Source organism: Athene noctua, chromosome 4 (genome assembly GCF_965140245.1).
Source record: "Athene noctua chromosome 4, bAthNoc1.hap1.1, whole genome shotgun sequence".
NCBI classification, from domain to species: Eukaryota; Metazoa; Chordata; class Aves; order Strigiformes; family Strigidae; genus Athene; species Athene noctua.
This window is the reverse complement of record NC_134040.1, coordinates 69,199,061-69,260,008: the sequence shown is the minus strand read 5'-3', so window position 1 is coordinate 69,260,008 and position 60,948 is coordinate 69,199,061. Positions and strand designations below refer to the sequence as shown.

Here is a 60,948-nt window from a genome sequence, read left to right as displayed (position 1 = left end):
AAACATTCTGCTTTCAGGGTAAGATGTTTTAAAAGACAGGTTTTTTCCACACTCGCGGCTTGTGGGAGGAAAAAAACAACTGACTTCTCATTCTGATCTAGGAGGAGTAGTCAAAATGTCAGGTACCGTTGTGAGATGGTACAATTATTGTTGTGTCAGTTCTACCTGCAAACAGACACACTGCTCCGTCTTCTTCCTGCTTTGGTTCAGGTGAGCCCAGGTGTCACACTTCCCTCAGTTTTCCTCATTGCTGTAAAGCAGTAAGCCCACAGAAATGAAGCTCACAGTGCAGATGTCACTATGAAGATTCAAAATGTATTTACATGTATGAATTTAGTTTTGTTGACTGTGTAGTCACTGAAGCATCAGAGGAGTCTGTACAAAGCACAGGCTTTGTTACCTTTGGTGTGATTTCATGCATTGGCCACATCTCTACCCAAATGAATGATGGACCATATGTTTTCTGACTGCTTTTACCTCTTTTGGATCTTCTTTGTCTGTAATTATACCAAACTTGATGAATCATTTCTTTGAAAGGTCGTGTAGTCAAAGTATACAGAAGAGGATTCAAAGCACTGTTTATTGGCAGTATAAAAATCACCACCCAAGAAGTTATGGTACCTTAGGGAAGGAAAAAGAAAGGAAGCTGTAATATGCATTCCAACGTTCGCATCCGTTAATTAGGGCAAACACTTGATGCCCGTGCAGCACAGCTTCTTGGTGAGAGGGTTGGTCATGCTCTCCTAGGCTGAGTTCATGTCACAACAGGTACTTTTTCTTCTCACTGTTATGTCTGCACTGCCCTCTTGCCTACCTCTGTTTCCATGACTCCCATCAAAACCTGACATTTTTTACTCTCCCAGAAGTTCCATTTATCCCTCTTATTTTTCTGTACCATAGCTCCCTATTTGCCCTGGCACGTTTCTTGTTCAGCCCAAGCCCCACTTTCTTGCTCCAAAACTTTTTGTCTCTGCCTTGCTTCCTAGTCTCTTCCCGTGATCTCTGTTCTCCATCCTCTTCCCATGACAAGTGACATGCAATCCTAACAATGTCCTTCACGTCCTGTCCTCCTGCAAAGCAGTATCCTCTAGTCCCTGCATCCCCTTAGAGGCTGGTTTTCTCATCTGTGGCAGGATTTTGCCATTTTTCCCACTGCAAAGGGCACTGTATACATCCTGATTATTTCCTTCTTGCCCTGCTGGTGACAGTTTGTGTTCACACCATCTTCCTTTCTGAAGGTTTCCTGCTGTCCCACCTACATCAGAGTCTGTGTGCATTTTCACAGCGTCCCTTTCTCATCCCTACTCTTTGGGAGACAAGTTACTGAGGGGCAGGCAGAGAAGGGACAGTATTAAAGTGCTGAAAGATATTAGTGAGTGTCCTCTGTTGCATTGTTTGAATTATAAAACAATTATAGAACTGTTCCAAGCTGCACAGAAAGAATAATTTGCTCTCCCTTCCCCCCCTCTCCTCCTCTTCTCTGGCTTTACAACTTTGTTGCAATATCAATACCTGCCTATTGATGCCCATCACCTTGGCTAGATGTTTGGAATCAAGCAGATGCTGAGTTCAAAAGCTGTGACAATGTATCCCCACAGAAAAAAAATATGCTACCAGCAGTGTTCAAAGCTTCTGTAAATTTAGACAACTATCTGTGTCTTTAATTTTATGAAATGAGTGATTACTGTTTAATCTGGTTTATCTAACATGGAACATTCATTTGCTGAACCCAAGATCAATCTGTGGTTCAGTAAGATTTCTTCAAGGTTTCTTGACTCAGAATACATCTGCTTCTACTTTTCACAATATTTTCTTTAGAATTTCTTAGTAGGTTTGATAACTTCGTGAAGAAGCATTTTAGAAGATTTAAAATAACTGAAAATGTTTGACTTAATCAATGTAACTTCTAGACATTTGAAACGTAAGTCAAAACTTTGAAAATGTGACTCCCAACACTCCTGGGTCAGCACAAAAGAAAATCCTCTGAGCTAAAATGTTTTCTTGCTATCATAGCATTGTGACATATAGCTGTACATTGAGTCTGAATCTGCAGTTGCTGATGGTACTGTTCATGTTCACAAATTCTTCTGAACACTGTATACAAGCCCTACATAAAGATGCTATTTTTCTGGCAAGTACTGACATTGCAAAGAGAAGGAAAAAAATAAAGTGTGATTTTTAATCTTTTAGGTTATGCTATTTTTACATGGGAATATATTCGCAGCATGAAGAAGGTAAGCAGAGCTTTATATAACTTAATGTTTTGAACTATTTTGCAGGATAACAATTATACTGTTAAATCAATATAGGAAACACTGTATTGTCCTAAGCCATATTTATGCAACATAACCAACAAGAGCCATAGGATGAGAAAAGCCAATGCAATTCAGCCTTGGTTTTCAAATACCTTTTTTACATTTTAGAGATATTCTGTGGAGACAGACTTGAACGGTTTGAATTCTTGGGGTTTTTTGGCTGACTCAATCTTTGATGATTATAGTAATATAGTTCAGTTCAGTAGTAAAACTATGTAGTTCATTATATTGTGTGTACATATATATAGACATATAACATAAAGTTATAGTAATAGAGTTCAGTATATTCAATTCTTTATCTTCTGAAGTAGAAACATCACTCTTCATACAGACATAGTTGAAAAAACCTCACAAAAGAAAGAACATACCTGGTATTTCTACTTGAAGTAAAGAAAGGAGTTTCAAAATAAAAATGGGTATCCAACACAGTGCATCAGTAAATACAATGAAGAAAAAACGTTTAGCAAGGATCATCTCTTTTTTAATATGATTCCGAATTTCAGTAGCTGTAATAGCTGTTTGGTGAACACTGTAGAACATACTCCCATAGGAAAACACGATGATGATAAAAGCTGCCAAGTTTACACCTGTTTAAGAAGTTAAAATTAGTTACAGTTTAACAGCATAATGGCAATTCCACATCACCTATTTGCAGGCTGGGTAGTAAAGGAAAATGTTTCATCTAAACTGCTAGTCCTGTAGGATTAAGAGGCCAGAAAATCTGGGTCTGCCTTCACCTGAACAATGAATTTTCACCTCAGGTATTTATTCCGTTCATCAACACTTGACAAATGGCTTCCATCTGATTCAAACTACGTAGTTCTTCTCTAGTTTTACTGCTCTACTTCCCTAACAAAGTCTGTTCATTCAGGAACTTAATAGTCATTAATTTCTTTCTACCCTTTCAGTCCTTCATGCATTTTAAGATATGTAAGTATCTATCTAATACAGTAAAATATTCAGGCTAGAATAAGTCTTTAAGTGCTTACTGGAGCATCTAAATACAAGGTGTGAATGTCACAGCAAAGCTATTTTATTAGTTTGAAAATTAAGTTCATTTGCAGTTCTAATCATATATAAAGAAGAAATGCAACTTACCTAAAAAAATGACAACAGAATAAATCTGACTTCCTGAACTTTCTGATTGTTCTGAGTGAAGAGGAAAACAGACGCCATTGGTGCCATAGTAGTTCCTGAAAAATTCCTTATTGCTCAGTGGGATAAAAGCAACAGCAAACCCAATTATCCAGATAAGAACCAAAATGGAAATTGTCCTGCATTTTCTGGGCTTCAAACACCTAAAAGGATAAACTATGCAAATGTATTTTTCCAAAGTCAGGTAAGTCAACAGCAAGACGGACACCTCTGTAGACAGAATAGCCAGCGATCCCACCAATTGACAATGAATACTGTCCATCCACAACTGAGCGTGCTTGTTGTATTCTCCGCGATACTTAAGATCAAAAGCTCCAATCACAAATAAATATATTCCCATCAGACAGTCAGCACCTGTGGGCACAGTGCTCAACATCATTATTCACACATCTGAATTTCCCATTCTCTGTGAATATGTATATTGGAAAACAGATATACACGAGTACATATTTATAAGTCAGCTAGTATATAGAGATAAAATCAATATTACAGTTGGAATGTTATTGTGAATTACAATTAAGGCAATATAATTCAGTCCTATTCCTCCTTGGTTTTGTTTGTTTGTTGTTTGTTTTTTTTTTTAATTTTCATTTGGACTGACAGTCTATGTTTCATAGTTGTTTCCAACCAGATTTTTTGAAGCTCAGATAAAATTGGTCGGTAAGTAGAAAAAGATATGGCTTCACTTATAGAAATATTCTTGCAACCCTTTTTTTTATTAGGTCTTACTCCTTTTGCTATTGACATACGGCTTAAGATAATTTGCTTTGAGTAGGGCATCTCCGCTATATTCAAAGTTTTGTTTTAGCTTGCCCAACTTATGCTAGTTCAAAACTGATGTGCGTAGTCTTCCAAGACTAGTAAGAGAAGAGGAGCTGTCAACATAGAGCTGAAGGCTTCTCAGGTATTTTGGCTAGATGCTTTGTACAGTATTCAGATTGTTCCCATGGAAACAACAAAGTTGCAAGATCACTGACATGATGTATTTAGAAATGTAATCATTCTATACACCGTTGACAATTACCTTTCAAAATGCAACTAATTGTATTGTGAAATCCTTACAGACTCTCCTGTATTGAGACAGGGTACTCAAGATTGTAGTGGCTGTAACGCCATATAGTTCATCCATAAACTTGTCTTGCTTTTAGGACTAAAGTTAAACCCCCTAATGCTTAATATTGGGCAGGTAGGAATGATTGATTTTCTGTAATTGCATAAGTAACCTTTTGCTCATGTGAAAAATAGAGTAACTATTTTGAACCCAGTATTTATATGTGCAAATTGCTATTTTCTCAAAAATGCATAGTAAGGTACAGTGTTTTGTGTTGTCACTTGCAACAGCATGAAAGTTCAGCAAATCCAGTGCTGGAAATATGTCACTATATTACAATAACAGATATCACACATGCTATGAGCAGATTAAAACAATATTCTTTCACACATGGAGTACTCACAGCAGAGAGACATTATTGAGATGGCGTGGAGCTTATTCTCCGATCTGATATAAGGCCTCATACAGATAACAAAAATATTTCCAAAGCAGGTGATGGCAGATACAACCCAGACAAACACTCTCTGTATGATGCTAGCTAAAAGATTCTCAAGGGATGAAATCCCATCAGTATTGGGCTTACAGCTGCGCACATGAGGGGCATATCCACAGTACTGGAATTTCTTAAAATATCTGGTTGTGAGAAAGAAAAACAGATAAGAGATGGTTCTAGTCTGGTTACTCAAACTTTCTAGTAACTAGTCAGAAAACATATTCTGAAAAAAGAAAAATTAATTACATACTGTCAAAATTTGACAACCGCTCACATGCTGTGTTCAAACACTTTTGTTTTCAGTTATGTAGTGTTCTGTAAATTGTAAAATTCAGACCAAAGAAAGCAAACTGGAATAATCTACTTACATGTGGGAAAGGTTTCTCAGGGGTCTGAACATTCTTCTCTGGATGTTTACAATTTCAATGCCCTCCAAGCTGCTGTAAACAATATACTCTCAATAAAAGGTCATAGAAACTCAGTAGTAAAGCAGCAAATTTTATGAGCATTTAATTGTGCTTCTATGATTATATAAAACTAGAGATAACCTTTAATCTCATCTAATCTGTCATGCCTTTGAAACTTGAACAGAAAGTCTGCATAAAAGATGAAGTGGAATAAAATAAATTGCAGTTACTTGTAATAAACATGCCATTCTTCCAAAATCATGAAGAAGGCTCTCCGCAGTGTAATCTCTGATTATTACGTTGGCTTTCCAAAGTATTGTTCTACTGATATTCTTTCATCATCTCTGGGAAAATAATAACTTGTTCCAATAATAATATTTTACATGTCTCTTCTGTCTTTTATCCTAGGGAGAGCTTTACTAGACAAACAAACCACTGCAGGAATCCAGTCTTCATTGTGTCAAGAGCAGCAGGAAGCTGGGACACAGAACATGGCATGTAAGGGAAAACACTGGCTTTCTTGTGACACACAGATGGGATTTATTTTTTTGTTGTTTTTAATATATTGAAAATGACACTATTATTTCCCCTGCAGTGCTAGATCAGTAAAGTGTAACTGTATAAGTTGTTCTTTTAGAACTTTAGTTTCTGTATTCTTCCAGTCCATCCTGTCTGCTAGTTAGATGTGTAACCAGTCAGAGTTCTCCTTGTGGGGAGCCTGATTTGAAATTCTCTGTTCAGTGCTCTGAATGCAATATTCATGTGAGTTCTGAGCACATTTAAGCAACAGTGGAGAAAAGTACCAGCCTTACTGGTTAGTTGCTGTGGGCAGGTGGGCAGTTTTGCTAGGAGATAAGAAAAAAAGTCCCCAATGTGTAAGTGTGTTAGTTTTATTTAAGCATTGCAATGAACTTCAGCATGTGCTTTACCAGCTATTCTTACTATTTCAAACTAGCAAAGAGGCAACTGGTGTTCTACAAACTCCTGAAATACACAGTTTCCTATAGATTTAACAAGATTCTATATCTACAGATTTTTCTGTATAGATTTTTCAAGATTTGACAACTTTCTTAACATAAAACCATGGAAGGTCATGGTCACTGAATTGCATGAGTTCTTTGGTGTTAAATAATGGATATATGCTCTAGCCTGACTGTTAGGGAGGTAATTAATTATTCTGATCTGTGCTTAGCTGCATATTTTCATGAAACTTGTATAGATTTAGTATTTTCAGGTTGTTGGCCATTTACCAAATCACTGTGAAGAAGCTGGAGTGATCAACAAAGGCATGTTCTCTGCTGGCTACAGCTCAGGGGTCAAATCATAAACTCCTATTATGTTCCTACCCAAGGAAACATCTCTTTTTGGATCTCCACAACCATTTCAGTAGGGCCTGTTATGATAGGACAAGGGGTACTGATTTTAAACTAAAAGAGGGTAGATTCAGACTAGGTATAAAATAGAAAGATTTTACGATGAGGGTGGTGAAACACAGGAACAGGTTGCCCAGAGAGGTGGTGGATGCCCTGTCCCTGGAAACATTCAAGGTCAGGGTGGACAGGACTCTGAGCAACCTGATCTAGTTGAAGAGTCCCTGCTCACTGCAGGGGGGTGGGACTAGATAACCTTTAGCGGTTCTTTACAACACAGACTATTCTATGATTCTCCAGTTCTAAGAATTTGAAAATATGACCGACAAGAACCAATGCTGTGCTCTACCAAGCTGGTTATTGCAGATGTGCAATGGCTTGTGAAGAGCTACTCAGATCTACCACAGGATAGTTTCAGATTTGCCAGGTTGTGCAATAGTCCAGTAACAGTTTTAGGAAGACCTCTGCTGGCAGAATTCACGTTAGAGCTGCTGTGGTAGTGTGCCCACAAAAACTCCTCCATAACTCTTCAAAAAGGTTTGTAAAAGTCCCACCTCCCTGTGACATAGCAGCTGAATCGTATTTGGTTTATATTACTCTTTTCTTTGTGTTAGCAGTGGATTCTGTAAGAATGGAAATACATCACCAAACTTGTACATATACCAAATTCCTTTATAATTCCTGTCTTTACATATCCTAATGATACCTGCCCATGGTGTTAATAGCCCCAACTGGACCTTGCATGACCCTTAAGCCCTGTGAACAAGTTGTGCAAAGTCAAATAAAGGTTGCATTAATCTTGTTCTGCAATATCAGAAAAGACAATGTCCTCTAAGATGAATTTATGATCTATTTTTGTTGGAAAAATTTCTATTATGAAACTGATATTTTCAGGAAGTAAAATTCGAGTATTGCTAGTAATTATTTTCCTTGCTCACATTTTGGGGGATCATCAACAAAACTAGAAACTATTTCAAGGGCAGTTTCTTACAGAACATATTCTGGATCACTTCGTTTTGAAGGAGATGTGCATAATCACAAAGAAAATACAGCTAAAGTATAAAAACTTGGTACTTACAGGGATTTGAGTTTAATTAGAAAATCAAACTGATCTATTTGTATTTTCTTGATGGGGTTGTAAGAAAGGTTCCTGTAAATACAACACAGACATAAGTAACTTTGTACATCTCCCTTACAGTTTGTTCTAAAAATAAAATCATACTAAATAGAATCATCTAGGTAGGAAAAGACCTTGGAAGATCATCTAGTAATAACCCTATTAGAGACATAGGCAGTGGAATGTAAAAATAGACATTAATATTAAATGTTATCACTCTGTGTAAGAGTGTTTCTAGGTATATCCCCTTTTTCTTCTCCCTGTAACTTTTCCTTATGTTTTCATTTTGATATTGTAACTAAAATGCACAAGCTCAATAAATACTTGGTTGCTCCAGTGTATTGTGATAGATGCCAAGGATGATGAAAAAACACAAAATTAAGCTATTCCACTCACTACCTCCTCTCTTCTGGAGAGGTCTTTGATTCTGTGTCCAGATTGGCCTCTGATTCTGGCCTCTTTCAGATTACGAGGGAAGGACTGTGACTTTCCAGCAGCGGCATTTGAGAATTTGCCTATATATGGCTCATGGGAAAAAGACACTATCTTTCTGGTTTTATGATACCTTATACTTTTTTGGAACTCTTCCACAGGAAAAAAGCAGTTGCAAATGAGTCATCTGTAGATGTTCTTACATGCTTATGAACTATTTTTACAGCCAAATCCTGACACCACATTAAACATTCCCATCAAATCATTAATTTCTCATGATATGCCTCGGTTAGGTCATTTTGTATATATTAATGAGATCTAGAAAAAGGTAAAATTTGAACTTGGTATCTTTTGGGACATGAAAATACACATCTTATACAAAACTATTCCAGGCAAAATGTTACATAGAGTTACTTTTGGGATAAGTATTTTTTAGGCAGATCTTAAATAATGCATACAAACAAAGGTGCTTTTCTCAGCATTCATGACTGAAAGTTTCATATCAAATGAGTAATATACAGCTATATATAATAATAAAAATAGTAATCAAGAATTCTTACAGTTGTGAAAGCTCCTTCAGATCCTTAAATATATATGGAGAAAGTGATTCAATCTTGTTGTTAGCCAGATCTCTGCAGGAACAGCCACAGGTAGGATACAGTAAGCTCTTACTACACTCAGTAATTTTACCAAACAGTCTTGCAATTTAAAGACATGCAGTTTTATTCTATTTGCCAAATAGGATATTATTTATTATATAGGTTATCAGAAACTTGGACTATAAAAGAATGCTGTTAAAACAAGGTGGAAAGCTAGATCCATCAGAACTCTTTTTATCTAGTCAGCTCAGATATCCCATCAGATACATAATTAATTATGGTTTTATTTATATCAAAGTAAAATACACTTAACTTGGTTTGTAGGAGCTCGGAAAGAAATTAAATGTACTGATCTGTGATGGGAATTCTTTCGCATGGACTAATCTTTGTTCTCTCTACCTTGCTCCATAATTTCACTGTGATAACTGTGAACAGAGGAGTAAAGGTCTCAGTCTGACTGAAACTGGCTAACTGTTCTAAAAGACACTGAAGGCACACAAGCACTTGGACTGTGGTAATGTAAGATTAATTAATATTATCCTGTTCAGGGAACATAACAGTCTTGTGAGCAAAACCAACAATATTATTGATACAGAATATTTATTTTGTCAACTATTTCTTCCTGTTAAATATACAGAAGAAAAACCCCTGAGGATGCATGCTATCTTCAGAGCACGTTACATGAAATAGAATTTATGATAAATGATACTTGTAATATAAATTATAAACTTTGTGACTTGTTGTACAAGTAAAAGAAATCTACTCACAATTCGTCTAACATCTGGAGAGAAGAAAAGCTGTTTTCATTTAAAAAGCTAATTTTATTTCGTCTCATCACCCTGGAAGAGTAAAACAAACTTATGCTGCTGCTTCTTGACATCTATTTGGTTTTAGAGAAACTTCTTATAAAATTTTAAAATTCACTCTTCTCTGCATCTTCAGATATTTGCCCGATTCAGTTAACAAGCTAATCAGATCTAGAAGCTTACCATTTTATCATTTGATAAATAACTTTTGTTGCCTATACATGCATGTATTTGTACATGTGTGTGTGTGTATATGTATATATATGTATGTATATATACACACACACCCCATAGGAGGCTGGTATAAATTGGCTGAGGGCAGGAGGAAGATTAAGTGGGTTGGAAGGCTTGTGGCCTAACCATATCTTGGACACAGGCACATGCCTGTGCAAACTTTCCTGCATTTGTATTTTACCTGCCACTGTGCTTGCTCCTTAAATGAATAAAAGCAAAGAGAAAGCCAAGAATATGGGTACTGCACAAGAGCTGAAGTGACAGGTACCATGGTGCCTACTAATCTATCAAAAAGAAGGGATTTTCTGAAGATGATTACATCATTACTGAAGAAACTTTGGGGAAAATTCTAAAATTGATGAGTCAGCCAAATCAAACTCTTTAAAATGAAGAAACCAGCTATGTATTTTGTATGTTTGCTGCTTTTCATTATGATATTTTTGCCTCCTTTTCCAAGTAAAAAGTTAGAATGAAATTTTCTAAATCTTAATATCAATCAAAATCACTTCAGTGAAGTTTAGTTGCATATATCGATGCTGAACTTTGTTATAAATGTAAACAATGGTTATTCTGTATGACACTCACTCAAAACCAAGCATTTTCATTAAATCTCCTTGAGATCTAAATGACCATGATACTCAGAAAGCTTTTGTATTAGTTGTAATGAATCACTTGACTGTTCAGCACAAGCATATCACTCTGGCTAGCTAACATATCCTATTACTTACAGTACAGTTAGAGTGTTGCAGGAGATGAAAGTGACATTTCTCACATGATGGATATGGTTGCCTTCGAGGTCTCTGGGATATAAAATCAAAACATCAATCACTGAAAATAAATTCAAGCAGTTATTCTAAGCTAATTAAAGAAGAATTACGGCCAGAACTTCATGACTACATGGAAGAGAGTGGGAACCAGACATGCAATATTTCTGCACACTTAGTTGATGACTTCAGGTCATCAACTGCAGTGACCGAGCAGGCACTCTATAGGATCCAGCACCCTGTTAGAAAAAGTGTCATGGAAGTGTCATACAAGGACAACAAAATAATATTTTTCTAGTGAAATAAGGTAGACTTACAGCCAGTTTAGCCTTGGCATATATTGGCACAAAGGTTTATCAGGTAAGCGAGCAAGAGAATTATTCATCATCTCTCTGAAAAAAAAAAAAAAAATATAGCTAGCTATATCTGTCAGAAATTACATTCTATAAAAAATTCATGTCTCATATTTTTATTTTTGAAAAAAAGGCAGTCAAAGCTTGATTTGTTTCTCATAGTCTTTATACTAGTTTTCTTCTCTTAAACTTCCCCATATTTTCCTGGTGGCATTCTGTGGAGCAGTATTTTATCCTTAACTCATTAATTACAAGGTAAAGGAAAGATGTTCACTTCTGTGCTACTGAAATAAAACACAGCAAGTCAACACACATATTTTGACTTTTGGGTTGTAACATGTAACTTCTATGGGTGATGGAGAAAGTGGGGTATGGGGGGAGGTTTCCCTCTGGGCTGCAGGGGAAGAGGGTCCCTCGTCTGTGGGGCTGGAAAGGGCAGTGACAGGTCCCAGGCAGGGTCTCAGGGAGGGATGCTGGGCTGCTGCCAGGGGCAGGGAGCTGTGGGACCCCACCTCCTGCGCCACAGCTCTGAAGGACAACTGTTACCCATTGCTGCAGCTGCCACATCCCTGCCCCTCAGTGACGCTGTCTCTTCACCATTTTTCCCACCCATCTCCCTACACTTTTCTAGACACTGCACATCCACTGCTGCCAAAATCCCCTTACTCCAGCACGTTTTGCCTGAGGGTAAGAAACAACAGCAGGTGTACTGCCAGCACTCTGCGGTAAGAAAGCACACCCATTAAAAGTTTTTATATATGTCTGTCCTTTCTTGTTCTGTTCTTTTAAATAACACTTTTGGTTCTTATTCCATACTTACAGGAGAATTAGTGATTTGAGTCCGTAAAATGTTAATGGAGAGATCCGATTTATCCTATTATTTTCAATTATCCTATAAATTACAGCAAAGCATGTATCAGACTGATAACTGCAGCCTTAAATTGAACAGATGATAAAAAGTAAAACATTTTTAAGTAGTTTTCTTCAAAAGTCCATTCAAACTACTTCAAAAATTAACAGACTACTCTTTAGCAGGTCAGGGTATTCATCAAATTAATTTCCTTTCAGAATAATTTAATTAAAAAAAAAAAAAAAGAAAATAATTACTTTCAACTTAGAAAAAAGTTTTTTCCTGCGAGTTTTTAAAATTCTTTGATCACTTTGAATGGATTCTCTGTAAAAACAAAGCAGCACCACATAAGTGTTCCACATCAATCCAACAGTTCCGGACACACAGAAAAATATTAGGCATATTATTACTTGCTTATTTTTAATAACTTTACTGAGTCAAAATAGTATTAATTTTCATCTGTCTGAAAAGCAGTAATAAACCGATATTTTAGATTATGACAGTTATTTTGTCTGGGGCATTGCAAACACTACTTACGGGAAAGACCTTCCCCCAAAAATTATCTTTCCACTATATTATAGCATCTGAGTTATTTAATGTATTAATTTGTAACATTATTTAGTATTGTAAAAGTCATCAGTTATTGAAGTCACTAAGGCCCAAGAACTAATTTCTGCTCTCACCAAAGTCAATTTGATTTTTACCATGCACAGTGTAACAGGAGTTCCTTATTATGTAGTATCAAGTACTGCTATGCACAAAAATGAAAGCAATCTAAATATTTTTTTGTCTTGCTTTAATTATTCATTGAGAAAATAAACATACAAATAAGCAAACAACATACAGCCATTCAAGTCTGTGGAGATCTTCAAAGACACCGGGCTTCAAACTGGTTATCTTGTTGTTACTCAGGTATCTAAAACAAGGCCAAACAAAGATAAATTAATGCAATGATTAATTAACAACAGATGCATGAAAATTAGTTTTGAGACTTCTGTTCCATGATAATTTATCAGAATACCACTAAAATTTTTCATAATGATAATTTCTGGTAATTTTAATGTCCTTTGAGAGCAAGGCAGGATGGGACGCTCTCCTATTAAGGACTTTCAGAGCAGTCATGTAGAACATTTTGTCTACATGCAGCAAGTTAAATATTTTCACTTTGTGATATTTTAGGCCCTTCCCAGTTTCCTTCTGTGGAGTGATTTATACCATGAATGTTCCCAGGACCCCCTTCAGTCTTTGCTAAGGATGTTAGTCATAAATGTAGATACCAGAATTATGGAAAAAGAAACGCTGAGAAATGAAGGGGGAGGGGTACTGTAAATGGTCTGGGAAGGTAATAGCAGCAGCTGTAATAACAGATAATCAACCATACTTGTGCAATGGAAAAATAAAAGGAACAACATTTTAAAGTTTTCCTTTTAAAAATACTATAGAAATAAAAAACTGAACCAAACAATGTAATTTATGTCTGTCACCAAGCATTTTCCTTAAAAGTTAGAAGCACCTTTCAAAAAGCTGCTGCACAATAAGGATAAAAGTGTTCTTTCATTACCAATACTGGTTACTTTGGTTTGCTTCTGTAAACCAAAATACAATGTTAAAGAGTTTTCATCCATCACAAGCTCTTGCTTTTGTTTTACTGCTTCTTCATTCTCTGACTTTCTGCAGGGTAACTACCAGACTTCTTCCATTCTGAGGATCTGGGGAATAAGAGTGAAGTATGGAGGCCACTTGTATTTTCAAAGTATTGTCCTGTCAGATAAACTTGCACAGAGAGCTTCTAGTCTATCTTTTCTTTCTCTATCCAATCGTTGAGTTTAAGATTTGGACCGTTTTGCAACTTCCTAACACTGAACCAAATGAGCGACACATCTGTAGTGACTCTCAGAGCTCTTCCTGCTGCTTTTTACTTCAGTATTTGAAAAGCAATACTTACAGTTTTGTCAAGTTGTATAAACCTTTGAAAGCACGTTCAGACACAGCTCTAATTTTATTGTTCTGAAGATACCTAAGAAGAATCAAACCCAACAATTAATTCTCTAAGCATGCAAAGTCAAAGCAAGCATAACTAACCAGTGAAAATCTATCAACTAAACTGAATGCAAGTGTGATACTTGAAATCAAGCTCTCAGACTTGTTACACCTTAAATTTGGCAATAACCATTTCACAGCTATAGCTGCAAAGATTGCAAAGGTGTTTTGAAATAAATATCCACTCCCCCAGCAGAATTAGAAAAATCATTCAAATGGACACTTGGTTTGCCTGGGATGAATAATGAAGTGGTTTTTTGTGACCTCCTGTTTTAGGTCCTAACCTTGCAGTTCTCACCTGTGTGAATTGATCTTTATGTTTACCCTGAATGTTGCCACAATCAAAATTTTTTATGACAAATGTCAAATTAAAATGCATTTTTTGAATTTTGTTTGTAGTACGAATTTTCAAAATGCTCCATTTTTAATATAATAAAAATGTAGAATGAATCTTACTAATCTTCTGTAAATTAAAAAATAATTTTTCCTTCTGTTTTTCTTTATCTACTTTGATGAAATGAGTTCAAAAATGTTATTAACTACAAACATTAAATCCAAAAATTCAAATAATTTTAAAGCATTATAGTGTTATTCTCTGAGAAATATTTAAATATAAACAATTTAAATTAAATTGAAGTTAATAAATTATCCAGATGCGTTCCTGTTAAAAAGCAATAAGAAATCTGACACGGGCTTTTGTGAAATGGGTTTGTGTCAAATACTGTTCAAAAGCTTTCCGAAAATGTACAGTTATAGATCAGAAAGATGTGAAATTAATATTAGAAACAAATGTATTGTACAAGTAGATATGGATGTATTCCTTTTAAGAAAAACGTAGCTTTCAAGACTTTACGGTCATAATGGCACTTAATTGTGTGAACACAAGATGGTGCTGCAGTACAGCACAGTTTCCAAAAGTTACACTCCTGTAAGTTTTCTAGGAATATTAAATGCCTTGAATTGGTGACACAGTAGCCCTCCTCTAGACTTTTGTATTTAATTCTTAATTTCACTAATTCTTTATAAAGCAAAGTTGCTAAAATTTATGATTTCTGAACAACATATATGTTACACATCATAAAACATAAAACAGTACTGTGTTGCCATTAAATTTTATTAGTTGAGGCATTATCAAATTGATACCAGACCTAATTAGGAATAAAACCAAGTTATGTGAGTGAGCTTCCCATGACAATGGGAAGTTCAAGTTTCCAAACTTTTGTTTTGCAGAATAAATGAATTAAGTTACTTTAATTTCTTTTGTCATATTACTGTTCATTATAAACGTAACTTCCTCCAGACACAATGAAAGTTTAACATTTTTTTCTGGTATAAAATAGTCAATATATTAAAAAAAATATGCAGAAATTATTACTTTGCAAAAAGAAAGATGTCAAATCAAGCTATTTGAGCCAAACAGGTTACACAATTAGATGAGGTACTGAAGGGTAAGACAAAATAGAATTTAGAATATAAACTGTGGGTTGTCACTTAGATGTTAAGTTCTGGGTTTGTATATGTATGTGAGAGGGAGAGGATGAATATTTAAGGCACTAAATAGATATTTTAAGTGGAAGCACTCCCTTACAGATTTTTAAGGTCTTGGTATTTCTTGAAAATGTCAGCAGAAAGTTTCCTTAGCAGATTCCTCTGAAGAGACCTGTAGGAATGAATGCACACAGTAAAACTACTCTCCCAGCTTCCTACAGTGCTGCCACTTTTTTTATTCAATAAGAGCAGCTTTCACACTGCTAAATAATAAACACAACATGAAACCATCTGAATATGCTACTTCTGTTTGCCTGAATATTTGTATCTATTTAAGCAGTAAGCCGAACACTTTATCATCAAAAAATATTCTTCCAGGTCGCCGGAGCAATTGACAAAATAATAGTTAAATCTAAGAATTAAAAAAAAAAAGAAAAAAGAAAAAAAAAAGAGGATAAGCTAAACCACAGATTTGTTTCTAACCTCAAATGCGTATAGAGTATTTCCCAGTGCACGTGTCCCTGTGTCCCCATCTCCATTGTGCACTGACTCAAGTACCCCATCAAGAACAAAAAACGTTCAGGGCATGGTTGGATTACAAGAAAGTCTGCCCAAAAGCCAGCTGAACTGATTTACTACTTTTTCTAAAGTTATAACTGGGCCATTATTTTTGAAGTCTTTGTTGACTCTGAGCCAACAGCCATTTGAAATATTTATTTGACATTCCACATCAATCTTTGTTATGAAGTAGTGTTGTATTCAAACACAGACCCAATTAGAAGAACCTCATCCACACGCAAACACAAACTGGTACCGAACAGAAAAGTCCGTACCCCTGCTCTACAAGGAAGGTCCTCGGGTTAGTACATGTGATGCTGCCCTCTGATCACCACACAGAAAACCACCTCTCAAACAGTGATGTGCAAACTAAGAACAATATCAACCATTCCCCGATCTCTTAAAAACGTTTGGTTTACACACGCATATCTCTATGCTTAGAATTCTTTTAAATAACAGTGTATTCAGAGACATCAGATGAGACCTAAAAAGAGTTGCTCTAGCAGGTAGTTCCACTGAGTTCAAGGTTATTGACTTTATTGGCAGGAATATAGACCAGGAATATTGGCAGGATCATAGAACAATAAAAAGGTCCTAAGCATTGTATTTTAAAAGGAAACATTTCTTTTAAAGATTTCTTCAGATTTCCTGAAAGTGTTGCTAGCTCAAGTCACTGTTACAAAGCTGAAATGATCACTTCACACAGAGTTTTTTAGTTCCTCTTCTCTCCTTTCATTCAGGGTAAAAGCTGCACTTAAAACATTAAAGGACTTGTCAGCAAAGAGACCCTGTGCTTTCACATGCACCAGCTGAGCCAACTGGTCATAATTATAAGGCTATAGTTGTGAAAAGGCTGTAGGACTGACAATCAAACCTGAACAGATCAAGAGACCACTTTTCTGCTCTACTTACATTATGGTTATGTTTGAAGAGACTGATGGAACAGCACGCAATTTGGCAGCATTGCAGAAGATTTCCAGCCCGTGGCAGGTACACTCTGCTGGCACAGCACCCGCCGCTGCATGAGAGCGAGAATGTGGTTGTGGCAAAAGGTGGGATAGGTGATGTGATGTGGAGAGAAGAAATATGGTGTGAAAGAACAGAAAGACAAACATAATAATGCTGTGTGAAACAGAAATTAAGGCACATGTTTTTATGTAATTGATTTAGACCCAGGAAGACCCCAACAATAAATATAAAGGGACACAAAAAATTATGTTACCTTCTGACCTCTGTGAAAGAGCTTGTAAAAGCTCATGAACACTAGGCTAGATACAGGAATCTGGCATGGATTTTTTGTGGTTCTTTTTTAGATTATTGATCTTATGTTTACTAAAATGAGCACAACTCTGTCCATGTGAACACAGGATGAAAATGAGTCAGAAAGTCTTTGTTCCCTTTCACCCAATCTCTGTTCTTTAAGTTAGTGCTCGTAGTTGACAGCAGAGCCAACAAATCTGTACAAAGGGATGAATGTCCGCTGGAGTGGAGGGGATTTGCAAGAATTATTTGATGTATGAAGAAGTGAATTTAGAAGAATGTTGCCTGCATTTCACTCTGAAAATTATGTGTTTCATGGTCTTTCCAGCAGTATTAATACATTCAGATAAATTTATATTGCCGTCCTCACTGGCACGTGTTTAACACTTCTACAGAAAATGAGTAAGTCTTAATAGAACTGAAATTAGCTTTAATGCATTTGTTCATCTGAGACATTAATTCTGTTTCTCTATAAATGAAACTGCACCATATTTCTCTTCCTGACAAGCATATTTGCTGTGTAGTTCTATCAAGAAGTCATTAGTGATACTCACATAAATAATATCTGTAATTACTTACAGCACTCAGGTGTCTTTGTCTGAAACGCATACAGAGATTTCAGTTTATTGTATTTGTCTTTTGTATAATGTTTATCAAATTGCAGAGACCATCCATTGTTGTCTTCTAATTAAAAAACACAAAGGGAAGATACGTTAGAACAGAAATAGAAGGTAAAAATACCTTCACTAAATTTAGTGCATCAAGTTTTTATCTAAATAACATGTTTTTTCCAGAACATTTCACAGACCATTAGATGACATTTATACAGCTGCCTAATCACACATATGTACAGAGATTATGAGCTGCATTGTAGGAACAGCTTATTATACCTTCAACAACATTTTCTGGGACAGTTGCACTGAAAAAGTATTATCTTTCACTTCAGAACTTTTTGTTATGTAGGAGTCTGAAAACAAGAGGCAACCCTATTTTCCTACTTCCTTAACTGTGCAGGTTTCTCAGTTTGTTCAGTAAAGCTCAAATGATTACTATGACCCCGACTACTTCTTTCAGAGGGCTGTCTCACACTATCACAACCTATAATTTCTTTTCTGTACATCTAGGTGAAGGCCAAATGAACACTGCTTTTCAAGAAAATGGGTGACATGGTGTAACATATTCAAGTCAGTATGTCTAAGTTAAGCTTACTATGCATCTTCTTAACAAAACATTATTCCATATTACCAGTTTGGTTGCTGCAAATAGATGTACTGGAACAGAGTGGTTTATGGCCATAAAGGTGAAAATTGAAGAGCAGACCTTTCAGTTCCTTCCCACAAATGGGGATTTCCAGATACAATGGTGCTGGAAATAATGACAAGACTTATTTCTTGGAAGTCTGTCATATATCTGACATCTGACAAATTAAATGATCAGGCAACCACTTCCAGAACAGGGCAGGAATACATAACACACACCAAAAAAAAAAAAGAGTTTGCCTTTAAAAGCTGTGATTCAGTTTTAGTTTTATTAATTTGCATCTGGTCTCTCTTCAGCTTTGACCAACACCTAGACCTTTTTAGTTTAAATCATCTCATTTAATGAATATGCACCAGTAGCTCCTTAGGATGGCACTCACTAGCTGGTGAGTCAAAGCATCAGTGATAACTGAAAGCATTAATTTGTAAAAACACCTACTGTCAACATTTATAAGAGAACTCTGAGGATGGCTCTGCTTTGCTAGTCATTACAGTCTTAGTTTCACTTTCATGATATGCTAGCAACAGTCCTTTCCCCTGCAATTTCACATGGCAATTGTTTAGTTAAAATACAATTCCTCACAGACATTTCTCTATAAATCTTTATATTCAAGTAAGCATTACTACTGTATCTATTGGCTTCAAAATAGGCAGGGAAAAATAAAATATATTTGCTTCTTCGCAACTTCTCCCATTCTGAAATGGTGTCTTATTTTTCATGTCACATTACAACTCAGTTGTTTTCTCAGCTAGGTAGGGAAACTACCTTCAAAACATCTCCCAAAGCTTGCCCATGGAGTGTCAGCAGACAGAGCTGTTCTGAGAGATGCCTGCCTCTTCACTGCTTCAAAGATTTACTATACATGCTGATTAATAGATATTATGAAATATTAAGTAACTTCAGGCAAGCCATCTTTTATATACTTGTTCATTTGTTATACATAAATATTTTCAAGATAAAAGATTCAAAGCAAACCAAAATATCTGTCTTCAGGCATTGCTCCAGTAAGAGAAAAGACAGACTTTAAACGTGACTTATTCACTTGAAAATTAATGTGAATTAATGTATGCTCTGCAAGAAAGCCAGATTCCCACCTGAAGAAGGCGTTTAAGCACATTATTACTAAAAAAGCACCTGGTATGCTCTGATCCATTAGCAGTTTTGCCAGGTTAGATCATTGAGCTGATATTTAGAAGCAGCCTTATGCATTTTGGACAAAATGAAGCGTGTTGGCAAACCTGCAGAAATATTGCTCCAGTCTGTTTCAAATGCTCAGCAGAAGTTCAGTTTTAGGAATACCTGCAACATGGAATCTGCAATTGATGAAGTGATGAGAACAGATCCTTTGCCAAGCAGTGAATGCCTTATAAACCTATTGCTCTGTAGTTAGGGCTGTAATAAGGTTTCCCCTATCACTATTTCTGAGTATTTAAATGGAGCACATCCACTGACTTTCATTTGCAAGGCTGGATCCAGCAAGTGGGACTTAAAGAAACTAGTGGAAATACAATGTACACAGAGGAGTTGAGATTTAAAAACAAAGGAATATTTCATTGAGGATTTTTAAACAGGAATTTGTAATGATGTATTAAAAATGAGATTATTCTTATAATCGTATCAAATATATGTTTTGCAGTCAGGGATACAGTCTCAAAAGATGTTTCGACTTTCTAATTCATAATTTCATTCATGGAAAGTTTTGGACAACTAATCACTTATCTGCAGATTCTGAATATATAGTTAAAAGCCATAAATTCTAATCCTCCTGCAAGCTAATGAACATATCAAATATCATTTCTATGCATTTCCCTGCTTCTGACACTAAAGAGTGGATAGATGAGATTTTATTCCACCTTTTAGTATTTTTAAAATGCTTTGCCACATGACAAAGCACATACAAGAGGTGACTATTACTGCAGTTCACATCTGTGGAGAAAATTGATGCACAGTGTCTCCTACACTAATGGAAATGAGGGAGAAGTTCACTACGAAGGGGCAGTTCATCAGCATTTTCAAGAAAGTTGAGAGGCAGCTCTGTATTTTTGGGTGGCCATTAAAGAGAAGGGGAAAAAAAGTACAGAGAAGAGAGAAGATGGACTGTTTTGTACTAGAAGCATTCCAGTTGTCTGGAGTTTCTGGTCAGTTCATTTTCAATAACAGTCTTTTCTCATGGCATTGATTTTCCTGCCTTCTACTAGAAATACAAAAGAAAAACTGAATATAACAAAACAAGTTATTAAAAGTTTTCTGACCTTCAAAAATGTTTGCTTTGGGCCAAGCTTTGTGCTCAAGCCTGGGACAGTCTTTATTTTATAGAAACTGTTCTGTTGAATCCCAGAAGAACGTATTGTGCAAATAACTATATTTAGTACAACCATTCTGTTAAGTACTCAATGCCAGAACTGTAAATCACTTTATGATCGTTTAGAGTTTATGTGGTAGGTTTGTGACCTGTTTACCTCTGTCAAGACGAGTTTCTCCAAACACTTTAAGAAATGACTGGTAATAGTACTGATCTTGAAATCGCAAATCTATCTTTTGGGGGAGTACAGCTCAGATGAGAAATTGCTTTTTCTTAAGCCAGTACTAAAATAGATTATGTTGGCTGCACTTCTGTAAAAAAAATGAGATCTGAGAAAACAAGGCATCAGCAAATCTTCCCCTACATGGGATAAGTGAAATAAGTAATTGTAAACTGGATTTATCTGACTACAGATTAACATAGCGTTCTGTGTTAAAAATTGTCAATTACTATTTCTGATGAGAAAGGAATGAGAAAGAGTAAATTAATCCTGCCAAACTACAGATTTGAATAATTCTTTCAGTGACAGATCCAAGAAAATATCACTTTAGCTCAATTAAAGACACATCTCTTATTTAGTATGAAGCTTATGAACAGGACATTATCTATATGAGTTTCCCCTTTTCTCGGCTGTGTCTTCATGGGTTATTCAGTGCTACCAGTTAAATGCATAAGCACTCTAAAGAGACACTGTGCCACCCTTTGATTTCATCTTTGCTCTTAGTGGTCATAATCTGTGGTCATACTTCCTTCTGGCAGTTGTTCAAATATACTTTCTCTTGCTGTAAGAAATGACTTCAGGCTTTTCACAAAGATATCTTTTAGTACAACAGGGAAAACCTATGTCCTCCAGACAAGAAGAAATTCCTTTTAAAATGTTTACAGATGAAGGAATATAACTGCCCTTTTCCACAGTGTTGGGGAATACTGATACAGTCTAATAACTTACAGTAAGACCAAAACCACACCGAGATTTTACAAAGCAGAGTGTTGCAGTGCCTGGAGCATTCAACTCTGAGGGTGAATTTCACAGCCCCGGTTTAGATACCCAAGTGGAAAAAATGAAGAACATAAAACTGGACACCTACCAGTCAAGGCAAAGACCCCACACCAAACTGTGTGTCACTGCACATCGACTGTGTCCTATTGCTCCTACTTACATGTGACAGTGCAACCACAGAAAAACAAAGAGCAATTAAATAAATTCAAATAAGGTTTACACTTCTCTGGATGAACTAGATTACATGCTTACACAAGTTTATTCTTGATTTTTGAACAACTTAATTAATCCAGTGCAACTTTTAAGAAAATAAGTAGGCTCAAATTTCCAAAAGATATCTTCTTAATACTGTATCTGTATTCCTGTGAAACACTTGCATAGAGAAGTTTTCTAATTTATATAACAATACTTTTAATCTATATAGATTAATCCAATTTTATATTCTGTTTTTCTCAAAGTATTTAGAATTTTTAAAATAAATGTTACAGAATAAATTTAAACAAGTTAATGGTATGAATACATCTTTAAAACCTTGAGCTGCTTGAAAGTTCCCTTGGCAGCAAGCCACTACAGTGGAGACCAGAATAGACATAAGCCTAGTGAAATGTAAAAGTTCTCCTTAGTTATCAACAATATTTAAAGATGTCAGTAACAAAATTGATTAAAAGCCTCCAGAACTTCAGCAAAGATATTCCATTTGCTGACATTTGCACATCAGTGTAAACCTGATTATTTCAGTACCTATACTGTGGATGAAGAGCAATGACAGTGAGAAGAAAATTTGGCCATATACATAAAATTTCCATGTGAAGCTTGAAAATCGGATCTTTTGTCAAGTATTTACTGTGTTTGAGCAGCTGCTGACTTCCAAGTGTTTCTTTTTGCTTTATAAACAGAACTTACTGTCTAGGGCTCAAAACTGAATGGTGTCTCATACATTTAAATGTCACATTTAAAGTATGATGGAAAAAAATGCCATGCCAGAAAAAGATGAGACTAACTATAACATTATTCATTATTAGTATTAATTTGAAATACAAAGTCATCAAGCTCTTCCTCAATGTGCTGAGGCAAAAATGGGAAGCACAGACCCTCTGAAAGTTCTCATCCCTTATGAGCAATCTTGTAATATTAAAACATATATCTTTTTTATAGATGTTTTGAGACATCCCATAGAAATTTAGATTTCTGCTATGGAAATCTAGAAGATGATTTAATGAATCTACAGAACTGCAATAATTCTCTGTAAGTTTATAGACCTTCAAAGAAACACATATGAAACCAGCACGACATCTATACAGATTGTTATTATTTTCATCCTTTTGAATTTTATCGGCCCTTGTAAAAAAGGGGTAGTATGTTATATTTAACAGGGCAAGTCAGTCACCCGAAGACTGCAAGGCACACAGTAACAGATGAGGCCTGTGCTTTTAGAGGTAAATAGGTACAAGACTTCAAACAGCCGCTCCCTGCCCCAGTTCTTTTGGAAAACTCTTCTGTGATTTCCAGTTTATGAGCTAGACAGAGCTTAACGAACATCTATAAGTGAACTTATAACTGGGGAGCTGAATGCTGCCTTTTGTTCAGAGACCTCTCAGGCTTGGGAGCAACACAATGGTAAATACATTTAGTCAGTGAAGCACTCCTCCAGAGAGTCAGAAACATCTTAAATTAAATCTGCATGCCTGTTCTTGCTTCACTGGGCTGGAAAAATGTGGCTATGACACTGTGATTAAAAAACAAATGCAGGCACACTGCAACCATTGCCTAACTGCCAAAAAAACAGTTTTGCAGAACTATCAGCAAAATTGTCCAGAAGCCAAACTTCTAAACACTGAGGAAACTTGTGCTCTCAAAACAGCTTAGACTATTTTGTTTTATTAACTACTCTACATAATTAAAGTCCCTGCTTGTGAAAAAAGATAAAATGGAACACACTAGCATGGTGTTCTTTCCATTCCCTTTTTATTATTGCTGGTAAGTAGAGTGGTAGTCAAATATGTAATAGTAGTTGTTGGTTTTTTAATGCCCCATTCACAGTGAAACAATCTAGTCTACAAAGGTGCAAAGGATTAGGTCCAATGACCATGAGTTTAGTTTTGAAATTAAGAATTCTAGTGTTGCATTTTTAACAGCTCTTATGTTAGAATAATTTTTATTCTAAATACGACTTACACCTGTATTATTTGCACATATCCATTTCCTCTAGAGATTTACTAGTAATAAATACCTATTTCAACAACCCGTTCTTAGGTAGACCATAAGAGCTAGAGTGGTGTGAAAGGACAGTAACTGTAATTTAAACAAAGCATAAACCATATCTACTCACTTTCCAATTAAGCTTAAGAAAAGAATAATTAAAGTATTTATTTATGAAAGTTATATATCCCAGACTGCATGGGAAGATACTGTATTTAATATCTCATGTTTCTGTGACAAATTGCAGGAGATGATAACTTAGATTTCTTAATCCTGCTAGAGAAAAAAAAAAAAAAGAAAAAAAGAAAAATCGCTGTTAACACAGTGCTTCTGAACAGTCTTATCCAGTACTGTTTAGGAAGGCTAGCACATGAGTCAAAAACATTGTTTTTTTGAAACATGTGGGTTTTTCAATAGTTTGCTAATTTAGATAAATTATGAATCTTTGCTCATTGAAGACAGTCAGTGGGAGTCTCTTCGTTGATTTTAGTAGAGACAGCCTGCATCAGTTCTCACCAGACTCAGCCTTGCTTGGTAAGACATGTGGTCAAAAGCCTAGGTTGTGTGACTGAAGATTTTATATTTTTTACATTTTAAATTAGAACAGAACATCTTAAATCCAATAACTACATAGATTATGGCTGCATGTTTGGGTACTATCAAACAAAAGGAAAAACTTTTAAATCTGAAAGCAGGACTATTTATAAAGAAATGAGTGCACCTGTACTTTACACCCAAGGGATTTTCAGAACCTGTAACTACAGGATGCTGACACATAGTGCTAAATTGCAAAGACAAAGCTGTAGGGCTTAATTTTAGACTTCAAGACATATCACAAAATATGCATTCAAATTAGACATGTAGGATGTAAAGTCCAGAGTTTCCCTTGAAAGGAGAAAATCTCAGTACCTCCTGAGATCTGATTATGTTTCTATATTTCTCCATTTACAGTTTTGTACCAAATTAAATTCAAGAGTTGACAGGTGGCTTTGGAACAAGAAATATGAGGTGAGCTACACTGCAATTTACTGAGAGGCTTCTCCCAAGAACTGGCATCATATTAGCATTACAGTTAATTTACAGTTATGATGAACAAATTATGCTGACTATCCAGCAGAATGTCTGGAATATTAGGGTCAATTGCAATAAAGATCTTAGAAGATCACACAGGAAAAACAAATATTCAGTCTCTCAGTTATTTAAAATCTAACTGCATTGAGAATTTTTGCAGCACTTCGTAATTAGCATGATATGATTACAAAATTATAACTGACCCAGTGATGTTTCTGGAAGAGATAATTACACAAAAGTTGTTAGACTAATAATATTACACTTTTATCACTGCATGTAATAGTAGGAAAGTTTTATTCAGAGAAAACTAACCCTTATCTAGGACAAAAGTTTGCTCATTCAGCCCTCTAAGTAGATGACACATGAGAGAACTTTAAAAAAGATAATGTAAAGAGCTTATGTGTAAATTATGAAATTTAAATAAATAGTGAACAGATGAAGGATTTTTATTTTATTTTATTTTTTCTCTAAAGCTACTCAGAAAGTTATTTTGAAAAAAAACTATTCATAGATGATTACTGGCAACATTACTTGTCTTCTGTCCAAATTTGTAAAGTACATCTGTTATGATTTAACTTTTCATGGTTTTGCAATTTGTCACATGTCAGAATTTGTTAATCTAAACAAACATTCACTTTAAGATAATAAAACACATGTGGACTCAGTGAAAAAGCTACATCACAAATACTGTTGTTTTGTTATTTTTGGTTTACATTAATCAACTGTTGCCTTTATCTACTGCTGTTAGTTTTAATTTTGTTTTGTTTATCATAAAGCATCATTGTGAAAGCAGAGATTCCAAAATGCTTATTTCCATGAATATGTACTTGGGAATACGTACTTGGCACTTTTACTATGCTGTTGGGCTTCAAAAGGCTTTGCCTAGACATTGTTTAGAACACACTGACAGCAACGTTGCAGCAGTAATGTATTTGATATAAGAAATACATTTCACTTGTTTTGGGAACAACTTCCATGTCAACACTGCCATAGCATTAGGTGAGCATAATTTGTGATTATGTGTAGTGTTTATCCTTTCTGCTTATGTTTAATAAAACAATGAAGTAAACAAAAGTTCTAACCTCCCATCTATAAATATCAAGTAGCTACAGAATCAAACATTACAGCTGTAAATAAACAGGAAAAGGTCTTCCTTGAAAAATTAGGCTGAAGCCGTTACTTATGAAATCAAACATAGTCTCAGTAGGACAAACCACTATCAAACTCACTCTGCTTTGCCAACTTAAGCTTTCAGCAAGCTTGGGCACAGAAGGATGCTGGAATTGATATATTTTTTTTCCCCACACATTTTGAATTTTGCTAACAGGTACAAAAATAATTCAAAGTAAAATGTGATACAGGCTAAACTGTTTAACAATGCATTCAGACTTTTCAAGAACATGGTGGTTCAGAAAGGATGAGCATGGGGCAGGACAGCAGAGAAAAATTTACTGCCGTACACAAGCCTGAAAAAGGAAAGTCCTCAAAACCATGAGATTTTATGACAATTTATGAAACTTAAAATAATTTTTATTTAAAAATACCATGTTCATGACAAATTTGCAGAGACACCCACTTCTACTTGATGGACTACGTTTTCAAGTTCAAAAGGTAAGATTGTATTTTCCACGCACATTTGAAGTTATCTGATAACAGTTCAAAAAGACAACCCTTACCACTTCAGGCATGGTGAACTGCTTGTCTCTTCCTCTTATTGCAGTTTACTACATTGCTTCAAGCTCTTCCCAATCAGGATATCACACACAATATTTTACAGGTTTTGGAAACCAGCTAGGTGACAGAGGCATGTGAATTTCAAAGATGAGTGGCTTTACTCTACTGTAACATATCAGCTCCAGTTCCTTTCCGGAGGTGGAAGAAATGCTGAAGCTGAGCTGACCACCAGGACGTCCACACCCTGTGGTTAAGCACTAACAGCAGTCTGAGACCTAGAGTCTGTTCCCAGTTCTGCCCATGATTCTAATTCCAAGTCATTTCACTTCTCTGGACCATAGTTTTATGTTTATTATTTGGACATGGAGATCATGGTGGAAGTGAAAGAGGAAGTAGATTTAAAGAAGGCACCATGAAGCCAATCTTTGGATGTGGGGTTGGATGTGAACAGCAATTACAGCACATCTGAAAACACATCTCCCAGCGAGGATTCGGTTTAGTTTGAAATATTTATAATCATGTTTTGTTGTTACCAGGCATGGAGTGCATGAAACAGGACAAATATTGCAAATAATCTCAAAGATTACAGTGAATATCTCTATAGGAATGAGGACTTCACTCATTAAAAGAGGAAAGGGACAGAATTGCTACAAGATAGTTGAACTAGTTTCAGTATTTTCAGAGGCTCCTATCATGTTGGTCTCTTTTGCACTGATGCCTTTTACTTCTTGTTTCAAGGGCATTTAAAGACTTTTACAAAGCAACTCTCTTGGAAGATCTACGTGTGCTTTTTAAGCTAGTTGCTTCTCTGCTCATTTCATTCACTGATGTTTCTTAAAAGTGCTATTTCGGTAACTGCAATCGCTGTTAATATTCAGCACGCTTAGTGGCTTGTATTGAACAGCTGGACTTTGGATTCTCTTGTTAGAATACCTGGGGTTTTTTTGAAAAAGCAATATTTTTTTTTTTTTTGTGGGGTTATAGTGTGGGTTTTTTTCCTCTTCTTCTTCATTACTATTGTCCTTTCTATCATAGAAAGAGATACTGTCTATGACAGGGGTTTTTTATGTTTCCTTATGTTATAATACTGGTCTGTACAAAACATTTTTCTGTAGGCTTAAGATAGTGCTTTATCATTACTGAAGAAATCACTGGTAAAACAGTTGCTTTACTTAGCTGTATTTGAGAAAGATGCATTAAAAAAAAATAAATCTGAATCCCTTTGAGGGTCTAAACTGATTTTTTTACTCCCCAACTTTTTGTTGGGTTGAATGTTGTAGACTACCCACCTCAAAGCTCTTATGCAAATTCATGCAAGATCCAAGAAAAATTCAAAAGTTGAGCTACTTAGAGTACCATATGAATATTAAAATTTCCAATGGTATGACATGAAACAATTACTACACTGGAACAATTTAATTTTGAATTGCTTTTCTGTAACCAGAAACAATGACTTCAACTGTAAACTAGCTGTATATTTAACAAATGGATAGAAGGAACTAGATATAACTGCTAGCATAAGGCAGGCATACTAAAACAGTCTTGGGAAACTGCAGCCAAAAATAATAGCTGGATAGTTTCTTTGTTTGAGAGCTAATCAATGAGGCTTTCTTTCTTGGATTTCAAGCAAGATGGATGATCACAAAACAGTTATCCCACAAAGATCCTGACTCTTACTACAGTGTAGGGGCATCGCAGAAAATCTCAAGACATTCCATGTTCACATGCAAGGAAGTGACTCTTCTTTTGTTTGAACGACAAAATTAGACAGCAGCAGCAGTTTTTGAGAAAACGTTACCAGTAAATATGACCTTAATGTGTTATACATGGCATGCATTTCTAAATGAGAATATGGGGTCAAGATACGAGAAAAACACTAATAGCGTAGTAATTTTGCCAGTAATGCAAATGGCTCTTCATCTTTTGTATGTTAGGTTTTCAGAGACTGAGGCTAGCTCATTCCTGAATTACTATACCCAGAAGAGGATTCAGTATCACAGCTGAATTGTCTTGCAGGCTATACTGTCTTGTACATCCCATTATGAAACTGTGCAATACCCTAATTGCCATTTGATCAAGCTGTACACTTCCAGCAAGTCTTTGTAAGACAGACTCCCTGGTACTATACGGAAATGAAACATAGATAAACCAACTGTTTATAGTGCTTAGACTTCTTAAATGTAAGAGGACACTACTGTCAGCAATTTCTGTCGCTGCAGGGCAAAATAATTAGAGAAGGGTGGAACAAGAGGCAATTGTGTTTGGGATTTTGCTTACTGGAGATGGAAAGTATGTTTCCTGGCATTAGCAAATGACATGAAGCTAGAAAAAACTGCAGGTCCATTCGATGGGATTAGAATTAAAAGTGACTTTCACATGGATTAATATGCTGAAATTTGATAGCTATAAGAATAAGATACTACAAATATGTACAAAAATCAGCTTCACAGATATACAATGAGAACAACTATTTACAAAACCTCACTGACTTTGCTGAAAATGCTTGTGAAAAATACTTTTACCCTATTTTGTTTTAAATTTCTTTCAGAAAATTTATTTTATTATACATAATTTAGAAGTCTCACTTAATATTTTAACATCCACCTCACCCCCACACCCTGCTGTTCTGATGGCAGTGTGCCTGGCTGGGACAGGCAAACATTCACCTACTTGGCTCTGGGGAGCTGGAGGCAACGTGTTAGGCCAGGCACCATGCATCTGGCTGCCCTCCATGGCTACAGGCAAGCCTCTAAGGAATAGGAAGTCCAGTTTCCCTATCTGCTATGGATCAGCAGCTCTGGAGAGTAGCTCTGAAAGTATCCAGGCTGTTAGTAAGCTGACAATACCAGTAAATAAAGTGTGCTGGGGCACACTTTTCTCTCCCTGCGGAGAGAATGGCTAAGCTCTCCTCTCACAGAGTATAAGGAGCCCTTTCCCGGAGTTTTCCAGGTCTGTGCCACCCTCTGAGCCATGTCCAAGCATGGCTTGAGAGATGCTGCTCCACACAGACTAAAGCTGTGCCAGGGCCATGTTCACAAATAAGCATGGTACATGCAGTGCAAAGCCCATGCCCTGGCCCTGCTGAGTTTGCAGCTGGTGTAAAGCCTACAAACCACGTCAAGTTCACAGCTACATGTGGTGGGGACAGGAGTGACAAGGATCACAACAGCAGGTAGCAGTGACCTGAGTATGTGTATTCCTTGAGATTTTGACATTTCCTAACCCCAGAGCCTGGTAGCAGTGAAGCTTGCACAGCACACTCACACAGTCATGGTTTTTCTCCCAAATTAGGACATAATATCTGAAAAATCTTGAAATTCTTCTAAAATATGTTTCCCACCCAGCTTTAAAAGTCACATTAAGCTGTATATAAACTCTGTTAGCACATACATCTACCTCTCCTCAGCAGAGATCTTTGCTAGATCACATATGTCCATTTGTACACATCTAAATGACACATGCAAACAAGTTCAAAGCAGGGATAAAATTGGATGAAGTGACATCTTTCTCAAACTAAAACATGGTCCATCCTTCTTTCCTAGCAAATAGCTTATTGGGTGGCTTTATTAACTAAACCAAATATCTGCTCTATTCTTTGTAAAACATTTAACATTTTTATTCCTAACATTCAACAATTCTCTATTTAGTGAGTGCTGCATGGGTTTCAATGACTGTGGGTGCTAGACACAAACAAAAGTCTCAACCACGTACCACAGTTGTCTTCGTCAGCCTGATTCCCACAGTCATCCTCACCATTACAGTGAAGTTGCTGGGGCAAACACTTGGTGATATTGCCACATGGAAAGTAGCCCAGGGGGCACCTGACCCCAACTCCAGAAACATGATCTTCCAAAGTGTCACGGATGACTAAACAGAAATAGAAAGAATAGGCTTAGTTTCAAATGTGCTCTTAATGTTTAAAGATCTTTGAGATAATGCTTTTATAAATACCCATTTGCATTTGAATGTGAATATCAAGTGATAAATACATATTCGTTCATGGAACATGCAATTACAATAGTATATTAAATACTTGTTAACTTGGCAAAAAACATTTATATCACCAGCTAATTAAAATTTGCTTCGATATAAAGCAACCAGGTGATTCCTCCCCACACATCCTAGTAATAAGATGGAAATGCTAGTCATAGAAGACAAATGACCTAAGGCCACTATTTAAAAGGATTGTTTCAGTCTGCACTAGAAATTAATTTATTAGAGCAATATACCAGATAAGCTATGCACATATGGGTTGTGCTGAAAATTTAGTCAGATAGATAAGTCCTTTCATACAAAGTCAGCATTATATGTTTTAAAATGTATTCTAATTTTAAAGCATTCACTAGATGCAAACTGATCAAGGGTGAAAGAACAAGAAAAGTAAGATCAAATCTGTGATGCGGTTCTGCTGAAGAATGAGTAAGACGACGTAAAGGTGCCATTATGAATCCTTCCAAAGAGTTGTCAGCCTTGTCCAAAAAATTTGGAGATGTTGTTCAGAATCTACCAGTCTGAAGTTTAGATACACAGATTCTGTTCTGCTAAGACCATGCTTTATAGGAAGCAATTTCACAGAATATAGGGACTTCATTCAAGCAGTGTTGAGGGGAAAGGTAGATCTGATGAAGGCCAGCCAGGGCAGCTGGAGGAACCTATCTGTCCTCTGTTCCTCAGTTCTCTCTACTACAGCAGCTCTGATTACCCACATTTGCAGACGCATGATGTCTTACCAGTCCCTCCATTGCACCTGAGGGACAAATTCTACCACCACCAGTTTTTCCAGAGTAAGTGCAACCGCTCTACTGCTTTTCTAATGGATTGCAGGGTGCCAACTCAGATTTCTTGTCATACAAGATCCACATCTTCTCAGGAACACACTATGGAAAGGGTTTCAAATTACTCTGGAATTAAATTTGTTCAGTCTCCAATATACCACACATGGAGAAAATTATCATCAGCACAGAATGTTACCTACTGCTCTTTGCACTCCCAAAGCTTCAGTATATCTACCTAGGAAAGCACCATTTTGCAAGGGCCTGCTAATTTAATTTTTGAATATCACTTCCTCATTATAGCTAGCATTTGACTTAGTGAATGCTATCACACACACACACACAAATTCCAATACAAATTATATTTTGCTTCATTGCTTAGAGCACTTGAAAAACTCTATACAAATTTATTAGCTGTGATGTTTGTTCAGATAGTAGATTGCTACTTTGGAAACAAGCAACTGTTTTTCCAAGCTGTTTTCATAGACAAAGGATAAACCTTTTATGCAATTTTTTCAGATTAGCAAGAAATATGTTATTATGCAACATCTGATTTTTGTGCTAAATTTTCTCCTGGACTGAGGGAATCAGCAGAAATTGAATCAAGAGTTTCAGCTTCATAAGAAATCTCTTCTGGAAGAACTTTCACCTACTAAACACTTGATAGTGCTTATAAATGTAGAAAACTGATATGTAGGAGTAGTATTTGAAGGAAATTGAGATAAATAATCTGTTATTCCCCTATGTATCAAATCATCTTTGCTGTCAGAAGTGCTCTGCAGAGAAAGTCATATATATTCCAACTAACAATCACCATATGATTTTGAAAAGTTGATTTGTTTTTATCCACAAATGTAAAACCTATACAATTGCTCAAAGAGTCGTTTCCCTTAGTTCTTTATCTCTCTTATGTATAGGTACCAAAAATAAGGCTATATTCTAATCCCAGGGTGAATTCACACTTCTGTATTGTTCATAAACCTCTCTGCTGTTCTGTGCTTGTATTCAGAATATTATGTTTACCCTGTTCCACCCAAAAACAAGTAGTAAAAAAATCTTACACAGACATAGCGAAAGAGAATATGTGTAGTACTTGGTGTCTAAAGTGTCATGCTGCAAAAAGGTAGACGTCACAGACAACCGAGGCTCCCTTCAGTGCAGTTGTCTGTCACAATCTGAGTAACTACCAAGACACCTGGTAAAAGGCAATAATATGGAAAAATTAAACACCAATAAACAAACCCCCATGAAACAGCCCCTTATATTTTGTCAAGTCCTTTATCCTACACGCTAAAGATATATTCAGACTGAGCTGAACTTTATGCTTAAAGGGGCTGATCTCCATGCAGTTTAAATTTCAAATGGTAGCATTTATCTTCTCACAGTACCATTCAATGATTTTCATAACATTTTCTAGGAATTGCTATTAATTAGTCAAATAATATTAATCCCTGAACTGGTTAATGAATTTACTGTCACAGTTTAGAAATCATTCTTTGTGAAAGATACATAATCCCTCACTGTGTTTAATGTTTTGAATTCTCTGTAAATTTATAGCCTTGATGATATCTATTCTGAATCTGCATTACTCATTCTGTGTTATGTCAGATTACTCTGGCATGTAAATACTGTTAAATACATCCACACTTAACAACTTCATTCTAGTCCAGTCATTGAAAGCACTGGTCTTTGTCCATTGACTTGTTAACTTCACTTTGTTTATGCAAAAAAAGACAGAAGTTTGGACCCTGTAGATTGCAGGAGATTTATGAATGGAAAACCCTCCAGTCTTCTGAGGAAATATTTGACAAAGCTGACAAAGGTAGACAGGAGATAAGACAGTAAAATCAATTGTAAAATGCTAGCTAATATTCAAGCAGTTCTTTTTTGGATTAAGGAAATAAAACCAGCGTCTTTTATGTGAGGAAAAGATAGCACTGCAACAACAGCAACAACAACAAAAAAAAGCTTCTTATTTTGTAAATATAAACTTTATTGACGCTGGAGTTTATTATACCAGGATATGATCTATTATGCTATCTTTGTGATGTGGTATTAAAGGTGTTGACTTTTCTACTTGTTACTGATTTTCCACTATGAAAAAATTGAACCACTTTTCTAGCATCTTGTTTCATTGTCCATTTTTTTAGCATATAAACCTCCTGATAGAATAGCTCTAAAAAATATTGATTAATGATTATTTCACCACATCATGTCGCTGGCTGTTTCATGTTTCTTTTAAATTAAGAAAAATGTTATTTTTTACTCCTTTTATTAATCTGTAAGTTATGTCTCCATTCCATATATGTACTTGGCTTCAAAGGTACCTCTGTGTTTTATAGGTTCTCATTCATGTCTCATCCAGGATCTCAGCTTTTCTTTTTACCATCAAACTAGTATTGTAAAAGCACGAGACCCTCTATAACACAAAAGAAGTACCATCAGTAAACTATATGAACAATCAACGTGAACACTAATATGGCTTGATTAGTAGAATTTTTTTGTATTTTGTAATGAGTAAATTTGGGACTACATTGTTACCTTACACAGTTGACAGAAAAAAAAATCTGGTGCCCTTCAGAGATATGGCAAACATAGACTGATAGATAAAGGAAGACTAAAAATTTTTAAACTGTGTATAAAGAATTTAGATATAAAGGTGTAAACTAGAGAAACAGTGGAACTCAGGACAGATTTTTTTATGTCTCAGTTGTGAAGATGAACAGTATAAATCTGTGACAGACTTGATTTTGTTAGAACGTTTGCTTTTATAGATAATCCAAGTCAAAAAAAATCTCTGTATAACTCATACAGAAAATGATCTTCTGCCTTCCAGTAACAGAGATAATTTCACACATTTCAGCTATAATCTACCAGCAAAATTTTTTATGTCATAATGATCAGAGTAAATATTAAAATATTTGCAATGTTTCTAGAACAAACAGAAAAGAAATAGGTGAACTGGTATCAGTACAAATGCAAAACCACAAACAAGCATCTTTCTGACAAGACATTTGTTGTCTCAATACAGAATAACATTCTATCCAGTAGTGCATGTTCGTGATTCTGCAAATTAAATATTCCTGAATATCAGGTACTTAGGGTCCCCTCCATCCTCCAAGTCTTCGCAGACTTTAAAAAAGAAAACAATTCATGTCATACATCTTTTAAGCTTGTTCAGACCTGCGGCTTTGAGGCAGTTATTGCTAAGGCAGACATCTGTGATCTTTTCTCTACCTTGAAGAAAATGGATAACTCTTTTCCTGATAGTCTTTAAAATATAACACTAATTTACCATTGCTTTCTTTTTTTAAAGGAATAAGTAAGAGTTGGGTTCTTATCTAGTATGAGTTGGTAGGCTCTTTCCTCTGTTGCATGGATGCAGAATCCCTGGGGAAAGAACACGACAGCCCCTCTTTAATGTCATAAAATGAAATCAAAAGAGGGAATGCATATGGGAAAGCCAAGAGCAAGATATTCCCAGGAGAACATGGTTTTCCTTCCAACTAAATTCATTAATGAAGCTCACTGGTTTTGTGCATTCTTTGAAAAATGGTACGAAATTTTGGAAAGAGAGATCACATTACAAATGCTGTTTCAGAAACCAAATAAGGGATATGTGCACTACAACATGAATTTAACACCGTTACTTGTAGCTTCCATTAAACAAGTGAATATGACTCCATAATGGGAACAATACCGGGCTGATTAGACTGAGTCACAAGCAATTAAACTAATCAAAGCAGCATTAGTCATTGCTTGGTTCTTGCTAGTCATGCCAGATTCAACTGCATTTCATACAGGTTCACATAAGGGCATATCATAATATCAGGACAATATCTTAGATTTGAATCTCATGAAGATCCATTGTCATGAGTCCAAAATGACTCTCAAATTCCATCAGCCAAATAAGGTAAGATGTTTTTCTTCACTTGGAGTAAGCTATCCATTTAGGACAGAATTTAGGAGCTGAGGAAATTCAACTGTTTTTAAAAAGGAGTCCTTAGATGACAAAGACCAAGGAACGATGATGGTACTGAAGAATCCACCCTGAATGATGGAAGATTATTTAATTTTTTAAAAAATTATTATAATTATTTTATAATGATGGAAGATTATTTTATTTACAAAAGCCCAAGTTTTTCAAAGAGGCCAATTCAAATTTCAAATGGTGGCTTTTACCATCCTCCCATAATTTACTGCAGTTGCTGTACTTCTAGACACAGTGGGAAATGGGCTAGAGCAAGGGAAGACTGAAAGTAATTTGAAATGGTTGTTTTGAAACAGAATGTTTTCTTCAACTAAAACAGAAAAGAGTCAACAAAGGAGACATTGAAGTAGAAATCAATTTTGCCCGTCACTTTTGTACTAGCCTGGATGTTTCAAGATGACAGTTAATTAAAAAAATTCTTCTTCTACTGAAGGGCATGTGAACTGTCTTCGAAAAACCTTTAGTGTAATATAGAGTAGGAGACCTCATAGGCCTGTAACCTTTATTTTCAAAGATAAATAATCAGAACAAGGCTCTAAAACAAGATTATAACTATTAATTAATGATTGACAAGGAATAGTAGTGACAAGTAGTTGACCAACTCTGACCAGAAGCATTTGAATCACCAAGTGGCAGAAAAAAAAAGAGCAGATATGTATGACATCTTAAGATGACCTTGTTTTTTTAAAAAAAATAATTTGTTGTCTGAATTTGTCCATTAAAATAACATCTAGAAGTAAGTGATATTTAGTTCAGTCTTACATTAATTTTCCTGGTTTTATTCTGAATTATTCAGCTTCTTTCTACTAAACAAGGGAATTTTAGAGCAATTTATGATAGAGACTAGGATGAAGCGAGTACAGTGTATTTCAGGATAGAAATACAAAGTTAACTTTTTGCATGTTTCTATTTAACTTATTACAGCTTTATCAGTGGGAATACATTTATTTTCAGTACGTAATTTTATAAAGACTCTCCTAAACCAGGTATTTCGTTTAGTAAAAACTTTCTAGTGATTTCTGTGAATATGTAATGGTAATACCATACTACTCAAATTATTTTTATTAACATTTAAGAACTGTCCATAAATGACATATTGAAAATAGATTTTAGTTTCATACAAGAATAAAAAACAGTTTATGCACTTGAACTTTAATGCTGTTAGTGTACATATTTGGAGTAACCTCTTGGGCAAAAGTTGTAGACCAAAATAGACCTTGCTCGAGTGGCAATAGGCACTTTAGCATTAAACCTTGAGGCAAAGCATCAGTGGCTTAAAGATTTAAACAACTGTACGGGGTCCCCACAGGAGTATAATTAAACTGTTATCACTACATTGCCTTTTCTGTAATTTGCTTATCTCTTCCTTTGCTAATTTTTCAGCCCTGATGTCTATATAGCATTTTCTAAATATCTGTATAGCATATGCATCAAGTTTGTAATTTTAGATTTTATTGGGTGCAAGGAACACAGTGGCATTTATTCAGCATGCCAAATGGCTGCAACAACCTCATTTCTAAAACACTAGCAATTTTTTATATTTTGTCTGTTGCTTTTGCAGCCAGAATTACATATTCAGTTTTATTGCATTATATTTCTTTAGTAGACCATATTAGATGTCATTCTAGGCATATGTAGTACTTGAAATACACACATAAGTTTATGACTGACTACATAAAATGTTTGCCTTCATTAAACACAATACAGTGGAAAGGATTTTAGCACAAAACATGAATATACTGTGACTGTCTATATTGCATGCCAGCCTGGTCATTATCTTGGACTTTAATTTCATATATTACCTTTATGTCTTGCTGTGGGTTTCACAATGCTTTCCTTTCAGAAACGTTTTTCAAACCAGAACATTTGTACTATCTTTTTGAAAATATAGACTCCAATCTCATCACAACATTACTGAAGTTCGTTATCAGTTATGCCACAAATAATTCAGTCTAATTAATCCAGCTGTGGTGATGGAAACCCCTCTTTGTATAACTGCCAGATAAATCTACTCAAGGGCCAGAAACTGCCAGTAGAGCAATTCAAACTGGTCCTGTGGCACCTTGCCAGAGGATTTGGCTCTTATACCTTTTATTAATTTGTCTTTTTGTTCTGCTTACACAGAACTTAGAATAAAAAGATTCTGATACACAGAAAGAGCTGAAAGAGATAATATTGTTTGAAAAAGCCCCAATATGTAGTGTAATGAATTTTATCCATAAACTCAAATTTTGTAGGGCATTCCCAGAATATGAGGGTTCAGCACAAAGACACAAATTATTAAGCAGAGCCAAATCTTTCTGTCACTCCCCTTCCCTTTTTCTTCCTCTCCCCAAAGACACAGAATCTAAATTATATCTATTATTTTTATTTAGAAATAAGTTCTATCTCTGTGTTCTGACATGTTTTCCAATGGAAAATATACCAAGGTAGCCTTTCCTTTACCCTAGTGTTCAGCATTGGTGTAAATCCTTTAATTTCACTAATTTCTTTTTCACAGTAGTGCAATATCAAGTCTAAAGCTAGACACGTGAAACACTAGTTTTATTTGAGTGACAGCAGACATAGAACAATAATGAAGGCATCAATGTAAACGTGTTAAATATACTGTGCTAGTCAGTACCATCCCACCTGGAAGTCCTAGAAAGGCACTGGTTATCCATCAAAGTCAAGGAAAACTCCCTTCCCAGGAGCTGATTCTTTCTCACAACCACTGAGGAGTGTGCTGGGCTGGATCTCTGAACCCCAACAATAAAAATAAATTTCTCTCAAATATTTTTTTCCTTCTTTGAAACAGCTATCGGTAAATTAGTGTCCCTCAAGCAACAATCATTCACCTCATCTGATAACCAGCATTATGAATTTAAATATGTAAAGACAGTAATTAGAGATTACTGTAAAGATGTTCACTTCAGACTTGTTTCTTTGCACCTTAATCCAGTCAGCCTTATATGAAGTAAGCAAAATTGAAACACTGATTAGTGAAAACTAAATTATTTAAATTAACAAACAACAGATATTTGTAATATGTCCTTCAGGTCTCCATAAAGAAAAGGCAGGTTTAAGTGACAGAATATCATATACAGGACAGGAGTTTGTGTACATGTGCATTCAGGCATGGAAGTAAAAAGAAATCCAGGAGATGAGACACAAAGTACTTGTAGCAAAACCCTAAGAGAAAGCTGCAATAAAAAAGGGAATGAAATTAGAAAGGTAACAAATAGGGAAATTCCTTGCTGATATTCTAAATGTATAATGTTCTAAGAATGTATTATTTGTAAACAAGCAGAATATCAAAGAATTACATGGCTATCATTAACTTCTCATAATAGAAAACAATCTAAAATATCATAACACTTTGACTAACTTTTCTTAGGTCAAAAAGAGCAAAACTGCCTTTTTTTTTTTTTTTTCTCTTCTCCTCCCCACCTCCCAGAATTGCATGACTTAGCTGTGATTTCTTTCATACCAACTTTGGTATGCTCTTGTAATGAAAAAAAAAAAAAAAAAGTAGTCTGAGAGAATGAACATCTTGCAACATTGATGATAGAAGAATAGATTTGAGAAGAGCCAGACTGACAATAGGCTGAGGAAAAGAGCCCAAAGAGGGGCAGTGGGAGATTTCGTTTTCTTTCTCCATCTTCTTTTGCTCTTTAGACTCTTATTTTCCTACAGAGTCACTTGAACTAAGCAAGCTGCACATCACTCACAATTTCAGAAGCCACAATACTTTTCCTCTTAACCCAAGTAACACAGTCTTAAATAAAACTTCGCAAAATACTCTCAGGTAAGCTTTTTCTATCTAAGACTCCAGAGAGAGAAACAGAATAAACTGATATGGGAGCCCTACACAAAGTATTTAAAATCTGAAACATAATCTGTTTTTTTCATTCATTATGCCTTTAACAAAGGCTAAAAGGATTTTAATGATAGTTCTTACAATGGAACTATGCCAGCATAATTTAAAATGAAGTTCTGAAGCATACTTAAGATTAATTTTGTAAAAATAAAACCATATTATTTCTTGCTGAACCTGAGATAAGATTATCTGATACATTTTATTTATTCACATACTTTTGTTACTATGAACCATTTATAACTATTAAGAATTTAAATTTTATACAGACTTACAAGTTCAGATTTGGGAGGTTGCTGTGCCCCATAAATCTATGAGATTCCACCATCCTGAAGTATTATAAAACTGGAATCCTTGGTCTGTTTTGACGTAAAAGAATTTGAAAGTATTTTAGAGAATCTGTCCTCTAAGAGCTCAAAAGACTCTTTTGTGAAAAATCAATTTCCAGATGCTGTCCTTAAATAAATGCATTATTATTGAATTCTGACTCATGAATATTTTGTTCAATTTAAAAATCATAAGTTTTCCAATCTCTGCTCTATTTTACTATGAGTAAACGTAACTCACAGCTATAAATCAGGACACTCCAGTTAAAGTGCCATAAACAAGAAATTATCTCATGCTAACGGGATTTCTGACTTTCTTAAAGTGAATAATGTTAGCGGGTTGAACTATGCATCTGGTTTGTTTCTTTTGCAGGTTATATAATAAAGTGCATGCAGATTACGATTTATAGATTTTTAAGATTATAACTTCTAGATTTTATATAATTATTAATGTACATAAAGAAATGTTGCATGAGCAGCACATAGGTGTAAGTTATGTGGATATTAATTTTTACCAACTAAGTTAGAAAAGATAATGAGAAACTAGATTCAGAAGTTTGCCTCCATTTTAGATGCAGTTTGGCTAAACCATACATTTGCATGGATTACTGGTGGATTTCGACTCCACATAGTTTATAGCTCCTCCTTTTCTTCCTTTCGACCCCACTCAGCTAAATCAACACATGGTGATGTCTACTCCTGACGCTGAGTGTTTTTTCATTCTGAACACAGGTGAAAGCATGCTCTGTGAAATGTAGCTTAAATTAGTGCGATCATGGTCCACCTCTAGCGTCCTTGCACATGAGGCAGGTTGCAGGGCTGGGAGGAGGAGAGGTTTTCTCTAACAGTGACCTGCTGCATCACCCTAGTCCTGTGACACTTTTCTGTCAGGTCCCCATTCACCCCACATCTGACTTGCTGACTCAGGTGGCAAGTTTTCAGGGCAAGGCATGAAGAAGAGTACTTAGAAAAATACAGCCCTGCTTTCAGCCGGGATGAGATGAGTCTGTTGCAATAGCTGTATCATGGCAGTGGAAAGGGGACTGAGAAGAGAGAGTATCAGGGCACAGCTTTTGTAAGGTCTTTAAAAGTTACATGGCTAAATGGTTTGACAGACATCTTGAATCATACACAACAGGATGCAAAAGGACATTTATGATCTAAAGTCAATGTGTCTGTGGTAGTTTCATTGTCTATCAAAGACAGTAGCTTTTTTTTAAAACTGTAAGATCCGTACTGTATTTGACTTGTACAATTACCTATAGTCTACCCGTGAAGATGTATTAAATATTCTTATCTCCTAATGCTTCCCTACATAAAATTTGTAGGATGTTGCTGGACATGTCCAGAGAGCAAAACTTAAAACTTCACAAATAAAATGGAGAATTTTTGTTATGATACCTTATCTCAGTGAAGAGTTAATTCTTAAAAAGAGTTTTTTGTGTTACCAGACATCACAGTCTGGCCACTTTTTTTTTTTTTTTTAATAGATTGAATAAGACAGTTATATCAAGATAACATATTTGTAACTTACAAGACCATATGCCAGTACTTAAAAGAGTTGTTGACATGACTAATTATTATAAAATACCTGTTATATTCTCCAAAACTGCACATGCATACATACAAGAACTGTTTCTCTGGGCAAGAAACCAATGTGTTTAAAGATGATGTGAAAGCAGTGAATATGTAAATTAAAGATTAAAAAAAAAATAAAATCAAATAGTAATTAAAACTTAAAAATGCATAAGTAGGCATGCTAGGGAAATAATCAGTACTTTTTTTTTTCTAAAACATATTAAGTAAAAGAAAAACCTCACGTGACATACAAGTCTTAGGAGTGTAGAAAAGCTTGACTATTCAATACCCATTTCTGATACATATTTGGAAAGAGGAAAGTGATTGTATTGTTTCTGAATAGTACTGAAAATCTGTACTGAAGATAAAATAGCATTTCTAAATGAAAATATTTTCAAACCAGCCATAGGAGGAATTTGAAAGGCATTAGTTGAGAAACACTTTGAAATTAATGTTATTATGCAACAGGTTTTGAAATATGAAGAAAATGTCAAAGGATGTAGAAGCTTACAATGTTATTTGAATACTAGAAAGGAATGAAAGTTTCTGAAAACTGGTGTCTATAGTTCCTAGGTAAGAAAACATAACAGTTAAATTTACACGTTTTAACATGGAATTGAAGATCAGAAAATTACATCAGGGAGTGTATTTTCATGGTAGATGGACCTTCTTGAATAAACCTCTAAAAATGAGGATCATCTTTGTTGATTGTATTAATAGTTCTCCAGAATAACTAAGGCCCTTGACCTACAATCACAAGGCTTTTAAATTCATTAGTGTAGTCCCTTTTTTGCCACACAGAGAAAACTTTGTCTTTAACTATGTTGTGGCCAGAATTTAAGTTTCATGAAAGGATGCTGTACTTTGTAGCTGATTCAAGAGAGCAGATCTGGTCTATTGCTATCTCACCTATTTTTAGTGTGGTGTGGGTTTTTTTTGTTTTGTTTTGTTTTTTAATTGCAACTGAAAACTAAAACAAAAAAAATTATTTGTAAGTAAAAAATACCACCACCATCTTTCCAAGCACCGTGCCTTTTCCCCCACATTCAGCACAGTGCTGACAATCAGTTTGGTGATGGGAAAAAGACTCCGAGGCTTTTATTTTCTCTGCAGAACAGAAGAGGCAATGTTCACTGGCTTTGACAGACCTGTGCACATCTTCGAGACTCAGGCACTGCCCAGCTTCTGCCATTCTTAGTGCCGTAGTGGTACTTGCTCTCATCTGGAGGAAAAAATTTCTTGACTGAGAAAAAACTTTTTGACCATATAAAGCCTCAGGATTCCTACAGAGTATGCAGGTAGAACACAATGACCTGTGTTAAAAAGGACTGAATGATTTAACAACCTCTCTGGATAAACTCTGTTAAATGATCTCACATGCATGAGTCCCACAGGATCAGTGTAGTTGATGCTGGGATCTTCCTCCCCTATACTTGACCACCTTCTTCCCTTGACACCAGGTATAGAGGGACAAGTTGCCCTCCCAGGACCAGGTCTCCCTGACAGGCCACAGGTGATGGCTCCAGAAACTCGGTCAAACCCATGTTTTCCCATCAGTCATTCTTCCTCGTACCTGTATCTTGCCTTGTCACACAACTCATCTGCATGCTGGATCCCTCATGATCATTGAGGGCAACACAACAGGAAGTGAGCATAACACTGTTCATTAATTCTTTGCATATACAAAGTAATTTCTTTATGTGCAACATCAGTTATTAGCAGCATACATTTAAATTCTGTCACAGATCTTTAAATTTCATACATTTCTGCAAACACCTCCATATAATACTACAGGCGTTTTGCCTACACTTTGATTAGTCTTCTAATGGATTACTGACATCCTGCTGCTTAGTCTACAGTCTAACCACTTACAGGTTACAATATTAAATTCCTCATTAGTTCGGTCATACAGCTAGAATAATTAGACTTAATTTTTAAGTCCTCACAGATTGCTTAGATTACAGTTTAGAATATAGTATTATTGCTCAGATGGGGAGCTGACACATTAACATATGTATAGCAAGTGTTCCTTCTAATTTTAGGTTGCTACTTTCAGGATCAGCTTCACAGATGAATTAAAACACAGTTTTTACAGATTTCAGTGGCAGCTGGGAAATGAACACTGCCACATCAGGATGATCAAGCCAAAGAACCTAGAAAACCTGCCATATAATTATTATTCAATTACAAAGCATTTAGAACATCACTGTCTGGGGCAAGAAACAGAAATAGAAATCAGTTTTACACTGCAGAGTTCAGTTGCCTTCATCACATGGCCATCATTTTGTAATCTCCAGCCTCATTTACATTTTATCTTCTACAGCAAATGAATAAGGGATCACACAGGCAGCATAATTCACTATACGTTTCTGATTCATTCTTTGAATACCGTACACAAAACACAATATTTTGTGGAGCTACAGCATAAGGAAAATGAAATATGTGCACATAAGATGAATTAAGATTGCATCCTTCGTCTTGATTCCTAAGCACTGAGTTTTCAAACTGAGTAATGTTCTCTGATATAGGTAACATCCCAGGCATCAAAAGAAGAAAACAGTTTTCCTCTGACATTTCATAACACCATGCTGCATCACTAGTTCAGATCCTTTAGCTCTCCAGGCCTTCAGTGTTTGAGAGGGTAGAGTGATCTGATAGCATTAGTTACCAGCCTCTGAGCAGAGGTGTTACGCAGGAGGCAACACTTTGCAAGGAGACAGTAAGCAACAGGACAGTCTTGAGCTTCCTTCTGGCTTTGTAGCACAGTGCTCACCCCACCAAGCACAGGTCCTTTTTCAGCTCAGTCTCAGCTTTTGCTTACCCTGGCTGCTTACCTCATTTCTACCCTTTTTTGCCTAATCAGTAACTGCTTCCCATCCTGTTGTCTCCTCCTGTCCACATAGGGTCCTAGTTCTGGTCTCACCATCCTCTGACTTTATTGTTCAGACACTCTCCTCTCTCAGAGCATCCTTGTCCTTCTCCTCTATTAATTCACTGTTCCCTGCTGGCTCCCTCTCATACACCCCTTTCCTCTTTCTTAGTTATCGTTTACCTTTTCCCCATCTCTCTGCTCCCTTGTCCCACCTTCCTCTTCCTGTAGCCCTTGTTTTCAGTCTCCTCATTCAGACCTTCCCAATACATTTTCACCTTCTCTGTCTTTCAGATGCAACAAATATGACTTTCTGATCCTCTCAGCTTCCTACACTTCCCTGCCTTGAACCAGTCATTTCAAAGTCTGATTTGATAGCTTCAAAGTATAGGGGACACAGCACCATCAGGAAACCCTCTCTGAGATCACTGGTGACAGTTCCTCTAATGAGTTTCACACTGGTCTCTATCATCCAGGAGCATCCATTAGAGAAAGTTAATTTTTACACTACTGCAGCTAGGCTTGAATAGGCTCATTAGCTCTAGTGGGATGGCCTGTCAGAGGACTGTCTCTCAGACACAGTAATTTTGTAGGAGAATACTGCAGAAGTCCTTATTTGTTTAAGAAAAGACACTGCTTAATACAAGATTCCCAGAATGGTTCAACACAGTCAAAGTACCGATTCCTCACTTTCTAAAAAATGGAAATTATTTTGGTAAAGCTTTTGTTGCCTTCTTGCTCAAGGTGAAAAATAATCCACATTGTACGTAAAAGTTCAGAGCAAATGGTTCAAGTCTGGTAGAGTTGCTATAAACAGTCACAACAGATTTGGAAGTTGGTTAGCCCTTAGTGCTGTTAATGGACAGGTGCAAGCAGCCCACCCCATACGGCAGCTGGAGGCAGACCAGCCTGTGCAGATGACAATGATCAAAATTTCAGAGCTTCAGTTTACCTATGAGTAGGCTTTTCATTACCCTCTAACTGACATTAGAGGAAATTTTCCTCAGGAAATCTAGTCTTCGTTCCTGATACTCTGTAAAAATATTAATTTTTGTTATACACATAGATATACAAAATGCACATTATTCTTCTAGCCACAGGGAAGTCAGTCAGATTAATACCCAATTTAAATGAAAGAAAATAAATAAACAAAAGTTATTATTACACAATGACTGTTTGAGCTTGTGAAAAGGCTGAAGTAATTTCACTTTCCTATTTACAAATCTGGAAGGGATCTTAACATTTGTTACAGACTATGTAAACAAGGGCACTGTCCTGCACAATCAGAAACTTGCACTTCTCCAAATGAATCGGGACGGTCTCTTTCCCACATCTGACAGAAAGCATTTGGCTTAAGAGATCTTGGCCTTGAAAACAGCTGTCACATGCACGCAGCACCAGAAGGGCTAACAAGCTTCAGATTGTTTTAAAAGTTTTTCTTGGCATTTTGAAGTGAGGGTAAGGGAAGGAAAAAAAAAAAGTATGCTAGGGGAAGAACAGAAAGAGGAGGGAAGGGGGACTGTAAGCACAAGCAGAAACAGGATTGGAAAACTTCATGTAGGGACACAGACCATACAGTGTTAAAATAGTAATTTCCATTAAGAATCTGTCAAATCCATTTTGGAATTCACTTTGCATAGTTTTAGATACTAATATTCTGGTTTTCTTAATGATTGATAAATGAATTGAGAGTCTGTCACCTCTCCAGAGTCCAGACAGTTTTTGTCCCCAGAAAGCTAATCAAAGTGACTTTAAGTACACAAATGTGTACTATGGTTGTTGCAGTGATTACAGTCATTTTACTAAGAGAAAAGATGTGGCAGAAGCCACATGCCTAAGTGACCCGCTAGCTTCGCAAAGGGGGCAAGCCACCCAGGCAGATGTTTATCCTGGCTACCCATTCAGTGCTGCCAGTTCTGCAACTGGAATCTGAAATTTACTTTTCTCTATGGTACAACTGATGCCGTTGTGCTGGCAAGAACCATGGTATAGATGCTACTTTGTTTTCAAAGAACCCCTCTACCTGGTATGCTATATTCCACATGGGAAAGTAGTCAGGCAGTTGCCACGAGTTGCTCACACATAAAAAGCTTGATTATTTGTATTAGTTTAATTATTTGGATATTGGAAGGAAAGCGTTTAGTATAAAAATATTTAATGAAGAATCTGAAGGAAAAGAGTAAAATAAAAGAGCTATTGGAGTTATTTGTGTGCAATTTTAGCTGTTGAATGGAAAACTAAACACATGTAGATTGAATTGATACGGACGGGTCAGGCAAGAATATTTTTTGTACAATAGGTATTTCTCATTTTGTTTTTTAAGGAATCAGGAGCATCTCTGAGTTTTGGATAATAAAAAAACCCAAAAACACCAAAACAATGACCCCCCACCCCCAACAAAACTCTACAGCTGAACTTCTAGCAGTCCATAAACAACAAATTGAATTTCTAAGCACAGCTGTACTTCAGGAGTATTTGTTTTAATATTGGCTAGTCTTGAGCAAAGCTTAAATGTACTGTGCAGATTAAATCAGCCAGTTAATAGATGTGGTTACAATTCAGATTGCTGGCTAAAACTCAAAGGCAGTGATGCTATGAATTGTGTGCTGAGTGAAGTCAGGAGAAACGGCACTAAACAGGAACTAATTTTGGTGCAAAACAGAACACTAACAGGCAGCAGAGACTCCAGGCATGCATGCGCTTTAATCTATGAGTGCACTGCTTCTCTCTAACAAATCTAGATGAGCCGTGTGGTTTTCTTATAAGCGTTATAATATGCTATATATGATGAGTCAATAAACACCTAAATGGCCATCATAACTATTATACCAGAAGACCTGTAGTCATTCACAGTCCTCATCTGTGATCCCATTTTGTAGTATGCTTTAATATATTTTGATAGATTTTATAAATTCCACAGCTGAGATGAATTTAACCCAGCATAAATTATACCAACAATGATTTGCACATCATGTACGAATGTTTCAATATTTTACTGTTTTAGTATAGAAACAAGTAATGTGAAAGGCTTAATTTGTTTAAATCCTTTAGCTATTATTCTGCATACCTTGAGGCACTATCTTTAAATATTGGATTATTGCTCATGGATAACATGGGTGCATATGAAACCAGACTTTGCTCACAGGCTTGATAAAATCTCATTGTCATAGCCTGCTTAATTCCAAATACATTAATACTGCTGTTTTTTCATGCTTGCAGCTCACATATTATGTATTCCTCCAAAACATAATAGAACTGCTTAGAGTTTTTCCACAGATTTAACTAAGCTTTGCAACTGTAAAAATAACTGTAAGTGGAGCTGTATTTCCCAGACTCCTAATGTGTGTAGTATCCCTTACAAGTCTTATGTTAAGCAGCATAATATGCACATTGAAACCCAAAAGCTTTTGAATTAAAGCAGGAGAGAGTGCAAGCTATTGTTCAATACAGAAGAAGATAGCAGAATTCAACCTTATGCTCCTATTAGCTTAACAAAAGAGTTGATATTGCAAAGGATAGCTATTTCATCTACAAAATCATTAAAAAGTTATTTTGGTACTGACATGCAACAAAAAGCAACTTTTAATATAAAAATTATAACTAAAGAAAATTATAATCATTAGGAAAAACCCACATATAGATCAGTATCAGCAGCTTCACAGGGACAGCTTTACACAAGTGAAAAGCAGCACTTACAAACAGGGTACTTGAATGAAATGAAGAAAATACTACTGAGGTAAGCAGAAGGTCAGGTGTAACTCCCACCGCCCTGAAGTGGTTTGCATCTGAAGGAAAACTTAAATTTAATTCAGCCTCCATCTTGCATGCTGTACTGCCTATCATGCTGAATCAGAGGGTAAAAATTCCTGATACCTGAACACAATCTACTTTTTGAGAGCTACCAATTCTAGCAGCACTTGCACAGTACCACTACAAACTACTGAACTGTCTAAAATGTGGATTTCATGGCATCTGAAATGAGTCTGTTCTAGATGTACTTTCATTAAATCTTTACAGCAAGTATTTATGCAATGTTTACACTCTCTAATTTTCTAATTTCAGTTCATAACTCTTACTAGTAACTCTCAATGAATTAAGTACAAAAATATCTGATCCTTACAAGTAGCTAGTAACCTTGAGGGACTACATTAAACTTCAATTCTGTCAAAGGATAATTACCATGAAGAACTGTAAAATAACACTGAGATATCATAGTTTAAAAAAAAATAAAAATCCACTACTGAAGTTTATCAGCTATCTATCTGCTTTGCAATGCTCAAAACAAGAAAAAAAGCCAGGTACACTTACCCTTGGTACCAATAAGCAAGAACATATAGAAGCAGCAGTCGGATGTCATATCTGTCCTTCAGCAATTCACTGGATAAAGTCAATGAACGTTGTCCCTTAAATTGTGCACCAGCCAGCGTGCTGCTTGTATGGTCTGCTTCTGACAGCCTTCAGCAGTGCACGAAGCGAGCTCCCTTCTCTCCCCTGCCTTCCTCCCTTACTCTCCTTTGCACTAGGTCTCCCTCTCTCCCCCGTCTCTGGCACACACACACAAAAGTTTCCAGGATCACACCAGCTCCTCAGGCTCTCCCTTACAGGATGGGGTCTGCTCTGCAGCAGGCAAAGGCTGGGCTGTGTGCATGGACGCCAGTCTGCTCCAAGGAAACCTGCTGCTGCTGCACAAAGCACAGCCAGGTCCAGAAAATTGTCATCAATAGTCCAATTTTCTTAAGTTGCAATAATTGAGAGGCCCCAAAAGTACAGTTTTCTTTAGGCACATCTGTTTGAAACCAAACATTTGCTATAGTTTAGACAAAAGCTGGTAGTTTCTCAAGGATGGGGAAGTGAAATTTATAAACACAGTCCCTTTGTAGCAATCCGGTCATCCACTGAAATACAGAAAAATGCACAGTTTATTTCCATTAACAACATGTCACTGTTTTTACATGTTAAACACTCTTCACAACTAATGCTAAAGAAAACAATCTGAAAGAGCAAAGAAGGATGTTTTGAAACATACAGTGTATGGGGACAACATCTTTCACAGATTTTCTCCTTCCTTTAATACTTTGAGACATTCCTATCTGGCTCATGACTTTGCTGTTACCAATAGACCATGATATACTCCACCACATACACAATTACATGGTTAAAAATCTTTTATATGATGTGAAGGCTAGCACTCATCAGCACAGAAAGACCTATTTCAAAACAAGTTGATCAGTTGAGATGAACTCAAGATGAGGAGCTAACTTGCATCTGCCCTCAAAGAGATTCAGATTTTTAAATATAAAAAAAAAAAAAAAACCAAAAAAAACCCCAACCCGAAAACCACCAACAAAAACTTGATAGATTCAACAGCTTGCCAGGATGACAAGGGTCAGAGAGCACTGGTAACATGTCAGCAGCTACATCAGGTACCTAAGGAAGAAAGTCTCTCAGACCAAGGAAATACGTGCATTCGTGGACCCGTACATGAAATGTTGAGTTTAGAGAATGGGAAAAATCTATATCATAGTCAAAAACAAAGTTTTTACCATTGTTGCTATGGTAAAGTTGTCTATAAAATAGAGATCATTAACTGCCAGTCTCTTGATTTCTAATACAAAATCATACAAAATATAGAAGGGGGTAAAACAACAGGTTCTTATCTATGGAAACCCCAAGTAGTATGCTGTTATCTACTATACCAGTACTAGGCAGTGTACAGGCAAAAGTGAATTAGGGACCTATAAAAGATTTCTTTTATAAGGTGGGGACTAGTTTTGGAATACATCAAGTAAAAACACACTTGCCTCAAACAACTATTCAAGAGTTAAGCTAACACCTAGATAGTCCAGGGCTAATGTCTAAGCTGAAAAAGGGGCTTCCAAGGTGGGAAAATAAGAGGAAGAAACTGAACCAAGAATGGGAAGAGAAATATACTTTCAAGGAAAATTAAAATAAAAGCTCTATATTTACTGCAGGATGAGACAGAACTGATGTTCTAGAGAAAGTTCTTTTCTCTAGTATAGCTTCCTCTGTGGCTTTTTGCTTCTGCTTTAGTCACATCTGCTTGAGATGCGTAGGAACCATATATGTTTTTGGAATAGACTATTTTTACCTGACAATACAATAGATCAAGCAAGCTGTTTCTCAAAAAGCAGTCTGACCCACTACAAATGCTCAAGATTTTCTACCTTAGGATAAACATGGAAAACCTCAAAAACGTGATACATCCCACCCACATACTTTTTCTGAAGTTCTGCCTAATGGGATTTGTCACTTTCCAGCCTTCCCCTTTTTCAAGGACCTTTAGCAAGGATAGTCATTAAAATTAATTTTGCTGCAAACACTCGCTCTATGGAAAATCCACTGAGATTTTCCCTCTTCTAAATTTCTTATACATTCATAATAATACATAAAGAAAGAACAGCACTTTCCAGCCCATTCTCTCAGTGTAATTATATTTAAATCAAGGAGCTAGAGTTACAAACACACACATTGCTGAACTCTGGAATGCAGAGCAGAAAAAGGAGGGGAGGCAAGCTCATTATTAGAACAAAACATTGAATAAGACATTACTAGCTTTTGAAAAATAGTTTTGGCTTACCTTACTTGAAAGCATTTTTCCTTCTTCTTTGAAGAAATACGTCTGTGCATTAGAAAGGCAATAAATACTTCCCTCCTGCCTAAAATGTAAAAAGCTATGACATTTTGGTGGTTTATAACTCTCTCAGCATATAAAACATATTGTTTTCTTGAAAATTCCTTACAGAGCAAAGAAATAACACATCAAAATTATATCTTCGTTTCAAAAACTTTGAGAAGATATTCGACTTCATTAGGGTGCTTGTATTTCTATTTACAGCAATTCTGCAATTGAAATTCCAAAAATATCACACAAAACTATAGCATGGGTTATGATACAGATGTTTACCTCTGAGTTAAATGCATCATCATTGTGTCACCACTAAAAATACAATAAGCTATAAATCGTTGCTACAGCAGAAATAAATTAAAATTCCTTTTCAGCTTGAAAAAAAAGGTTTACTTACCCACAGCTACAGCTCCCTTGGAGGTTAACAAATATTTTGCCTCAGACTCTGACTCTAACATGCTCAATGTTACAGCTGATAAGCTTCAACCAGATTCAGTACAGGTGGGAGCAAATGGATCTCTAAATTTTAGTCTACGTGGGCCAGACTGTATGTATACATTCTCTACCTGTTACCATGCTGCTCCAAGTACTGATTAGTATGAGTTTCAGAGGTATTTCTGCTCTTTCCTTATGTGGGAATTTTCCTTGGTTTGATTAAGAATAGTTTCAAGGATGTTTTATGTCATGTGTCAGAGATCCACAAGACAATAGGTATGTCAATGGTGATTTTATAACTAAGAGTTGCTCATTAAGCAAAGTAAATTTTCAGCTGAAAATGCTGACTAGATTGTAAGCTGTTCTGCTACCCTAGTGAAACACAAGAGGCACAGAATGAAGCACTGAAAATAAAACTGGGCCCGTGTTGCCATCTACAGTAATGAAGATTATATAATTAACATTTAGAAACGACACCCCAAGAAGTGAACCTCTTTCTTTCTCAGCCATCTGATGGCCAAACTTTAGGTTTTGTATTATAGCATTGCAAATAATTAATGTACAGACAAGGCTTCAGAACATAGTATTTAAAATTTAAACCCTCCATTACATGTCAATTCTACAATCCAAAAGATTTAACTGTGCAAATGAACATAATTAGTTTAACCCTATTTAATTAACATTGTATTCAAAGCTCCATTGGTATGCTTTACAGACAGTGTAACTGAGAATAAGACATTTATATTTTACAGGGCAACTGTTACCTTTGGAGGATATGTTCCTTATTTAACACCTACATCCAGATTCCCTGAGTTTGGAGCAAAGCAAACTAAACGACCTCTTAGGAAAAGTACAAGAATATCTAAGCAGACTAAGCCCAGAAAGATAAGAAAAGACCTCATCTACAACAGCTCTTTCCAAACAGTAAGCTCTACTGCAGTACCTTTGTCTATCTTATACACTTGTGACTCAACAAGTATTGCAAGAATGTGTTATCTTTTCATAAAGATTACTCTTCCCCACTGCACAGTTGCAGAGATGTAATATAGGATTTATCTCCCCAAACCTGAAGAGCCAACAACATCCAGCCTAACAGGCCAAACTAACCATGCAGCCACCTTTACTGTAGGGGCTCCTAACTTCGCATTCTCCTCTCCAGACCCTCTTTATCAGCACAGCTGCAGCTGAGCTGGGATTACTGGCATCTGCATCTGGAGAAAGGGGAGAGACTTTCCTCTGCCAGAGAAACTACTTGAGATAGATGTTCTCTCCTGAAGGGCTTTATTTCAGGGACAGTACAGAAAAATTTTTTTGATATATATGTATATCCACCAAGTGTCTCAAAACAGAAACCAGTTCTGTCAACCTTATTTTCAGCTAAAGCAATTGTACAAGGTTTGCCTCTAGTGCCAGCTCCCAGTTGCAGAATGATCCTCCTTCGCTATGTCCATGGCTGTAGCTATGGAAGGGAACACAATGAGTTTCACTTTTCCACAGGAAAAAGGCAGACAGAAGAGCAGGAAGGATTCAGGGATGACTATTTGTCCCTTACACATATTCTGTTATTTGTAAATGGGACACTGATTGACTGTAGACGATGGTGTGCCAGCAGCAGTATCTAGCTAGCTCTGAGATCATCAAAATGCTTTCCTTTCTTCTGCAAAAGGTGGTCTCTGCTGCTGGGTGGTTTGGTGACCCTGTTCAGCTGTCCTTCTATAGCTGGTGTGAAGGAAGGCGCTCAGAGCAAACATTTACTGTTTTCCTCATTTTCCCCTGTTTTCTCCAGATGTCTGTTCCAGCTGGGTGTTTTGGCTAAATCAAATTAAAGCTCACCAGCATGTTTGATTCAAAGCTGCTGCTGGAATGTAGAATGTATATTTCTTTCAAAACAACCAAACATAAGTTTTGCCAATGATATCTTTTCCTATTTAGCCATTTTCAGTCTTTTGTTTGATTAAAAACTGTAACAGTATTTCTATGATTGTTACAATAGCATTTGGGAATGTCATAGGAATTGTATATGGCATTCTGCATTTTCTGTGTGACTTTTTTTCATGTTATCTCTGTTGTATTTAGGGGATTGCATTTTTTTTTTTTTTTTTTTTTTACAACACCTAATCTTCTAGAAGAAAAGGCAAAGTTCCCAAATATGAATAGGTGAATATACAATATTGGAAGATGTGAAGTTCATAAAAAGTTCACCAGCAATATATTTGCATATTTTATCATGAGAAGGTAGCAAACATATGATAACTGACAATTAAGTAGTACTTTGATAGAATGAACTCTAAAAATATGCAGTTTATATAGTTTTGAGAAGGCAAGACATTTCAATAATGGAGGTTTGAGAACCTTTGTGTCAGAGTATTATCAAAGTCAACCTTAAAGTCAGAGAGAAATAGATGTGTGGTGCCAGAACAATCATACAGTTGGGCTGTCTATCACCTGGATTAAAAAATTATGCTCAATAAACTCCAAGAGCCTCCTGGACTGCTTACAGCTTGCTTAGTCATTGATGCCTTTACATGTGAACCCATAATGTTCCTTGTAAGGTATAAACTGAATTGAGGAAATAATTAACTGAGATACAAGAAAAAGAACAGCCAGTTAGACATGTAGGATAAACACATGGTAAAGTGAAAAAAAAAAAAACAAAAAACACAACAACCAAAACCACCAAAAACCTTATAAGAAGTGAGAAGGAAGAGGAGAAGAGTTGCAGTATGAGGAAGCAGGGCTTATTGAAGGGTGAATACATAATATGAGAAGGCACTATCAGAAGTAGGAACCACTGAAGTGAAGAGTGCATTTGAGAGATTATTTGTAGGACAATCCATACCTGCAGTTTTCCTCTGCACATTTGTGAAGAAAATAAACTGTAATGTAAACCCGCCTTTTGTGAAGTAGGTATGATTTCTGATCCAGTGGCTTTTATGAATACCTTATTTTACAGTTCTCATTTTGTATTTCTGCAACAGGCTACAGAAAACAGACCAGAAAGAGCAGAGGGGAACTGTGAAATTCAGAAATCCCAAGGTCATTGCTATATAATTGCAAGTGATCAGTAAAATAATATTATCCTATTGTTAGTAAATATGCAGGACCTAAATTTACTAGGGATTTGGGGTGTTATTTAGATTTGTTCTTTGCCACAGATACACATTTGATGCAATCAGCAAAGAAAGCGTAAAAATTATTTCTATCTAATATTGCAGCTTTTGAGAAGCATAAAATGAATATTGTTTGACAGAGCTAAGAAAGATTTTGGTTTTGGGTATAGCTGATAGACTGTAGTTAAGGAGCTTATATTAACAGAAATTTCTTTATTTAGGTGAGCTTTTCTTCTTTTCCTCCAACTAAATTGTGCATGAAAAAAAATCAATATTTCTATGAGCAGCTTGAGCCAAAATGAGGAATTGACTTCAATATTAATCATCCAGTTCTAAAGCACTGGGATTGATACAAGTGGAGAAAACATTTGCAAAGTAACAGTGCAGAATGCATGGTTAAGCCACAGGAAGTTATGACCTCCAGCTTCTTTTCTTGTTTGTTTTCTGATTTTATTTTGAAATACAGCTGAAACTGCTAGGTTTGCAAGACTGATAGTTTTACAAAATAAACATTTCAAGTAAAAATATTTGGTATTCTCCCCACCTGTTTGGCCGACTAACACTATAAAAATCTTTTTTTCTCCTTGATGATGTTTTTTCTAATTATTTTGAAGGTTATAATACCATTAAGAATATAAATTATAATCTTAACAGATAGTGAGATAACTTTAAACAATGCACTTTCCCAGGATGATTTCCATGTTAATTCTAGAAAATATCCCTGTAGTAGGAATAAGACAAAATCCTAGACAAGTGCTTGAACCATTAACATTGTAGTGGCATGCTATAGCTTGTGCTCTCTTTCTGGCTCAGTCTGGGATTATTTTTTGTTCAGGAATGTAGATTCAGTAATAGAAACAGTTCATTCTCTTCCCATTGATCCCTTGTGTGCTCCTCTAAGATATGAGAGGATTGAATGAAATCTTCCGCATCCTGCTTAAAAGCTTTAAACGCTGGGCTATGACATGAAAGGAGGCAATACGATCCGTACTGGTTGGTGCTGACACACACATTTTAAAGGAAACAGCAGGGGCCATCATTATGCTTTGTATGGAGGCTGGCTCTATTTTGCTGTATAGGTGTGCTCTGAAATTAAGTCTTCAGAGGGCTCAGGCAGATGAATACTGAGTTTATGGATCCATCAAAGTAAAGCGAAATAAAACTTGCAGGTGCGTTAACCTCAAGATAACAAACTGTGTCTCCAGTGGCCTGGAAGCAGCAGTTTAGTAATGATTTCTACTCGTATATATGTTTTGTGATTTCAACAATCTGATGTCTTATTTATCTTCAGCCCTTTTTGCTTGCTTGTAAGATGTGGTACATTTCTACAGGTTTTGATCTTGCACAATTTAATGTATGTTTTTTGACTACCTACATTTCTACCCATAGGCTTTTATCTTCATACCTCTGAGGAAATACAGATTAACAATTATTATTCCTTTTTTGACTTTTTGCCCAAAATGTTAAAACAAATAAATAGGAACTGATGGATTGAATGCTAAGAAGCAACAATTATTGTACTTCTGATCTATGCATGCTTTGTCCAGGCATTTAAATGCCTCTGTAGTAGTGTTGGCTTTCTCCGGATTTGTATTTCTCTATCAATATATAAAGCTTTTTTTTTTTATTGGTAAAAGATGAATCAATACCTGTGTGCTAAAAATAGTTTTAGCATAAATAATTGAATTCCAATAATATAGAGAATAAATCCAAAAACCTAAGCAGAATGCACTTGGTATAAGGACTGTCCATATTCAACACAACTAGAGGTACACTGGGACCTTCCAGAACATGGTGGGAAATTTGCACCTTTTAAAAAAGGTATTTGTAACCTGCAGTCTAAAAATGTGGTGGGAATCCATACAAACATATACCTGCTTCTAAAGTCAGGTAGCTAGGTTTTAATAATGCCGCAACTGGCAACAGTTAACAGTCAACAGACTTTGAAAAGTAAGACTAGTCAGGCTTTTGGGATGTTTTTCCAAGGCCACAGTACAATAATACTCATCTTGGCTAATGCAAAGCTGATTGAAGTGAGTCTATGCAACTTATAGCAACACCTTCGGCTGTCACATAGGCTACTGTCTGAATTTTATCAACTCCATTAACACATTTTGTCACAGCTGATGCTACATCCCTGCAACCACTGAAGAACTACAGCGCCTGAACTTTTGCCACTGCAACCTTTTGGACTTCACAGCCATGAGAAGCACATGGGGAGATGAAAGCAGGTAAAAATGGCAGCCCCTGAGGCATGGGCCATCCTGATGTGTCCATTAAAAAATGCTGAGGAGAATGAAATGCCTTACAGACCATCCTGCCCTGGGACTGGAGCAAGCAGCTCTTGCTACCCTGATTCTCTCTTGAAATAGTTTTTCCTCACATCAAACTATGTGTTTTCTCATGAAACAGAACTGGACAAAAAGCACATATGTTTTTATGCCTCTAACCACTCACTAATTAGGCTATTGCTCTGGGGCATAATAGAGTAAAATTAAAATCCTGATGTCTTGGAAATCCTGCGGTACTGGAGGTGTTGAGACCAGCATCTCTGCATCAGGGAGAAGGAGGTACTTCTTTACATCATGAAGCAGTTGGGAAGGTGCCAATCAGTCTTGGGACCGGGCCAGACATGGGGATACCAGCATCCCCAAACTTCCCCTCCGCTGAAATCCACCATTCCCTCAGGGGAGCTATCTGTGACCTTCAGCAGTTTCTTACAGTGTAATCTCTCACAGCCAGCAGTTTCTCATCTCATGTCCAGCAGTTTCACAAGTCCTGGTCTGTTAGCATGGCCTGGTCAGGGGCCTGGGCATTTCTTTTCAGCCCAAACTCTTTACTCAGCAGGTCCTCAACTTGCTGCGGAACCTGATAGTGTCAACAGTTCAAAGGGGATTAGGTAAAGTCAAGGGCAACAAGGCCATGATTGGTCTCCAGAAGGTCCAGACAGGGTTGTACACCCTGACACACCTCATCTAGCAGTTCTGGATGCTGGGAAATCTGAGGACAACACACTGCACTCCTGTGCACTGCCCAAATACCATCTCTGTTTTCTGAGTGTAGTACACACGATGCCTAAGTATCAGGTCAGGGGTTAATTTGTTGAGATAAGCAGCACACTATGTTTGCATTGACTTTACTAATTTTTCTTTTACTTGCATCAGCAAACTGTAAATCAGTTTCTTATTAGTAACTGCTGATCCAGATGAATATTTTTCTTTAAAAATGGTTATTATTCAGCTCCTGAATATCAATAGTTTCCTCTTCCATGGCTAAGAAGGTTGCAGAACATGCTGTCCTCTAATTACAAATATACCTGCCCCAAGAACAGTCATAATTCAGAACAACATAGAAACACTAGAGTGAAGAGAATAACACTTTTCCACTTGTCAAAACACAGATTTCTGAGGGAAGGTTTTTACGTAGAACTTTTTTGTGTGATGATGAATTTATTCCTACCTGACCTTTATTATAAAATTCTTCCATTATTCTACTTCTTTTTTAGAACAGGTTAGAAAACAAGTAAAAAATTATTAAATGGTGAAGTTAATTTTGAGGATAATAAGAAATATATAATATTTTTTCAAGTTCTGAAAAAAAGTTCCCTATTTTTTTCCTTATTTTTTCCACTATTTTAGGCTGCAATTAGTTTAACCCTTTGGGCTCCTTTTCCAGTGGTCATAACAACTGATTAAATAATTTTTTGCGTGGACTGGGCAACACAAAAGTATCTGAAAGTAGCAAGAATTCAGATGACGCTTTAATGAATTTCTTCTCCCTATCTTGAGCAGCTGACAAGTAGGAATTAATAATACTATTTTCCAATACAGATAGAGCAATCCTTTTCTGAGATATCTGCAAATGTTGCACTGATAATCTAATCTATTATCTGGTTCTAGGAATGCAGGCAGCACTTGGAAATGGCCCTTTCTAAACTACAAATTTTTACAGTGTTGTCTTTGCTGCTAATAATACGTCCATCCTGAAGCTGGAGATATGACTTAAATTCAATCATCCTGTAGCCTCATGAAGCTTATTATTTTGAAAGGAAACAGCCTGACAACATATTATTGTGGTAGAAATGCACTGGTATTGGTTACCAGTCAGTCCCATGTTACTGGCTGGCTCACGTTTTTCATTTCTTTATATCTTTAACTTTGGAAATAGTTCCCTATCCCTTAAGTATATAACTTTACAAACACTTTCTTGTTACTGAAGCATCTTAAAGTCAAATAGACTAGGATTGGGAAAACTAGAGTATTTTTATCAATATCAGCCTTGGAAAATGGAAACCAAGTATTATAGCATCAAAATTCTTATAAATGTCTGAAGGACTAGACTGCCAAACACTGAATACATTTTTTTAATTTCTTCTTGATAACTGTTGCTAAATTTAGGAGATTGTGCCAGGGTTTTGTGTGTGTGGGTAAAGCAGTAATCTGGGAAGAGGAATTCAGTAGATTTTTAGCAGTTCTCAAGTTTTCAAAATCTGCTCATATGATTGTGTGTTCAAGATATTACATGAGATATCTGCTCTTCCTACTACCATGGAATCCTTTTCATTGTCAAGTGCTGCAGGTCAAATCTGTTCTAGGACATCTCATCATCAGGAAAGATACAAGTCCGAGTAACTTTTATTAAAACAACTCAAGACACAAGAGTTTTCTCAGAGGTTTTCATCATGAATGGACCATGAAAAGTCATTAAGTGAGACAGGCTTTTCTTCAAAATTTTTAAATTTTTTTTTTTTTTTTTTCTTGACATTAATTTTGTGTTTTGGCATAAGATTCCTGCTTAGTTCAGGTCATGTGGTTTTAGCCATATGTACTACTGTATGCACTTTTAAAATGTTACTATTGCTGCAATAACACATGTTTTTTCCTTTGGGGCAAGTTTTTCTCTTCTGTTTATTTCTTCACGAGGTGAAATAAAAAATATCACAAAATATTTTGACAAGAAAGCTGCCACCTTTAAGCAGTCATTGTTCCCCTCATGCTTATTACATGTACTCAATTGTTATTGCGACTTTATAGCATCCGCATGTAATATAACAAAACCAAAATGGTCTGAAACTTTTGACATGTTTGGAGAAAATACAGCTGCGGGGAAGCTTTGGTTTGAAAAGCTGGTGCAGTACAAAATAAAAATAGCAGGCTTCAAAAAGCAGACTTCATAAATCAGAGGTTTCATAGGTGAACTCTTCCGGGATACTGATCTAAAATAAAAAGCTGAAGAAATCTGACAGCTCCTTAGAGATACAGTATTTAGAACAAAATTGGAAATGATACTATTCTGGGGGGAAGAAAGGCAGTAATGAAAAATAAGTTGGGTTTAATCAGTAACTTTTTGTTGCCCTCTAATACAAAAGAGGAATGTACTGGAAATGGAAATGAAATATTATTGGTGAAGGTACAAAGGTATAGATCACACATACTGGCCAAAATTATATAGTCAAAAGGACAAAATGACGTGCAACTAGCAAGGGACATCAGGAAGAACAAAAAATTTTTGGACACATAATTTAAAATCAAAGTTTAATTGGGTCTGTGCTTACAGATAAATGGTATTGTGAAGGCTGTTGAATGTAATTGTATTTTAGAGTGTTTAATGTTCTTTATCTGGATATTTTTACTCAAAAGTTCAAGATGATCACATGGCCAACATAAGAGCAACAAAAAGAGGAAAGAAGGTAAATAATATTTTTGGGTATATGTAAATAAGTCAAATATCTTTCTACTGTCCTGGCCCAATGATCTTCACCCTCAAGTGCCTTGAACATCTGGCTAAGTTAATTAGAGAGATTAATGGTTATCTTTGCAAACAGTCAAGTGGATGAATACTTGACCTACTTTCCTGAAGGCTTGTATATATTAAAATTTGGGGAAGAGTTAAAAAATAGGAAAATATATTAAGAACATCCTAAAAAATAATAGAAGAGGTTTAGTGAGTCATTCTCTGTAGTTTATTAAAATAAAGATCAAAAGGCAACTTGATTATGGTATATAAACATTTCCCTGCAGAGTTAGTTTTGCTGGGTACTAATGTGCTATTTTGTATAACAGAGAAAGATCTAATATGAAGAAGCAGTTAAGGGCTGAAAGCCAGACAAGTGCAAACAAGAAATATGGCATGGCTTTCTAATAATGAGGATAATTGGTCAGTAGAATATATGACCACAAGAAGCACCATATAAACCATGCTTTAGTCAACACACATAATTTGGGCTCATCTGGGGGAAATTTCTGTAGAGTTATGTGTGCTATATTCCCTCTTCCCCACAGCTGTTGCTTGTGGACTTAAAACCTGTGAAATTCTTCTCATTTATCCACATGACCAACAATGGCATAAATATACTTTTTCATTTGGGACCATGATGCCATGCAGGAGCTCTAGATTACACATCAGAATAGAGAATATATTATTTATTACTAGATCAGAGTTTGACTACTTGCCAGAATAGACATGGGTATTTTAATTGGATTATAATTGGGTTTATAAAAGCCCGAAATGTAATTTGCCAAGTACCAATATATACTTGCAGCATGGCAGGTGTTGTAACATAGAATC

At 36.0% G+C, this 60,948-nt stretch overlaps 1 protein-coding gene across 1 annotated transcript; it reads right to left on the bottom strand.

The window, feature by feature from the left end:
- Positions 1 to 319: 319 nt before the first annotated feature.
- Positions 320 to 48,676, bottom strand: RXFP1 (relaxin family peptide receptor 1). Its single transcript, XM_074905948.1, has 18 exons — positions 48,499 to 48,676; positions 30,510 to 30,665; positions 17,872 to 17,976; positions 16,945 to 17,050; positions 15,575 to 15,646; positions 13,892 to 13,963; positions 12,791 to 12,862; positions 11,917 to 11,988; positions 11,061 to 11,135; positions 10,708 to 10,779; positions 9,707 to 9,778; positions 8,901 to 8,972; positions 7,870 to 7,941; positions 5,383 to 5,451; positions 4,925 to 5,154; positions 3,414 to 3,824; positions 2,684 to 2,902; positions 320 to 621 (listed from the first exon to the last, which is right to left on the bottom strand). The coding sequence occupies exons 1-18, from the start codon at positions 48,545 to 48,547 to the stop codon at positions 320 to 322; spliced, it is 2,298 nt and encodes a 765-aa protein (XP_074762049.1). The 5' UTR covers positions 48,548 to 48,676.
- Between the last annotated feature and the right edge of the window lie 12,272 nt (positions 48,677 to 60,948).

Bases quoted from the DNA above. Each gene is read 5' to 3' on its own strand.
- RXFP1 (XM_074905948.1), bottom strand. From the start codon at position 48,547: ATGACATCCGACTGCTGCTTCTATATGTTCTTGCTTATTGGTACCAAG. The intron at 17,977-30,509 runs GTACGTGGTTGA...TTTTTTAATTAG, and splicing joins GGCTGACGAAGACAACTGTG to AAGACAACAATGGATGGTCT. The intron at 2,903-3,413 runs GTAAGTTGCATT...CTTCTTAAACAG, and splicing joins TTCTGTTGTCATTTTTTTAG to GTGTAAACTTGGCAGCTTTT.